Genomic DNA, 60,948 nt, shown 5'->3' with positions numbered 1-60,948 from the left:
TGTACATTGTCCTCAATGTACAAAGATAGATATACTGAAAAATATAAATATAATATCATAAGATAGGGAGAGAAATGAAACTTCCTGAGTTATGAATAGATTCCTTGAATTAGAGTTATGGAGAATAATCGGCCAAAGCAATGATGAGGGTGGAGGAGGATACTCCGGCGGTGGTAGAGGTTCATTAATCCATAAGTCCTTTGCGCTTGAAGTTTTTAGTTCCTTTTTGATGATGAGTTTTGGAGCTCTTTATGACTGTGATAAAAATCAGGAACTCTTTAGGAGGTATACTGAAGCATAATTACTTGTAATGATATAGCCAAAGAATAAAAATTGTAAAAACTCAGGATAAAATAGTATTAAAAGGAAATAAAAAAATAATTTCAATAAAATAAAATAAAATAAATAATAGGTGTTTATAGAGAAATTGGGCTACACGGCCACGGTCGTAGGGCACACGGCCGTGGGGCACACCCGTGTGCTCTCATCTCAGCCCGTACGTTTCGTGGTTTTTGAAATTGGGTGCATTGGAGTAGATGGCCATGTTACACGGCTGTGTCAATCTCCATTCGCTTCTCACACGCCCGTGTATGAAGGCGCACGCCCGTGTTATTTTGACAGGCTCGACCACTATCGGTGGGCACGGTCATGTCGATCGCCCGTGTTACTTTGGCAGGATTACTCACGGCCACGTCGCACGGCCGTGGCAACTTTGTTGGATCCCTTGTTGGGGAAACATTTTTGCTCTGTTTTCATCTCGCCAGTATTGCACTACCGTGTTGCATCCGTGGTATGTGCATCGCCTACTACAGACGCCTGCAGTATTCTTGGCCGTGTAGTTCTGGGAATCCTATGTTCAGTGACTCAATTAGTGTTTTAAATGTTAGAGGCTAAAATTTAAAGAAGTGAACACCGTTAGTGCTCGGGGTGCCTTCCGAGAAGCGCTTATTTATAGTATAAGCTTGACTTACCTCTCTTCTACATGGTCAAGGTGGTGCGAGGAGTTTACACTCCTTACCCTTCTATCAACTTTATCAATATAAGGTTTAAGATGGGTATTGTTTACCTTAAATGTGCCGAATTTGGGATGAATTACCTCGACTGTACCATTTGGGAAAATACTGAGTACCGTAAGAGGAATTTCTTCATTAGGTTCAGGAGTGGCAGTGCGAGGATCTGCCACATCTAGTAGTACTTTGTCTCCAACCTTAAGTTGATTTGGTGAGGTATTGAGCTTGTCCTGGCTCGGTTTCGGTTTATCGGGTGTTCTCTGTTTTCTGTGTCCGCCATTCATCTAGCTCCTTGATTTGTAACCTTCGTTCTTCATAGATAGGTCTTTTGTTGTTGTTTGAACACGGCTCATATGTATTCTTCGAAACTGTTTCCTGTATAAAGGGTGTCACCACATGATCAGTACTAATAGAATGATTTATACAACCACCTTCAATTTTTGATGTGTTACTCGATTTACGAGCTTGAAGGGTGATTGTTTCATCTCCCACACGAAGTGTGAGTTCACCTGTACCAACATCAATAATGGTTCTATCAGTCGCTAAAAAAGGTCGTCCTAAAATTAAAGGTGCGTTACTATCCTCTTCTATGTCTAGAACAACAAAGTCTACTGGGTATATAAATTTATCGATCTTAACAAGAACATCTTCAATGATACCCCTAGGAAATCTAATGATTTTATCAGCCAATTGAATGCTCATCCTAGTTTGTTTGGGTTTCCTAAGACCTAGCTGTTTAAACATTTTATAAGGCATAACATTAATGCTTGCCCCTAAGTCAGCCAATGCATGATGAACATCTAAACTACCAATTAAACAAGGAATCGTAAAACTCCCTGGATCCTTCAATTTGTTGGGTAGCTTATTCTGTAATATGGCCGAGCAAACTGCATTCAACTTCACATGCGACGCCTTATCCAACTTTCATTTATTTGTTAAAAGCTCCTTTAAAAACTTGACTGCATTTGGCATCTGCGAAAGGGCTTCAATAAACGGTAAGTTAATATGTAATTTTTTGAAAAGTTTAAGGAATTTACCAAATTGTTCGTCTGATCGATCTTTCCTTGTAGATTGGGGTATGGCACACTAGGTTTATATTCTGTACTCATCGGCTTTGGGTCATTTTGGCCTACCTCATTCTTATATTTGCTTGCCACCGTTTCTGGCCTTGGTTTTGCAACTAACCCTTCCTCATCTTGAATGGCAATAGTGTTGAGTTGCTCCCTTGGGTTAGATTCAGTGTTACTGGGCAGGCTTCTTGGTGGTCTTTCAGATATCAATTTAGCGAGCTGACCTATTTGAATTTCGAGCCCTTGGATCGACGCTTGTTGATTTTTAAGTGCTATCTCGGTATTCTGAAAATAAGTTTCTGACACTAAGATGAATTTTGTTAGCATCTCTTCAAGGTTTAGATTTTTCTCTCGTTGGTAGGGTGGTTATTGGAAGCCTGGAGGTGGTGATCTCTGATTCCCTTGGCCTCCCCATGAAAAATTTGGGTGGTTCCTCCAACCTACATTGTAAGTATTGCTATAAGGATTGTTTTGAGATTGAGGATTGTTATCCATGTAATTTAACTGCTCGTTCTCCATGTTGTGGCCATAAGGTGGATATTCTGAACTGCTTGATCCACCTCCACTTGCTTCGCACTGCATTACTGGGTGAACTTGTGAAGAACTAAGAAAACCATCCATTTTTTTATTCAAGAGTTCTACCTGATTAGAGAGCATGGTGACCGAATCGACGTTATAAACGCTGGTTGTTTTCGTTGGCTTTGTCCTCATGACTTGCCACTGATAGTTATTCAATGACATCTCCTTTATAAATTCATAGGCATCTTCAGGTGTCTTGTTATTGATGGTCCCGCCAGCAACTGCATCAACCATCTGCCGAGTTGAAGGATTCAGGCCATTATGAAAGGTTTGAACCTGTAACCAGAGTGGTAACCCATGGTGAGGGCATCTTCTCAAGAGGTCCTTGTATCTCTCCCATGCATTATAGAGTGTTTCTAAATCCATCTGTACAAAAAAATAGATATCATTACGTAATTTGGCTATTTTAGCCGGTAGAAAATATTTTAATAAAAACTTTTCGGTCATTTGTTCCCAAGTAGTGATTGATCCTCGTGGCAACGAGTTCAACCACTGTTTAGCCTTATTCCTCAATGAAAAGGGAAACAACCGAAGGCGAATGGCGTCATCAGAAACGCCATTGATTTTAAAAGTGTCACAAAACTCTAAGAAATTTGCCAAGTGAGTGTTGGGATCCTCGTCCCGCAAACTATCAAACTGAACAAATTGTTGTATCATTTGAATTGTGTTAGGTTTCGGTTTAAAAGTATTTGCAGCTACAGCAGGTCTAACTATGCTGGATTCAGTTCATGTTAAAGAAGGTTTAGCATAATCATACATAGTGCGTGGAGCAGAATTTTGATTAACAGCAATCGCAGGAGGTAGTGGATTTTCTTGGTTTTTAGCCATCTCCTCGGTTGTGGTTGAAGTATCGTCCTCTTGCTCTTCCTCTGTGTATCGTAAGCTTTGCCTAATTTCTCTTCGATTTCTGCAAACTGTGCGATCGAGCTCACTATCAAACAGAGTTTCTTCTGGTCATAAACTAGAAAAACCTGTCTGAAGAATTAGAAAAGAAAATAAAAATTTAAATTGCAATAAAAGTAAAATGGCTAAAGTAATAAAAATCGAGTGTTCCTAATATTCTAATTCCCCGACAACTGCGCCAAAAACTTGGTACGTGATATTCGTGACAGGTTTTAAAGATTTATGAAAGAATCGATCTTGAGACTAACTTATTATCACGATTAAGATTATCACGATTAAGGCAAGTGTACCTATCGAACAGTACTATAGTTTAGCAAGACCGGATTGTCGAACCCAAAGGAACTACGAGTACTAGTATTTACTTTCTTTTTATTATCTAGCCTAAAAATTAAGAGGTTTGGTTATCTAAACTAATTATTAACTAAGAATACACAGAAAGAAAATTTGGGAAAATAATTTTGGGAAAATTTGATTGATTAAGACAATACCCAAGGAAAAAATCCACCTAGACTTCACTTGTTATTTGACTTGAATCAGACGATTTATTCATTTGACTTGATCCGTAGAAATCCCTAAGTTATATTATTATCTCTCTCGAGACTAATAACGTCTAACCCTAGGTTGAATAATTGAAATCTCTTTCTAATTAACACCCTAAAATTGCATTAACTCGATCTATGGATTCCCTTATTAGGTTTCACCCTAATCCGGTAAAATCTTATCACCCTATCTCTGGGTGTGCAACCAACTTCGCTTAACTATGACAAATTTACTCTTAGACAGGGTCTATTCATCTGAATAAGAGCTTAACTTGAATCAATATCCTGGAATATCAAAACAAGAATTAAGAACACATAATTAAGAATAAGTCAAATATTTATCATACAATTCAGATAACAATAACAAGATCCGTCATAGGTTTCATTCCCCTTAGGTATTTAGGGGGTTTAGTTCATACTTATAAAAGAAAACATCTCAAAAGCATAAAGATAACAAAACATAAGAAAACCTAAAACTCCTGAAGGAACTTGAAGGGAGATATTCAGTCTTGATGATGAATCCGACTTCTGAGATGGATCAATCGGCTTTTCTTGAGTAATTCCTTGCTTCCTACTCTGTGTCCCCCTTCTAAGTGCCTCCTCAGATGTTTAAATAGGTTTTAGAATGCCTCAGAGCCTCCAAAATTGGCATTTTCTGAATAGGGTTATACTTGGGCTCAGTAGGGACACGTCCGTGTGACACGCCCGTGTGCGATTACTCCAGCCGGTGGTCAAGGCTATTGAACAGGCACGGGCTTGTAGTATACCCGTGTAAGTCGTGCTTCAAACTTGCCAAAGGGACACGGCCGTGTGACACGCCCGTGTGAGAAAGTCCAGGCCGTGTTGATTTCCCATGTGGGTCCATTTTCTCCGTTTTCGACCTGTTTCTCACTCTTTGTACTCTCCTATGTTCTCCTAAGTATAAAACATGAAATTAAAGGATTAGAAGCATTGAATTCACCAAATCTAAGGAGAAACCATTCATAAATAGGCTAAGCATAAGATAAAAATATGTATAAATTACGGTTTATCAAGTGGATCAATTGTAACACCCCCCGCCCATGCCCGACGCCGGGACAGGGTTCGAGGTGTTACCTGACTTAAACTCAATCAATCTCACAAAAAGCGTGCCGTAAAATTTTGATCAATTTAAAACTTTTCTTTTCACATGCAATCTGTCCCATATATGGGCTTACGAGGCCCAAAACATACATCCGGGCTGGTTCGAGACCCAACTAAGAACTCATGAAAAACTTAGAAAATCTCTTGCGTCAAGGCTCCATACGCCCGTATGGGTATAGAGCACACGCTTGTGTGCTAGGGACACGCCCGTGTCCCGAACCCGTGTCCAAAAACCTAGACATTCTGCCAAAACCACAAGACCAAGGCACACGCCCGTGTCCTATGACCGTGTCCTTCACACGGCTGAGACATATGACCGTGTCTCTTGCCCGTGTACTACTACCATGCATACTGACTTGAAAATCTTAGGTGCAGGGGACACACGGTTGGACAACACGCCCATGGGGGCCGACCGTATGTCACACACGGTCTAGACACACACCGGTGTGTCTGCCCGTGTGGACAATTACAAGGCTATTTTCCAAGCCATTTGTCACCCTCACAACATGTGCACACATACTTATCCAATAACATACAACATGACATAAATGAGCTCTTAAACATCTACAACGTGTTATGCTCAAGTCATTTTCTTATGCAATAAATATCATAAAATTTGCTCACATCATTACCACATACTGGTCATAACTATCATTACATCACAAACCTCATGTCCATCACTAAGCATACATAATCATTTCCACAAACCATTCATGAGGCATTATTAACTATTTACCAATCACCTAATCTTGCATCAGTTACTAACTCATCAATGAATCTCATTTCAATCTCTAGGTATACATGCTATAAGCCACATCACAAGAGATAGTATCATACATAAATATGAATAAACATTTAGGCCCACAACATCATTAGCCAACATAGGCCAATTCACATGGCTACAACACTTTTTCAATACAAGCCAACACCTTTGGCTAAATCATAATATCACTTACTCAACATTAAAATCCTATACATGCCATAGATTCAAAACACTAGGAATTACTTACACCAATAGCGTTAACTTGACAGTGTGATAATATCTCTGACGGCCTCCAACCCGAGCAAACCTGGCAACCCTAGAGAAAATGGGAAAGAAGGGGGGGTAAGCTTTACGCTTAGTAAGTTCATATGAAAACAATTAGCAGCTCATTTACATGTTTTATCAATGTTTACAACATATACTCAAGTTCATGACAAACTGTCTTCCTGAGCAATAGTGACTAAATTAATAATATTTGGAGCTACAAAACTCCAACTTAAGTTCTATTAATGTTTCTTGAAACTAGACTCATGTACCTTTCTACCATAAATTTTCCAAAATTTTTGGTTTAGCCAATTAGTACAGTTTATTCCTCAAAGTTACCCCTGATTCACTGTCTGACAGTTCAAACCTTTTTGCATTAAAGTTCAATTATCTCATATCACAGGACTCAAATAATGTTTTCATCTATTTCTATTGAAACTAGACTCATTAAGGATTCTAGGCATATAAATAATAACTCATAACCATTTTTGTATAGTTTATAATGATTTTCTAAAATTAGAACAGGGGATCTCGAAGTCATTCTGACTCTACCCCATGCAACTTCGAATATCTCATTATAGGAAATTCTTTTGCTTACACGGTTTCTTTTATAAGAAACTAGACTCAATAAGCTTTATTATCATATTTTATTCAGCTTCTAAATCATTTTCCACTATTTTTAGTGTATTTTCAAAGTTATACTACTGCAGTAACTCAATCTGTCAAGGCTAAGTTACTCATAAGCTTAGTGTACATACTTGTACAACTTGTAACATAACTCAAGTACATGCCTGTACGAACTCGTATTAAAGTACATAATCATACCTTCTTTAACATGCCCTCCTTAGGGCTTTCATCACATCATCCATTTCATTACCCGTTGAATACTCAGGATGCTAAAGGATGTTCGAAATTATCATACGCTGAATAGAATGCCCAAGGCCATGTCCCTCACATGGTCTTACATGGATCCACATATCGTTGCCATATCCCGGATATGGTCTTATACGAGGTTTCATGTTAGTGTCGATGCCATGTCCCGGACATGGTCTTATACTAGCACACATATCATCACATTTTCATTGAATCCTCACAAGTCAATTCCAATAGAGGCATACATCCACATTTTGTACAATATCAAGTATTAAGCACATCATAATGAAATTGAGCATTACTTTCATACAAACTTCTAATATTTTAGGCCATACACTTAATGCCATAACAATAAAGAATTTTAATTCAAGCATGATATTGCATTATTGTTACCATACGAACTTACCTCGATACCACAAAGGTGAAAAGGACGTAATCATCCCTTAATCGATTTCTTTCCGTTCTAAGTCCAAATCTCGATTTTCAACATCTAAAACATCACATTTAGCTTATTAAACAATGTACTAATCAAATTAGTCCATTGACACAACCCCTCTATTTTGCCAAATTTACCAAATTGCCCCTTGGCTCGAAAAATGATTTTTATTCAATTTATTTATTCCTTAAGCCTAGATAAACCATTTTATAGCTTTGGAAACTCACAAAAATCATTATTACACACACTAACACCTTATCCTACAACTTGGCAAACTAGCCCTTTTTAAGGTGTTTTCATGCAATTTCTTTCACAAAAGTTGTTTATTAGACAACTAAGACTCATAATCTTCCATAAAAACACAGAAAACAACACATTTACTCTCATGGAAAAACCCTAGACTCTTCAACATTTTGCAAACTAGACCCCTCGTATGAAAGCTCATGCTTTAGGGGTTCCAAAAATATAAAAATCATCAAGAAACAACCAAAGATCACTTACTTATTAGGGCTTTAAGTGGCTGAAAATTTAAAAATCAAAACCCCCATTCTTTGTTGCCATTTTCATGAGGAAGAAGAAGAAATGAAAGAGAAAATGACATTTTATTTCTTTTTCCTTATTTTAATACAAATTAGTCAATTAAAACACCTAAAAGTCACAAATTTTGGCTTTTTGACCAATTGGTCTCCCCTTGGCCTGCCACACACTTAAAAAGGGTCTAATTGCCCTTTAAATGCCTCCAATTTTAGTTCTCTAGTCTATTAACACATTTAGGCATTAACACACAACTTTTACCTTTTACGCAATTTAGTCCTTTTTTGAAATTGAACTAGAAATCGCTAAAATTAACTTACCAAAATTTACATACACTTTAAAAATTATATTATAACACATAAAATAATACTAAAATAATTTTATTTGGCCTCGGATTAGTGGTTCCAAAATACTATTCCGACTAGGCCCAAAATCGGGCTGTTATATCAATTCTATGATCAGTTTATAAGTCTCCTAACGCAATTATTGTTATTTGAGTTGTATACATTGAGTATTTTTGTTAGTAATCTAAAATTGAAAGTCAGTAAATATTTACAACTATTTAAGCCTTAATCATTAGTTAAAGCACTTCATATTACTAGACAGGTGGAAGAGATACTGGAACTCTTTCCGAAGAGAGGGTTGTTGACTAGTTTAAACTCTTTATCTCATTTTGGAAATGTATCACCTACTCCTTGTGGCTAGGACACCTCATCATTCCCAATCGAGCTCTGTTGTTCAATCTGGTTATTCACCACCTTCAGGATCATCTCAAACAAAAAGGACCTCAAGAGGTATAAGCCCTGTGTTGATGGTAAAACGAAAACAAAAAGGGGCTCTATTTTTTGTGTTTAGCCAAATACCAGTCTGGTTATAAGTGTGTGAAAAGTCAGTTATATCAGATGCTGTTGGAGTCTCATGGCCAAGAGGAGGTAGAGGAGATTTTTGGATGTCCTAACAAGTTGAAAGAGTCTAACCAGGAGGGTGAGCAGCAATAAAAACCAGTGTTATCTCTTCATGCGATTAAAGGGTCACAAAGGCTTCACACTATGAGATTTGAGGCAATCATATGCACGACAAAGATATTTTTTTGGTGGATTAAGGAAGTACTCATAATTTCTTGGATGTTAAGTTGCTCACTAAGTTGGCTTTACCAGTTGACTTACAACAATAAGTGAGGGTAACAGTGGCTGATAGGAGACAATTGTTTACTCGAGGAGTTTGCAATGGCCTGGAGTGGGAGGTGCAAGGGGCTAGTTTTGTTGCTGATTTTATGATACTTCCACTAAAGGGGTGTGATACTGTGTTGGGAATTTAGTGGCTTCTCCTTTTGGGATCAATTACATTGAATTTTGACTCAATGGTTATGCAGTTTTCTTCTAAGGGAAGTCAATGTATTATTCAAGGCATCCTGCCTGGAGATATTGAATTAATGAGCCAACGGCAAGCCACCAAATGTCTATCAATTATCCATAGGGAAATGGGCCCTTGTACTCTTTTCATAACTAGTGCTGATCAGTTGAATTTGTAAGTGGCTCCTATAAAAGACGCGTCCAAGGAATTACAGATGCTCCTGGATGAATTTGGAAGTATTTTTCAATAAATGGTTGGTTTACCTCCATCAAGACTTCAAGACCATCGCATACCTCTTGTGGATGAAAAATTAGTAGTGAAGGTTAGGCCCTATAGATACCCCATGGTGCAGAAATCAGAATTGGAACGATTTGTTAGAGAAATGCTTCAAGCTGGCATCATCATGGATAGTTGCAGCCCTTTTGCCTCTCCAGTGGTAATGGTCAAGAAAAAAGATGGAGGATGGATACTTTGTCTAGATTACGGACAACTTAATCAGTTGACTGTGAGAGACCGTTTCTCAATTCCTATTATTGAAGAGCTCCTAGATGAATTAGGACAAGCCAAGATCTTCTCCAAGCTGGATTTACGAACTGGTTATCATCAAGTCAGGATGTTTGAAGCTGACATTCCCAAAACAACTTTCAAAACTCATGAAGGTCACTATGAGTTTTTGGTGATGCGTTTTGGCCTCACCAATGTCCTGTTGACATTTTAGGCTTTGATTAGCTCTATTTTAAGCACTTGCTAAGAAAGACTGTCTTGGTTTTTTTTATGATATCATGGTTTAATCGACTACTCTGGGTGATCATTTGATTTATCTACGTGAAGTCTTCCAAATTTTGAGACACCATATGCTCTTTGTTAGAAGAAATAAGTGTTGTTTTGGGACGGAGGCAGTAGAATATTTGGAGAATGTTATTTTCTAATGGATTGTTACCATGGATAAATCCAAGGTGACTTGTGCCGAGAATTGGCCTTTGCCTACCACCATGAAGGAATTGAGGGGATTTCTTGGATTATCGAGTACTATAAACGTTTCATAAAAGATTATGGTCTCATGGCTAGACCCTTGACTAAATTACTCAAGAAGGATGCCTGGCATTGGAATGAACAAGCAACTCAAGCCTTCCAATAGTTGAAAACAACCTTGTGTACTGCTCATGTGTTTGTCCTCCCAAACTTTCAATTGGAATTTTGCATTGATATAGATGTGTCGGGTTTTGCTGTAGAAGCAGTTCTTCAACAGTTAGGCAAACCAGTGGCTTATTTTAGTAAGGCCTTAGGAATTAGACACCATACTTTATCAGTCTATAAGAAAGAGATAATGGTTGCCTTGTTGGCTATTAAAAAATGGCACTACTACCTGGTGGGAAGACATTTTAAAATTCGTACTGACCATCACAACTTAAAATTCTTGGCTGATCAAGTCGCAGTCACACATTTTCAGCGAAAATGGGTTACTAAGATGATTGGTTATGATTATGAAGTCGTATATTGGAGAGGTTCGAGTAATGTTGCTGCTGATGCTTTATCTAGGTAGCCATGTCTACAGGAGGGGCAATTGTTTCAGCTCACCAGTAGCACCATTAGCTGTCAACTACTTTCACGAGTCCAAGCATCTTACTTGGTTGATTCTAAACTTCAGAAATTATGCACTACAATATAGCAGCAGGGCAACAAACATCCTAAATATAGTTAGGATGGTTAATTCTTATGAAGAAGGAGAAAGATGATGGTTGGTAATGTGCTCAATTTGAAGCAAGAACTGTTTTAATTGTTATATGACAGTCCACTAAGTGTTTATTCGAGAGTTCATGCAACAACCAAGAGGATCAGTAGTCAACTCTACTAGAAGGGCCTTTCTAAGGATATTAAAAAAGAGGTCAGAGAATGTGACATCTTTCAGCAATGCAAGTGAGAAACGGTAGCGCCTCCGGATCTGTTACAAGCTTGGTCTTTGGTGTCCATGGACTTCATAGAAGGTTTTCCTTGTTCCAAAGGGAAGAATATCATTTTTGTTGTGGTAGATCATCTCACAAAGTATGCCTATTTCATGGCTTTATCGCATCCATATACTGCCATGACTGTTGCTCAACTATTCTTGGATAATGTTTACAAGTTACATGGAATGCTTGATTCTATTATATCTAAAAATCGACAGTCAAACAGAGGTGCTTAATCTGTGCTTGAAATACTATCTCCGATGCATGACGGAAGAGAGACCTCAAGACTAGATCAACTGGTTGTCCTTAGCTGAGTGGTGGTATAATTTCACTCTTTATTCGGCTATTCAGAGCACACCCTATGAGGCCTTATATGGCCAATCCCCCCTCACCATACACCCTACTTAGCTGGAGTCTCCTTAGTGGCTATTGTGGATAATAGTTTGCAACATAGAGAAGCTGCTCGACAACTATTAAAGTTTTATTTAAAACGGACCCAAGATAAAATGAGACAGTAAGCTGACAAGCACACAACAGATCAATAATTTGCAATGTAAGTATACCTCAAATTTTACAGACAACATTTGGTCAGGAATGTGCTAAACCAAAAATTAGCTCCTAAGTATTTTGGGCCATACAAGGTGGACAATAGGGTTGGGAAAGTTACATACATGCTATAATTACCACAAGGATCGAAGGTCCATCCTACCTTCCATGTTTTCCAACTTAAAAAACATGTTAGCAATGCTCTTACACAAGCTTTTCTGCCAGTGGTGGATAACCATGGTTCATAGGTCAAGGAACCTATTCGAATCATAGGCAGAAGAATTGTGAAGCGGGGAAATGTGGCTACAACCGAGGTTTTGGTTGAATGGGCAAACTCATTTCCTGAATATGCCACTTGGGAATTGTAGGTGAAATTGAAGGTTACTTACCCTCATTTCAATCTTTGAGGACAAGGATGTTCTCATGGGGAAGGTATTTGTTATGGACCATTTCTAATGACAAGTGGGCTGAAGGACATTAGTTAAATGGTGCGCACTAAGTTTAATAAAACGATGCGTTTTGTGCATGGAAAAACTTATCATATAATTTGTTGATTCTTTCTGTTATTTGTTTCTTATATAGCAGCATGTAAGGAGGTGAACTGTTACATTTCCTCTATTCTGCATCTCTTCTTCTCTTTATTTTTCTGCTATTTCTTTTCTTTTCTTTTGGATTTCTGGTTCTGGTGTTATCAATGTCCTTACGGTGTAACGAATTTGCCGGTGACTGTGTTTTGTGGGTGTCGTTGTTCAGTGTTCTTTGGTTTAATAATAGTTATGTTATAAATCTGCAATAATTTAGTATGTATGAAAAAGGCCATTATGCTGTGAAAATACATTCCGGGAAGCTGCGATGGATTGTACGGTGATGGTACCAGCGATTGAAATCGTATATGTTTATTTATCACACTTTTTTTATTTATATATATTATTAAAATATTTATGTATATTTATAAATTTCTTTGAATTTTTAAAGTAATATCAAATTGATATTATTTTAAAATTTTGAATATTAATTTTTAAATTATGATTAAATTGATATAATATGTAAAAATTGAGAGTTAAATTTATTATTATATTAATTTCTTCAATTGTCACGTTACCCTCTTATGTGAGTGTTAAGATAATTAACAAAAAAAAGACAAAAAATCTCGATTAGTTAGGTAATTAAATTAAAAATTAATAATTAAGTGACAAAAAAAGAAAGAGTCAAAATGACTAAATTAAAAAAATAATAATTTGATGACTAAAAAAGAAAAATGGCAATAGTTGGGTAACTTGTAGTCTAAGTTACCCTAAAACAATAACAATAATAATAAACAAAGAAGACCAAGAAGTGAAGTCACTTTTCTTTTCCTTTTGTTGGGCTGCAATTAAAGTTCAGAGGCCCATCAACCATATCTCATATATTTGTTTTCATTTTTCTTTTATATGTAGAGAATGAAACTTCTTTTGTGAAATTAGGATGGATAAATTTGTTAAAATTTAAAATTTATTATTTTATAATTTTAATGGATAAATTTGTTAAAAATTAAAATATTATTCTTTTATGATCTAAGCTTAATCCTATTTGGGTCGAGTGAGTTTTAAGTAAAGTCCTTTCAATAATATTAACTTTAGATTCAAATTCAATTTAAATGCTTAGAAAAAAATACAATTTCTCTTCTTCCAATCACTTGTTAATTTAATTAATATTTTGATAAATTAACTTTAAACTGAACGAGATAACCTTCTACTGAAACTTTTTATATCACATAAATAGCTAAACACAATTTTGTTTAGGGAAAAAATCATTCAAAAATTTGAATCGTAATTTGTATCAATAATTCATTATACTTTGAAGTACAATTACTAGAATACACACGTATATTACATGAAAAATATAAGCAAATTAAAATGGTTTTAACTAGTAAAAACATCTTTAATAAAAATGAAAAAAAAATCAATTAAGCTCTTAAAAAAATGCACCCTATTAAGTCTTTAATGACAAAAAAGAAAATAATCAACTAGGGTTTTGTGTTAACGGAAACCGTTAGTTGACTGGTTTGGTTGTTAAAGGTGTTGACGTGGTTGACGAGAACTACTAGGACATGACATGATGATGCATATTACGTCAGCAATTTTTAAAAAATATAAAATTTAAAACAATTAAAAATTAAAAATATAATTTTTTATTAATAATTATTTAAAATTATAAAAATTGAAAATAAAATAAAATTTTTATTTATAATTTTATATATATTCGAATTATAAAAGTTCAAATTGAAAAATTGAAATAATAATTTTATATTCAAATTTTGTATACATAAATTATTAATAAAAATCATTCAAAATTTTAAATATTTTTAACATATATTATGATTTTTTATTATAAATTTTAATGGGAAAACGTATTTTGGTTTAATGTTTTTATTATACCATGTATGCATTATATAAGGTTTTCCGTGGAGAGGATGAGAATGGAACTATTCTCTTCTTTCCCACTTTTGTTTCTGTTGTTTATTATTATTTCTTAATTTTTAACCAAATTTCATAAAAAAAATAAGGCCAAAATTTATGTCTTAACCGGCCATGCCATAACACTAGGGTCTATTTTCCAGATAAACCTCGCCTTTTAGTTACAAAAATTCAATAGTAATTAATTTTTACGATTTAATCCTTACAACCTAATTAACTATCCGATCAATAAAATTTTTAGGCGGAAAATCAATATAACACTATAACAAACTTGTAAATATAAATTAATAACATTTACTGACTCGATCATCAGAAACGAGGTTCCAAAATCACCATTTCTGACATCATTGAAAACAGGTTTTTACACAAGAACTATACAAGAATACAACAGGAATTTGCTAAATGCTCTATTTGTGTTAAAAATTGGCTTGAACACTATCTTTTGGGAATTGTCTTAACGAATTACACAATGATCTTAAGGTCAATGTCAAAATCCACAAACCACGATTCATCTATAAAGCCATTAGCTTGGCATTTGAGTTCGAACAGAAGCTGAGCACTTCTCATGGATCTCGAAGCTCTACTTTTGGATGGGAAGTGCGTTTACCTTCGGTAAGATTAAAAACAATGATAGTGGTAAGATTAGTTACTATAGTTGTGAGGTAAAAGATTCCATCTCACCACAAGTACCGCCTATCCAAAGGGGTACTTAGACTATTACTACCAAACCCAGTCTAACAATTGTTGCCCCTAATAACACTGCAACCTCATAAACTACAAGCCGTCCAACATCACAAAATCAGGTTCGATCTTCTATCCCACGACCATGGTATGCTAGACACTAAAACCACATTACCAAAGGATTATGTTCTCGTGGCAATGAAAAGTTTAGCCCAGGTCATCCATGTCGTAATGCAATACTCATACTCTTGGAAATTGACAAATCTAAACAAGTAGAAGAAGATTCTTGTGCAACCAAAGTTGACCCAGAAATTTCCTTTACTGAGATATCTTTCATACAATTTTATGGAAGAACTCATATGCCACCATGAAATTGCAGTGAGCATTAAATAGGAAATAGGTTTTCATTTTGTGGATAGTGGTTCGACGCATAACTTTTCATATGAACAATTGGTAGATTCAACGCAAGTTTCGGCAAAATTCATTCCGACATTTAGCGTACAGACTGGAAACAAACAAATCGTACACTGCAATCATCTTTGGGTTAATTTGGAAGTTTAGCTTTCAAGCCTTGCCATTACCCAAAATATTATCCTTTTTATATGAGTGGAGTCGGTATTGTTTTAAGTATTCAGTGGTTAGCATCCTCAACACGATAAAAGCAGATTGGGCCCAACTTTTATAAAATTTTAACTTAAATAGATGGCAATACAAGATTCAAGGGATTCCGCCCAATGCTAAAACCTCAATTTCAATATCTTTCAATAGATGTAGACGCTTAAGGTACCTCAATTGCACCAAAACTCTAAAATCTACTCACAAATTTTGCTGCTATTTTTGACGAACCTAGAAGATTTCCCCTTTTTCGTCAACATGCACACAACATTCCCCTAATACCCAACTCTAAACCACCAAACATACGATCCTATACTATAGGAATATTACTCCCAAAAATTTGAAAGTTGAGAAATTCACCACATTGCTCAGTTCAGGTTTTATACGTCCCAATAAAAGTCCATTCACTAGTCTTGTTCTCATCTAAAAGTAATATTTTTTGTGGTACATGTGTATCGATAAATATCCCATAATCAATGCTGATGAACTAAATGGAGCAATCATTTTTTAAAAAGTTGACCTTCACTCTAATCATGACTAAATTCATGTCCACCCTCATAATATTCACAAAATAGCCTTCTGTACCTATTCAAGACACTATGAATTTATCGTAATGCCATTCAGCCTCATCAATGCCCCTCAACTATCTAAGCAACCATGAATGACCTCTTTTGTCCGTACTTACATCAATTTTCTTTTAGTATTCTTTGAAGACATCTTGGTATATAACCTCTTCAGTCAATCACAAGTATCATTTATGGGTCATATTGTTTCAATTGGTGGAGTCAGAGAGACCAAGAAAAATAAAAATTATTATGGATTGGCCACTTCCTACTACTATGAAGGAGTTATGCAGGTTCCTAGGTTTGACATGTTATTCACCGATTTGTTCAAGGGTATGGACAGTTGGATATTATAATTTGTAACATTTTAGAATATACTTGTTCGTTACTTACATGTACTTTTACTTAATGAATGTATTTAGAGTAGATGTATCTAGTTTAATGAATGTATTTAGAATAGATGTATCTAGTAGTCATGCATGTACTTAACTAGGATACATGAATGTGTTAAACCAATAGTCACTTACAACTACTATATAAATAGTTGTATGTGATGAAGCACAGTAAAAGAGAGTGAAAGAAGAAAAAAGTTTAATACAAAGTGAGTTCATTTCTTTCCCAAAAGCTATTTCTCTTCCACCTCCATCCAAAAAAGTGGTATTCAAAGCTTTGTTCGGTAGTGAGAGAAGATGACCAACAATGGAATGTTTCCGGTTCAATTTCCTCATCTTACAAAAGAAAACTATGAAAGTTGGTGTTTTTGTATGAAGACTCTACTTGGCTCACGAGATGTTTAGGAGATCACACAAAATGGTTATGATTTTCCTCAAGACGAGGCATATTTGTTGCAACAAGATAGGGATGTGTTAGCGAGGACAAGGAATAAGGATCAACAAGCCCTTATCCTCATCCATCAATTTTGGATGAATCGATGTTTATAATAGTGGATAATGCTAAAACCACAAAGGAAGCATGGGAGATTTTCCAAATTCCTCTCCAAGGAGTTGACAAAGTGAAGAAGGTTCAACTCTAAGTATTACGAGGTGAGTTTGAAACTTTACGGATGAAGGAATCTGTGTCAATTTTGAACTATTATTCAAGGGTGTTGGCTATTGTTAATCAAATGAAGAGATATGGATATACCTTAGAAGATGTTCATGTTATTGAAAAGATCCTTCATTCTTTGGTTCCAAAGTTTGGTTACGTGGTTTGTGTCATTGATTCAAAAGATACTCCATGACTATTGGACAAGTAATATGTGAGTTGTAAGAATAAGAAGACAAATTCAAGAGGGGACAATATGAGTCCTTAGAACAAGCTCTCAAAGCCAAGGTATATTTGAAAGATTGTCGAGAAGAAAAGAACCAAAAAGGTTGAGGCTGTGGACACAGATGAAGATGAGGTTATGGCTAAGGAGGTCGTGGAAGAGGTATTCGTGAAAATAGAAGCAACGATAATAAGAGCCCATTAACTAGAAATCATGGAAGAGCAAAGAGAAGAGGAAGAGGTAATTATTGAAGAGCGAATGAAAGGAGGTATGAAGAGTCTAGTGTTGAATGTTACAATGGTAATAATTTTGGCCATTTTTCTTGGGAATGCCAAAATTATTCCAACGAAAATGAAAAAAAGGTCAATATCATTAAAGATCAACAAGATGTGAAAGAGCCAACTTTATTGTTTGCACTTAAGAATGAAGAAAGCAATGATGCAAGCATATGGTATCTTGACAATGGAGCAAACAACCATATGGATGGATGTAAAGAGGCATTTTTGAAGCTTGATGAGAATATTAGAGGCAATGTTTCATTTGAAGTGTGAAAAATAAAATAGAATAAAATAAATAAAAATAAAGAACACATAAATTTTACGTGGAAACCCTTTCGGGAAAAAAACCACGGGCAGAGGAGAAGAAAATTCACTATGTCGAAAAATTTTTACTCAAATACAAGAGGAATAGACTATGTCTATTTATAAGCTTGCAAAGCCATATTCTAGTAGGATTGAAACACCTTATCCTAATCAATATAAAATAGATGGAGTTTAATAAGGTTTAAAACCTTATTCTAAAATAAAATAAAAGAAGTCTAGTTCTATATGGATTTTACTTTTATTTTATTTTCCATCGTATTTTATTTAAATAAGAATTTGGGTCACTTAATTCTAACAATCTCCACCTTGACACAAATTCTCAATGAACAAGTTCTTCATCGCGAACTTTCAATAAACAAGTTCTTCACCTCTTCCAAAAACCCCTTAAGGGTTTAACTTCAACAATGAACACCAACCAAGTCTAAGCAATGCTCAAACTTGGTTATAGGAAGTGACTTAGTCATCATATCTGCAGGATTTTCATGAGTGCTAATTTTGCTCACAACAATATCACCACGAGCAATAATATCACGAACAAAATGATACCGAATATCAATGTGTTTTGTTCTCTCATGAAACATTTGATCTTTTGTAAGAAAGATGGCACTCTGACCGTCACAAAATCTCGTCTGATTTGAAGGTCTTCATTGAGTTCACTAAATAGTCCTTCAACCAAATAGCTTCTTTACAAGCCTCAAGAATCGCCATGTACTCAACTTCGATGGTAGACAAAGCGATGTAGTTTGCAAAGTGGCTTTCCAACTAATTGCACAACCTCCGATTGTAAAGACGTAACTCGTGAGAGATCTTCTTCTATCAAGGTCTCCAAGAAAATCAGCATCAACATACCCTATAACTCCATCTTTAGTTCTTCCAAACTGTAAGCAAACATTAGTAGTGCCTCGTAAGTATCTTAAAATCCATCGAATCGCTTTCCGGTGTTCTTTACCGTGATTCGCCATGTATCTCGCTAACCGCCGATGCGCATATGATAAATCGGGCGTGAACAAACCATAGCATACATGAGAGATCCTCATCGCACTAGAGTATGGAACATGTGACATGTACTCAATCTCATTATCGATTGAGGAGATAAGGCCGATGAAAGTCCGAAATGGGTCGCTAAAGGAGTACTAACAGCTTAGCACTCTGCATATTGAACTCAAAAGAACTTTCTCAATGTACCCTTCCGACTTAGGTACAATTTACTTGCTTTTCTATCTCGAGAATCTCCATACCAAGTATCTTCTTTGTTGGTCCTAAATCTTTCATCTCAAATTCTTCACTTAGTTGGGCTTTAACCTTTCTTATCTCTCTTTATCTTTTCTCGCTATCAACATGTCATCAACATAAAGAAGTAGATACACAAAAGAACCATCACTGTTTTTCTTAAAGTAGACACAACTGTCAAAACTACTTCTTTTGAAATCATGAGAAGTCATAAAGGAATCAAACCTCTTGTACCACTGTCTTGGTGACTGTTTTCAAACCGTAAAGGGACTTTTTCACAAAGCAAACATAGTCCTTTTTTTCGAGACTATAAAACCCTCTGGTTGTTGCATGTAAATATCTTCCTCAAGTTCTCCATGCAAAATGCGCTTTTACATCTAACCGCTCAAGCTCCAAATCATGCATGGCCACAATACCAAGCAAAGCTCGAATCGAACTATGCTTAACAACCGGAGAGAACACATCTGTGAAGTCCACTCGAATTTGATCAGTAACCCTTTGCAACAAGCCTTGCTTTATATCCGGGTTCTTCAACTCCTGAGTCCCTTCTTTCTTTTTAAACACCCATTTACAACGAATGACCTTTTTACCTTTAGAAAGTTTTACAAGATCCCATGTTCATTTTTGTGGAGTGATTCCATCTCCTCTTGCATAGCAAACATCCACTTTTCGAGTCTTCACAACTAATCGCCTCGAATAATTAAATGGCTCTTGATTCGCATCTATATCTTCACCACATTTAAAGCATAAGCAACTAGATCAACCTCGGCATACTTCTTTGGAGGTTTAATTTCTCTTCTTGTCCTGTTTTTGGCGATAGAGTATTGCGGTGAAGAAGCAACTCTATTCTCAATTTTTGTATCGGCTTGAGGAGTTGATTCGTATTAATCGATGCTCCACCGCTTTTGGTTTTCTTTATTGGAAGAGTCTTTAAGAGATAAGTTAGGTAGCATAGCGGTTTCATCAAAACAACATCTCTGCTAATCACAACTTTTCTATTTTCAGACACCATAACTTATAGCCTTTTACACCACTTTATGACCAAGAAAACGCATTTAATGGATCTTGGTTCCAATTTTCCATTATCAACATGAGCATACGCAGACACCCAAAAATCTTTAAATCGTAATAATTAGCAGGATTACGGACCATACCTCTTGTGGCGTCTTTTTCTCAATGGCAACGGATGGAGATCGGTTGATCAAAAACATGCAAGAGAGGTCGCTTCGCCCAAAATGACTTGTAAGTTGGCATTTGACAACATATATCGAACCTTCTCCATGATCGCTTCGTTCATTCGCTCGCAACGCCGCTTTTGTTGTGGAGTATGACGAATCGTCAAGTGTCTCATGATCCTTCGACTTGCACAATCTATTAAACTCATCGAGCGTAACTCTAAGCCATTGTGCATGGGAGGTATTTTATCTGCTTTTCCGTCTGCTTTTCAATCATAATTTTCCAAGACTTAAATGTGGAAAACACATCGCTTTTCTTCGGGAAGAACGCCCAAACTTTTCTAGAAAAATCATCAATAAAGGTTAGCATATAATTAGCTCCACCTCTCGAAGGCACTCGGGCGGCCCCCACGATCGTAATGGATATACTCCAACGTTTCCTTCGTGTTATGGATTCCTCTAGTGAATCGAACTCTCTTTGCTTCCCAAAACACAAGTGCTCACAGAATTCGGTTTGCAAGTTCCTTGCCCATTAAGAAGTCCTCTTTGCTTAATTCGCCATGCCATTCTCACTCATATGCCCTAGGCGCATATGCCAAAGTTTAGTAATATCATCATCGACAAGGAAGAGGAAGCGACAATTGCATCACCAAGAATAAAAAACCTCAGAAACATATAACTTGGCAATCTTTCTTTGCCCTTTCATCACAACAAGGACCCTTTGAAATCTTTAAAACCCCACTTTCAAATTGTGTATCTGCACTTTTGAATCAAGAGTACTCAACGAAATTAAATTTCTTTTCAATTCGGAACATGCCGCACGTCACTAAGTGTTCGACAACTCCATCAAACATCTTAACTTTAATTGTTCCAACACCGCGATTTTACATGAAGCATTATTTCCCATCAAAACAACACCTTCAGATCTCGTTTCATAAGTTGTAAACCAATCCCGATTGGGACTCATGTGGAAGGTGCACTGAATCAAGTATCCACTCGCCTTACTTTAGAATCATTGATGAAGCAACTAGAAGTTCACCATCGCTGTAGTCTTCTACAACATCGCCTTCACCGGAATTTTCGGTTGTTTTCCTTTTGATTCGCACCTCCCTTTTAATCTTATTTTGTAGCTTATAGCACTCAGATTTAATGTGCCCTTTCTTCTTGCAGAAGTTGCAAGTTTTACCTCTGTTTGAAGATTTCGATCTACCCTTAGATTTACCACGAGGATTCCGTTCTTGTGTTCTACCACGATCATCATCAACATTCCGGTCTTGTCTCCCACGAACAATGAGACCCTCTCCCTGAGAGTTGGGTTTAACCACAAGATGCTTCATCTTATCATACGAGGTTAAAGAATCATAAACCTCATCAACTGTGAGAGACTCGCGGCTATATAAAATCGTGTCTCTAAAGGTTGAATAAGACGGGGGCAACGAACAAAGTAGAATCAACCCTAGATCTTCCTTATCATCTTGAACCTCCATGGCCTCCAAGTTTGAGAGAATTTCTTTAAACACTCATTAAGTGTTCGTGTACGACGCACCTTCCTCCAAACGATGAGCATAAAGACGCCGCTTCATATGCAACTTGCTTGTTAGAGTTTTCGACATACATATTTCTAGCCTCTTCCATAATGCAATGCGGTTTTCTCTTTCATCACATCCTGCAAAATTTCGTTGGACAAATGCGATGTAATTGTGTTAATGCCTTTCGATCCTTACGCTTCTTCTCTTCATCTGTTAATGTCGAAGGCATCTTATCTATCCTAGCAGGGCATCCTCTAGATCCATTTGTGCAAGAACGCTTGCATCTTAATTTGCCACAACGCAAATCGGTGTTGCGATCCAACAAATGAATTTCATACTTCAAAGACGCCATTACCGTGATCGAGATGAATAACCCTAAGCTCGATACCAATTTGTGAAAAATAAAATAGAATAAAATAAATAAAAATAAAGAACACATAAATTTTACGTGGAAACCCTTTCGGAAAAAAACCACGAGGAGGAGAAGAAAATTCACTATGTCGAAAAATTTTTACTCAAATACAAGAGGAATAGACTATGTCTATTTATAAGCTTGCAAAGCCATATTCTAGTAGGATTGAAACACCTTATCCTAATCAATATAAAATAGATGGAGTTTAATAAGGTTTAAAAACCTTATTCTAAAATAAAATAAAAGAAGTCTAGTTCTATATGGATTTTACTTTTATTTTATTTTCCATCGTATTTTATTTAAATAAGAATTTGGGTCACTTAATTCTAACATGAAGACTCTTCGAAAGTCAAAATCCAAGGGAAATGTACCATTTTAATTTCTCTAAAAGATGGTGGTCATAGCCTTATTATCGATGTTTACTATGTTCCCAAGTTAAAAATCAATATTTTGAGTTTGGGACAACTTCTTAAATGCGGCTATGAAATTCACTTGAAAGATTGTTTCCTTTAGCTAAGAGATTAGTATTCCAACTTGGTTGCTAAAGTATCCATGTCGAAGAATAGAATGTTTATGTTAAATCTCAAGAAAATTGAAGTAATGTGCTTAAAAGCTAGTTTAAAGGGTGAAGCATGGTGTTGGCACATGAGGTTTGGTCACTTGAATTTTGGAGCACTCAAAGTTCTCGGAGAAAAGAAGATGGTTAAAGGAATTCAACCATTAGCCATCCTAATCAACTATGTGAGGTGTGTCTTCTATGTAAGTATGCAAGATCAAGCTTTTCCAAAGAAGCAACATTAAGAGCAATCGAGCCTCTTCAACTTGTTCATACCGATATGTGTGGACCAATCAATCCACCATCATTTAGTAAAAGTAAATACTTCTTTTTTTTTTAATGATTATAGTAGAAAGACTTAGGTTACTTCTTGAAGCAAAAATCTGAAGCCTTTGTTGTATTAAAAACTTTCAAAGCTCTTTTTGAAAAGGAGAGTGGCTATAAGATAAAATTTTTAAGGTTTGATGAGGAAGCGAATTCACTTCCAATGAATTCAATGATTTTTGTGAACTACATGGAATTTGTCTTCCTTTAATAGTGCCTAGATCACCTCAAAAAAATGGTTTAGTGGAAAGAAAAAATGCAACTATTATTAACATGGCTAGATGTATGTTGAAGGCAAAGAATATGCCCAAGGAATTTTGGGCCGAAGTTGTTTCTTGTGCAGTTTACTTGTCCAACCACTTGCCAACAAAGAACATGAATGGTATAACACCTTAAGAAGCATGGAGTGGAAGAAAGCCAAGTGTTAGACATCTATATGAGTGTTTGGTACCATCTCTTATGCACATGTATCTGACTAAGATAGATCGAAGCTTGATGATCGAAGTTCAAAATATGTTTTCATTGGCTATGACTTAAACTCCAAAGGCTACAAGTTGTACAACCCAAGTAATGGAAGGATTATTATAAGCTAAGATGTTGAGTTCAATGAATAAGCAAGTTGGAATTGGGAGGCACAAGAAGAACAATCTTATGATTTCATTCTTTATTTTTGAGAAAGAACAAGACACTATGGCACTAGTGCAAGCCATGACTCCTCTATCTTCACCTGCTCCATCCATGAATTCAACTTCCGAAGAAAGCTCGAGTGAAAGACCTCAACAAATGAGAAGTATCTATGACTTGTATGATGCTACTGAAGTTATTAATGATTTGTTTTGTCTATTTGTAGATAGTGAGCCACTTAACTTTGATGATACCGTAAATGACGAAAGATGGAGACTACCAATATATGAAAAAATAAAACCTATTGAGAAAAACAACATTTGGGAGTTATCTGAACTATCAAAAGGTCATAAAGCTATCAACGTCAAGTGGATTTTCAAGGAAAAGGAGAATGCAAGTGGAGAAATGGTGAGGTACAAAGCAAGGCTGGTTGTTAAAGGCTATAAGAAAAAGCATGGGATCGATTATGATGAAGTCTTTGCACCCGTTGCTCGAATGGAAACAATTCGTTGCTTATGTCCTTGACGGCTCAAATGAAGTGGAAAATATATCAACTTGATGCAAAATCGACATTTCTTAAGGGTTTCTTAGAAGAGGAAGTTTACATTGAGCAACCAATAGGATACAATGTCCAAGGACAAGAAAATAAACGCCTAAGGTTGAAAAAGACACTATATGGGTTAAAACATGTAACACCCCGGAAGTTAGTGGTACTGGAAAGTATGATTTTGGGACCCCATTTTCATAAACCGAATAAAAGTATTTAAGAAGCTATGTTAGGAGTGAATTAAATTTTAGATAGGTAATTTTGTCAAAATAGTGTTTAATTAGAGTATAGAGACTAAATCGTGTAAGTAACCAAAGTAAAAATTATTAAGGAATTACAATTGGAATTTAATATATAGGAATTATAAAGTAAATAAACCATTATATATGAATATATATGAGTGGTGGGTTAAAACTTATTATCTATATTTTATATTATAAAATTTAGTTAACTTATTGTTAAAAGAATAAAATAAAACAAAAAGAAATAAAAGATGATATTAGTGGATGGAAAGAGAAATATTATTCTCATTTCATCCCGTAGTTTTCGAAGCAAAAAGGAAAGGGGGAATGATGCACGCCAATAGGGTTTAAACCTTTCAAGCTTCAATTGGTTAGTCAATTTAGATTATTTTCTTATAATTTTATGTCTTTGGAATCCTGGTACTACGAGCTAGCTGACCCATGTTGTATTTTTTGTTATTGTTAAAATTTGAATATGTTAATTTAGTTGAATATTTAAATTTTTAGGGACCAATTTGATAGATTTTTAGGTTAGAAGTGAAAAATGACTAAATTGTAAAGTCAATTGATGATTTTGTGTAATAGGGACTGAAATGCACAAATTGTTAAAATTATTTAGTCCTGATTTTAGAGAATAAATTGAATACAATGCAAAAGTTGCATAAATTAAAAATTGAATGAAAAAAATTTAATTTTATATTGATGAAATGTCTTTTTGTTTTAATGCATAGCTAATGTTGAACTGGATCCCTCAAAAAACAAATGAAAAGATAAAATTGTCGACAGATAGCTCGGAATTCACGATTTATATTTTTATAATCCAAACTATTTAAATTGTTGCATATAAACATTGTATCATATGGTAAGTTGATAGATGAGTTAGTTCTTTGGAAATTTGTGTGAAACGTTAATTGAATTGAATGGATGTGATTGAATGTTTAGTTGTAAAATTAGACTTAAATTTGATAGTTATGTAAATAATGTACACTGAATTATATATTGAATCGAATTGATTTAAGAAATGAATAGTGTTGATAGATGCATGATAATGGATTGATGAAAACTTGGTTTCGATATTGAGGATTTGGTATGTTGAATCAAATCGAGAAACATGTTACTTATTAACTATTCAAGCAGGGTCGGATATAAATGGCATGCTGTAACACCCCAAACCTAAACCTGACCTAGACGTTATGACCAAATCTAGAGATGTCACAAAGAATGGGTTTTGAAAACTGAGTTATTTCGATAAACCATTCAACTTTTATAACTTGTAATCATTCATAATTATTACTGAAAATGTCATTTAATTAGTTCATTTACTAAAACATAATTTACAGTGGAAGTCTTAAAACCGTTATATTTTAAAAAGGCAATTCGTGTTTTTAGAAAATATTTGTTTTCGTAAAACCGTGATTTTAGACAAGCATTGTAATGAAAACGTCAAAAATGCATCCAAAACCAAAATAAAAACCAACAGTTCGGGAGTCCCAAAAAAATTACCAACTCCCAAATAAAACCAGAATCATGAATAAAAACCATAGATTACTAAATTAAAATAGTTCTAGATCAAGTGGTCACCGTTTAGCCTCCGTTGCACCGACACGTCTAAGTCTGTGGATTACCTGAACAGAACAGACAAACGAATGTGAGTTTTCGTAAAATCATTCTGTAACCTAACAGAAATAGACATGCTATACATACAGAAATCACATACACAATTAGATTCAGGTTCAGATTCGGACCTAAGTCCTTTACAGATTCAGACAACAGAAACAGATATGTAGAGCAGATATACAGAATCCTAGCCCCATCCTCTACACACCAACTTCAACCATCCCAACACACCATGTGGGGTTAAAAACACCCACCCATCCCCACACACCATATCGTGCTGTTATGACACATATCAGATAATGTGTAGCCAAGCTGCTAAAATATAGGCGATGATCGCCATACAGAACACTTCCTCCATATATATAAATTCCATCCCAGTCAAAAATACAAAATCAGAATTATCATGCTTACATGCTCATTACCGATATCAAATATATATATACATCAGACTAAATAGACATGCAAAACAGGCAAAACAGTGTCATACTCAGAGCAGAATATCAGACTATCAAATCACATAATTTTAGGGTTTGGTTAGCCCTTACCGACCCTACGGTAGGCTCATAGTTGATCAGAACAACTCGTGTGACCCTAGGGAAAATTTCAGAAAAATGGGTCCATATGCTCGTGTAGGCCCACACGGCCTGGCCCAAAACCCACATGCTCGTGTGACATGCTTGTGTAGGCCTACATGCCTAATTTGGCCTAGCCCGTATGGTCTACACGACCATACTCATACCACCACACGGTTATGTCTTGCGTATGACCATGCTCTTGTTAATCACACAGCCGTGTCTCGCACACAGCCAGCCACACGCCCGTGAGGCGTCGACAATAAGGTTTTTTGGCTTTCTCCGAAACTAATTTTTCTACGTTTTGGGAACACACCTGGTACGATTTTGATGCGAAAAATACTCTCGAGCCACACAGCACCTAAAATCAACACAATAAACTCCTAAAATCAGTTTTAAACCTCGATTATACCAAAAAAAAATGGTTCAAATCAAGTTCTCAACACTTACCCAACCACCCTGAGCGATTTCGACTACTATTCTGCCAAAGGAGAGTCCTATTCTACTCGATATACTGCTGCCAAAATAGAAAATAAGGTTCTAATCGGTAATTTGGAAAAATGAACCCTTCAAAACAAATACTCGAATCCCACTTACCAAACAATCAAAGGAAAATGAATAAGCAAAAATACCAAGATTGACAACAAATCAGAACAGGACAAAAAGAAGAATCAAAAGAGAAGAAAAACGACAGAGTAGAGGAAGGCAGAACAAAATTGATGTCAGTTTTTTTTTGGAAAGAGATAATTTTTGAAAAAAATGAATAAACCAAAAATATCCCAAATCCCTTATTTTTCTCCCACTAACTTACTAACTTACAACCTCCTCAGACTTTTAGCTCAACCAAAACTCTATCAGTCAGCTGAGCAAAAATTAACACCCATGCTAATGCAGGGATTCTAATACAGGACCTCCAACATACTAACTCCCTTACCACTCGAACCAGCAAGCTCATTTTGATATAAATTTATAGACAATTTTATATAAGCCCACCCAATAAGGGTAAGGCTTGGATCTTGAAATAATAAAATTTGGCAAAGGTGAGACTTGAACCCAAGACCTTATACACACACCCAGGACACTTAACCACTAAAGGAGATACACATTTTTGTAAGATATTTATAGAAGCAGACATAAATTATTTAGGGCGTTACAACTCTACCCCCTAAAATAAATTTCAACCTCAAAATTTACCTGATCAGAATAGATGAGGCTACTGCTGACGTATCAAGTCCTCAGGTTCCCACGTGACTTCCTCAGTGTCATGATTTCCTTTACTAACGAAATGAGCTTTTTCCTCAGAATCTTAACATCTCGATTCAGAATCTGAACCGACTCCTCCTCAAAATTTAAGTCCAGTCTAACCTCGATCTCCTCAACAGAGACAACATGAGATGGATCAGACTGATACCACCTCAACATTGGATGGAAAATACATCATGGATATGATCTAACTCTGAAGGTAGTTCCAATTGATAAGCGATTGGTCCCACACGCTTCAAAATATGATACGGCCCAATGAACCTAGGGCTTAACTTGCCCTTATGACCAAATCTCAGAACTTTCTTCCATAGAGAAACCTTAAGGAAGACGAAGTTACCTACAGAGTACTCAATATCTCTCATCTTTAGATTTGCATGAGACTTTTGTCCATCAGAAGCTGCTTTCTGACGATCCCAAATAAGTCTAACCTTATCTTCGGTCTTAGAAACCAATTCAGGACCCAAAACCCGACGTTCACCCAATTCAGTCCAACATAGCAGAGTACGACACTTATGACTATACAAAGCCTCGTAAGATGCCATCTAAATGCTCAACTGGAAACTGTTATTGTAGTCGAACTCAGCTAGCGGCAGATAATCCTCCCAACTACCTCAAAAATCTATTACACAGCTTTGAAGCATATTCTCCAGTATCTGAATCACCCTCTTAGATTGACCATCGGTTTGAGGATGGAACGCAGTACTGAAGTCCAATCTCAAACCCAGATCCTTGTGCAATTTCTTCTAGAACCGAGAAGTGAAGCAAGGATCTCTATCAGATATTATCAAAATAAGAACTACATGTAGTCTTACAATCTTAGAGATATAAAGCTTCGCTAACTTTTGCAGAGAGTAGTCCGTTCGAACTAGAATAAAATGAGTAGACTTAGTCAATTGATCCACAATAACCTAAACAGAATCCTTCTTAGTGGGTGTCAAGGGCAACCCACTAACGAAGTCTATCATTACCTGTTCCCACTTCCATTAAGGAATCTTAATGGGTTGTAACAAACCTGAAGGTAACTATTGCTTAGCCTTAACTTGCTGGCATGTCAAACATCGAGCAACAAGATTCATAGCTTTATACTTCAAACCTGACCTCCAGTACAACTCATGAAGATCGTGATACATCTTATTATCATTAGGATGCATAACATAAGGGCTACCATGTGCCTCCTTCAAAATTAATTGCTTCAGATCAGAATCATTCAACATACAAATTTGACCTCGAAAACACAGAACTCTATCCTTATTCAGCCCAAAATCAGAAGTACTACCACTCTCAATCTAACGAAATCGTAAACTCAGAAACTCATATTTTAACGGCTTATCCAGAATGTGATCATTCCAAGTCAACTTAACTTGCAACTCGGCTAACAGACCTACATCATCAATAGACTAAGACGAGCGAACATCACTCTCAAATCAGTCATCGCTTTACGAATTAGAGCATCGGCTACGACATTGGCCTTACCAGGATGATACTCTATCGTGCAGTCATAATCTTTGAGCAGCTATATCCGTCAACGCTGCTAATATTCAACTCCTTCTAGTTAAGGAGATACTTGAGGCTCTTGTGATCATTGTAGATAATACACCTCTCACCATACAGATAGTGCCTCCAGATTTTCAATGCAGAAACCATAGCAGCCAACTCAAGATCATGCTTCGGATAGTTCCCTTCATGTGTTTTAAGCTGACGTGATGCATAGGTTACAACTTTACCATCTTGTATCAATACACATCCCAAAATAACGTACGATGTATCACTGTAGACCATAAATTCTTTACCAGATTTAGAAGGGAGCCTGAGTTAGAACAGACTTGAGCTTCTTGAAGCTCAATTGTTTTGCAGTAGTCTAAACAAAAGGAACACCCTTGCGCAGAAGCTTGGTCAAAGGAGCTGTAATCAGAGAGAACCCCTCGACAAATCGCCAATAATAACCCGTAAGACCCAAAAAACTGTGGATTTCAGATACGTTCTTAGGCTATTTCCAATCAAGCACCACATCAATCTTTTTCGGATCAACTCGGATTCTTTCACCAAAAACCATATGCCTCAGAAAAGTTATCTCTCGCAACCAGAATTCACACTTGCTCAACTTAGCATAGAGCTATTTTTCTCAAAGTATCTGAAGCACCGCTCTAAGATGCCCATCATTCTCATCCTCAGTCTTAGAGTAAACCAAAATATCATCGATGAAGACCATAACGAACTGATCTAGATATGGCTGAAAGACTTATTTCATCAGATCTATGAATACAACCGGAGCATTTGTTAGACTAAAAAGCATAACTAGGAATTGTAATGTCCATAATGAGACCTAAATATAGTCTTATGAACATCAGCTTCCTTAATTCTAAGCTTTTGGTACCTAGAACAAAGGTCTATTTTTAAGAATACTGAAGCCTCTCGGAACTGATCAAACAGATCGTCGATCCTCGGAAGTGAATACTTATTCTTCATAGTCAATTTATATCAGTTGCTGATAATCAATACACATCCCCATGGTCCTATCCTTTTTCTTGACAAAAAAAATCGGTGCCCTCACGGAGACACATTAGGACAGATGAAACCACGATCTAGAAGCTTTTGAAGTTAAGCCTTAAGCTCTGTAAGCTCCTTCGGTGCCATACGGTATGGAGCAGTAGACACTGGAGCTGTACCTTGTGAAGCTCAATGTCGAACTCAACTTCTCGATTTGGAGGTAAACTCGGCAACTCCTCAGGAAAGGCATCTAGAAAATCCCTCACTATTCTGATATCCTCGATAGAAAAGTCTCTAGAAACAAAAACAATGACGAAAGCCATATACGCCTCACACCCTTTTTGAACTAATTTCTTAGCCACAAGACTGGAGATCACGTTAGATAGATAATTTCGTCGCTCACCGATCACAACCACTTTCTTATCATCCTTGGTCCTTAAAATGAACCTCTTAGTCACGCAATCGAAACTGACTCAGTGCTCAACCAACCAATCCATACCCAGAATCAAGTCGAATTCCCCAAACGGTAACTCCATCAGATTTGCCAGAAATACCACCTATTGCACCTCTAACTGAACATCTCTATAAAGTTTACTAACCCGAATAGGCTGCCGCAATGGACTCAGTATAGTTATCTCACTAGAAGTGCTCTCAACGGAAATCCCCAAATATTCAGAAATAGTACTAGCTACATAGGAGTGTGTAGAACCTATGTTTATCAAAGCAGTATAAGGTACATCAAAGATAAAGAACGTGTAATAGGCCCAATTTGCCTGGCCCACAATAAAACCAGAAAAATAAATTAAAAATAAATAAATAATAATTCCTTAAAGTCCAAGTCTTTACAAACCATCAGGCCCAAATAATAAACTAAGTTAAAAGCTAAGTTTATACCAGCCCAGATACATTTTTTAAACCCAATTTCCCAACTTCAGATGGCCCAAATTTGGAACCCAAAAAGAACCCAAAGTTCAGCAGACTGAGAGCTCTAGAAGCTTCTGGCATACACTGGAATAGCACTAGAGGGTCGACTTCCCACGTGAGATCCCCACGCTCGGCCTTTACGTCACCAGAGTCATCTTTTTCGTACAACCACTCCTGCAAAAGAACACACGAGAAGCAGCAAAATAGAAAAAATATATAGCAAAAGAAAAAGAAAAAGATCTATTATTTTTAAATCTGTATTTTTGCCAGGCTACAAAAATCCATTACCTGTACCATGTATTTTTACGCACACTGAAATACACATACGAAATATTAGAAAAGAGCAGTCATAAAGTTATCCAAGGTGATCCAAAAATCTCTTTATTTCTTTTTGTTTCTTTCAATTTGCTCGCAATATTAGCATGAAAAAAATGAAAATACTTGAATCGACACCGATGAATGCCAAAATATCTCAGAAATATAGAGATTCGGGGCGAAGGTCGAATGTTTTTTTCATTTGAATTTCTGCTTTGTTTTTAGAGAGAATAATACATGATTTGTGTTTTTTTTTCAAAGAAAGAAAATGAGAAGGTTTAACTTACCAGATTTCCATGGGTGACCTTTGTTGGTAAGACCGGGTCTCTGCTCGCTCACCGTCGACCATCAAATTGAATGGTGGGTTTGGCGGCTGCTAAATGAAGCCCTAGCAGATTGATTTTAGGCTATAGATGTTTGTTAAAAGGTTGGCTGCAATTGGAAAAGAAAATAGGAAAAAAGGAGCAAAAATGAGGGTTTAAGGGCTAAATTAAAAACGGCGCTGTTCCAAAAGGGTAAAGATCCGCGCGCTGACCCGCTTAGCAGGTCAGATCCGCGTGCCTTTGCTTAAATTGGGGAATTTGCGCGCGTGACCCTTCTCCTTCGTGCTGATTTTGAATTAGGCCCTATTCATACTTTATTTGTTTTTTAAATTGCACCAGGAATTAGGATATCGCATCAATTCAGCCCGTGCTTAAGCCCTGCGTTTTAGGACCAGGATTATTTCCAGCTTTAGTCCCTTGGCATTTGCGCGCATTGTGTGTTAGTCCTCAGTTCAATTTCAAAAATTTATACATTATCTCCATTCATTTTAAATTTATTTTAATTAGGTTTTCTATTTGTATAACTCATTATTTTTGAGGAAATTCATTTAATTTTTTTATGTATTGAAAATACTTTAATAATTTTTTCTTTTAAAAGAATCATTGTTTTGAAGCTTGTATTATATTATTTTAACATTATGTATAAAATTTTATTTAAACATTTATATATGTATATACCTATGCATACCTAGTGTTTTAAATTAAGCTTTCTATTTGAAACACTTATTATTTTAAAATTCATTTAATATTTTTATATATGTGTTAATCTATTTTATTAATTTTGTTTTTTTATAATTATTTTAAGATTGGTTTTATCATATTATTTTAACATTTTATATAATGTCTCATTTAAATATTTTTGTGAATATTTGTACATATATTATTTTAATGGAGTTTTCTATTTAAAATACCTATTGTTTTAAAATTCATTTAATATTTTTATGTATATGTAAAGTTATTTTATGGACTTCATTTTTGTGTTTATAAAATTATTATTTTGAAATTCTTCTTTATATCATATTATTTTAATATATTATATAGTATCACATTTAAATATTTTTACATATATTTGTACATATATAGCAAAATTAATTTAATCTTGTATGTATTATTAATTCCATGTTATTTTTACAAATAATTATTTCTAAATCAACAAAAGTGCTTGGCTTATCGAAAATATGTGAAACTCTCCCCTCGATTTTTCGGTCCATATCAAATCTTGCGCCGTATTGGTCCTGTTGCATATGAACTGGAGTCGCCATCTGACTCCAAAATATACCCTATTTTTCATGTCTGGTTTCTTCGCCCTTCTCATGGTGAAGAAGCTCCTTTATTTCCTATTCCATTGCCCACTAATGATGAGTGGGAGTTAACTTTACAACCTGAACAGGTTCTTATCGTTGGGTTTCTCTTTCTGGTACTCCTGTGGAATTGTTGATTCAATGGAAGAATAGATCTCTCGAAGAAGTAAGCTGGGAAAGTTATGACTTTATCACTGAACAATTCCCTCCATTTCAATTAGAGGACAAGTCAAGTTTCTAGGGAGGGTGTAATGATACAACAATACCTTTGAAAACATATGTTCGGAAGAAAAACAAGGCAATAAGACGTAATCTCATGGACTTTGAATAGGTCCCGCAAAGAAACGAATTTTTTACTGAATTACTTGGGAGTTGCACAATTAATGGACTCTTTTAGCTACATATTTAGCCTACCTGCCACTCTTAGCACCTTCAGCATTTCTCCTATTATGTTGCTAGATTCTAGGGATTTGTATACTTTCATTAGTTTAAATATTTTTTGTATTGTTAATTTTTTTTTATGATGGAAAACTATTCTAATTTCTTTATTAGAGTTTTGTTCCAGATGGACAACGAGTTTGGGTGTTTAAGATCATTGCACTCAAATCTACAAATTAAGGTAGTCAATATCATACCAATGAATGTAATGTTTTTCTATTAGTAGCGTACGTATTGATACAGTCTATTTCATTGTATTATTTTTTATAGTTATTTTAAAAATAATTGATATATGTATATAAAAAATATTTACAAATATTTTAAAAATTAATGTTTTGGTTGAAGTGGCAAAGAAAAATTTTAAAAATGTCATTGCATGAGTTCAAATTTTAACCTATGTAAATTTTAAGATAAAAAAATAAAATAAAATACTCATCAATTATATAAAATATTTTTAATAAATTTCACAAATAAAAAAATGATTAAATAAGCTCAAAATTAATTAGCAACAAAATTATTCTATAAATTAAACAATAAAATCATCCATACTCTGCATATAACAATTCATAATTCTATTGATATTAAAAACAATTCATAATTAAAAACCAAAATAAATAATAAAAATTTAAAAATTTAAATTTAAATTTAAAATATATTTTTTTATATGGCCGAAACCAATCGATATATACCGACTGAAATTTACACTGAAATAAAACCTAAATTTTGTTATTCTAGGTTATTACCGGAACGAAGGGTTTCAACCGGTACGGAAACCCTGAATTACCCTCTTTCATTATTTTTATCTTAGTCCTGCCCCTATTTTATTCTTTTAACTTTATTTGTAGATTCAAAATTTTCACTACTAATGTATTAAGTAAAAAAAATAAAAGCAAACTGTAGATGGGTCACAAACTAGTTTCAAATCATATATTGTGGTTTTACATTTGATCCAAATTTGAATTTATTAAAAGATTACGACTTTTACCTACACATCATCAGCTTGGTTTTAGGTTAAATGAATAAGACTGACTTTGTAAACAAAGTGGAAAGATCATTAACCAATTAATAACTGGCCGCAGTCATAAACAATCCTTCGATTGAAGTAAATAAGATGTCTTTAAGATTTTGCACTCAGTAGAATTCATGAACAAATGCAGCAAAGATTCTAAAAGATTTTGGGACACCCCACTTTCAATGGATGATGTCAGGCCAGGTCTAATTGTTTGTGATTTCCACCTCACAAACCACTTTTCCAAGTTTATTTTTTTCCCACCAAGTAAATTACCGGGATTTTCTGAATCCTGAAAAGGGTGTTTGATGCGTTATTTTCACTTTTTGATGCATGAACAACCTTTGAGTTCAACTCCATTATGTTTTTTTGTTTTTTTCTTTTTGCACCATTATATAAATTTTGGCATCTCTGCTTGCTAGAAAAAAAGAAGGCTTTGGTGACATGGGTTTATGTTATATTCCATCTCTTGCACACTGGACTAGCCAGCTTTTTGTTGGCTTCAGCTTCAGGTTGGTGTGCAGGGGGTGGAATACATCATTGATATCATGGGATATAAATTTGAGTTGGTTTTCTTCCAGGTTTCTGAAAAAGATGAAACAAGGGGATGGGATGATAATGCTCGCAACAAGCAATTTACGCTTGAAACAAGCACTTCCAAGTGTGGCCGGAGGGATCTAACTTGACAATTTTAGTTATTTTTTTGTGTTGCATGTTTTTTGGCCAAAGATACCGAGTCTACTTGAACAACATCCATACTCCAATGATTTAACTGATATGATTAGTTATATTCAAGTTTCATTTCTTTTCCTTCCATTTCCCTCCTCTCTCTTTTTTTTTAAATATATATAGATTTGTTTAGTTAAAACTAGTAGCATGTTGGCATTATTTGCAGCCTTTTGAAAGTGTCAATGTTTGAGATGGAAGAATAAGCTAGGTTCCATGTACAGTATATACTTTATTTTTCTGTGCTAAGTATTCTATTAAGATAGAAGAATAAGCAATAATGAGCATTTCAGTGAAGTTTCAGCAATCGAAATGCAAATCTGTTATGCTGGAGATTTTTTTGCTATCCCAATGCATTGTAACTTAAGAAAATAGAACACTGAACCAATAATTGATGAGCAAAGGAAATTTTTAGTAGATAAAAATGAGGAAAGCTGGACTTTAATGTAATGTAAATGTGAATTCTTAAGTGCAGGAAAGTGAAGGTCCATCGGGCAATCTGCTGCAACTCACAGAAGCAGCTGCGATTGGATTGGAGGAAGCTGCTTTAAGCAGAGACAAGGAACATTAGTGTGGAAGTTCCCTCAGTGGCTAAAGTATGGATACAGTAAAATTCAGAAAGGACAGGCTGTCGTGGTTCCTTTGTCCTCTTCCTTAGGCATGCAAATGCCATAATATCTTTTGGATGGCCATCCTCTACAGATCTGCATATTGGGGAGTGGGGACGTGACGTTAATGGTCAGTGTGTGCTTTGTCGCTGAGGGCAGGAGACAAGAAATCATTTCATTTTTGAATGTGTGTTCTGCAACTATGCCCTCCAAACACAAGGAACGATTTGGGAAGAGGAGCTATGTTTGAGCAGTAGGGAAGTTAAGGATGGTAGATGTAGCCTGGAGTGCTTATCATTAGATTGTAATCATGATGTGCTCGTATTTATCTCACTGACTCAATTATGGTGAATAACTGCACCAAAAAGAAACAAAATTATAAAACAGTAACAGTAGCATCACATTACTGCCACTCGAATTGTGTCGTATAAAGAAGGCTGAGCATAACTTGGTGTCTTATAGACCAGTTTCTCTATGATTCTCTAGCGGTTGTGTTTTTTATTTCTTTAGCCAAATTTGCTATCACTACAGCAAAACTGGCGTTTGAACGAAAACGTTACTATAGTTGAGCATTAGCGGTGCTTTTGAAAAAACGCCAGTGGCATTAGCGGCGCTTTTTGAAAAATGCCGCAAAATATAGAGTATTAGCAGCGCTTTTTAAAAAACGCCGCTAATGGTCGATCTTTAGCGGCTCCACAAAAAAGTTTTGCAAAATGTCGTCTTTTTATATTGAGCTTTTAGTGGCTTTAACGACACTTTTTTAAAAACGCTGCTAAAGATCAAGTATTAGCGGCGCTTTTTGAAAAACGCTGCAAAAAATATTTCATCTGTCTATTTATAATTTAACTGGTTTATTTATATTAAAATAAAATTTATTTTTAATTGAATATTTAAATTCTTCATAAAAAATAATGACACGTAGAAAAATTTTGAAAGTAAAAACATAGAAATATATTTGTTAAAAATGAAAAAATTAAAATACTATTATTTAAAATAAATTTAAAGATTTTTAGTATATGACTGATTGTTTTTAATTTATATGTTAAATATATTCTTATATAATTGTAAAAGGGATAATATTAATTTTAAAATATTGAATTAATTATCATTATAGTTTAGGGTTTACAATTTAGGGCATATGGTTAAGGGTTTAAGGTTTATGAGTTACTATTTTAAGGATTATGGATTATGAGTTTAGGAATTATGTTTTAAGGGTTGGGATTTAAGGTTTAGGGGTAAGGGTTCGGGGTTCGGGGTTCAGGGTTTATATTTTAAGATTTAAGGTTTATGATTTAGGGATTAGGGATTAGGGATTAGGAGTTTAGGATTTAGATTACTTAATTAATTAATTATAATTATGGTCACATAAAATTACAATAATTATTATAAATTATGGTTATACAATAGAAGCACATTGTTTACACAATAATGTTTATTATTTGAGTTTATGGTTTTGTGTTTTAAAGTTTATGGTTTATGGTTTATGATTTGGGATTTAGTGTTTTATAGTTAGGGTTTTAGTGTTTAGGGTTTATGGTCTTGTAAATTATTAACACAATTATTGATATAACATTATTTTATATTTATATATTGCATACATAAATATTTATATTTATTCAATATAAAAATATATTGATGTATTTATTTTTAAAATGGGTATGATTAGATCAAAATTAAAGTTTCAACTATACATTTAAACCACAATTAGAATTTCACGTCTACAATTACATATTAAACTAAAATTCATATATAATTCGAGATGTATCTCTATCAAAATTTAGGTGTATACATATAATTAAATGTCATTTATATAAAAATCTAAACAACTAATGCGACCATACTTAAAAGAATAATGCTTGTATTGTTGTGTTATTTTGTATTTTTTAATTCATCGATTCCATTTTATTTCATTAAAGTTTCCTTTTGTATTTTATATGTTAATTTAAAATTATAAAATCTTCAAAAATTTAAAATTTAAAATTTAAAATTAAAATTAAAAATTAAAATTAAAAATTAAAAATTAAAATTAAAAATTAAAAAGTTAAAAACTAAAAACTTAATATTTAATATTTTAGTCCATATTTCAGTTAAAAGTTTAATATTCAAAATTAAAAAATTTAAAAATGATAATCTCAGCACAAAAATTTTGAAAGGAAAAATAGACAAAATGTGTTAAAAATAAAAAAAATTAAAATTGAGCAATAGTGACGTTTTTGAGTAAAACGTCACAATAAATTAAGCTATAGTGTCGTTTTTTGTAAAAATGCCGCAAAAAATTGAAAATTACCGTCGTTTTTAAAAAAAAGCTCAAAAAGGCCATTATTTTTTTTATAAAAAAAGGCAAAATCTGCTCACTCCCAAAAATTATTTTTTGTTTACCCGCTCGTTAACCAAATTCCCCAAATTCCCCCCTAGACCTACCCAATACTTCCAAATCTGAATCATTAACAATCATCCTCCTAAAATGCACCGATTTCAAGCAAGTCAAATTCTCGGCTATTTCCTTTACCCACGGCGTTACGTACCCTCCCCAATCTTCCGGTTTGTGAAGCCGTTGATTTTTTCAACTTGTTATAATTTTCCCCCATCCAAAAACTCAAATCGGATATTCAAAAGAGAAAACAAACGTTTGATTTGGAGACCAGAATAAGAAGCAAGAGGCGTTTCCTCAGCAATTGTTTTCTCCAGAAGTGAAGGAAAAAGGAATGCATTCGCCAGCAGATAATACAAATCGGGTCAGGCATGGGTCGGGTTGAGGAGACATGGAAGAAGAAGAGATAAAAGCAAGAAATGGAAAAGGGAGATTGGATGGAGAGAGAAAATAGAATGGTGGAAAGCAAATTTATGGACTGTATGATAGTTTGGGTAATAATTGTGAATCAAACCTATAAATATCTGGGGAAATTTGAAAACCCAGCTCTTCAGAGTCATGTGTAGGCCATTCAATTTATTTTCTTTGTGTTATGATTGTTTTTTGAACTTTGATTTGCTTTTCAGGGTCGTGGTACTCAGCTTAAAGATATTCCCACTGGTATGCGTCTGTTCTCTTGCTTATTTGTTTTTCTCCCCTAAGTTCTACTGTATGTTTTCTTTGAATTTCATGGGATTGGATTGGTTGTGATTCTATCTGTATTCAATTCTGGATCCTTTGAAGTAATGTAGTCTACGTGATAAATTGAGTACTTTCTATTTGTCCTTTGAAGTAATGTAGTCATTTTCTATTTGTTGGTGTTTTAAATGATATGGGTGCTGGTTATTAGTTATGCATTTAGATTCACTTTTTAGAAAGCAGAACAATTAGTCTCCATAAAACCTGTCAATAAAGACGTGAGTAAAGACATCTGAACCAATGCAAATTTGAGGTTAAACTGTTTGGTATGTTGAGTCTGCCTTTCAATAAAGATGTTGAGTTTATACAAGATCTTAAGAGTGATAAAGATGTTGAGTTATTTTTATAATCTTAAGATCTTTCACAAATTTTAATAAATTTTGTATATTTTTCAGAAAATTTAACTTCATTTTATAATTTTAAAAACTACATTGAAAATCAACTTCAACGGATATCTAAATTGAAATAAAGTTGAATATTTATTTATTACTTGAAATTTTAAAGAATTTATATATTTTTGAATGCTTTATTATTGTTGACTTAAATTGTTACATCAACATCATAATAGTTATTACACCAAATATGTTCTACTTGTTGACTTGGGATGATTTCAATATGTTTTTTTACAGGGAAACTGGACCTGGGAACATGCAAAACTTAAAGCTAGAATGCAGACTTTACAAAGAAACCTGAGGTACCCCCCAATGGCTTCAAATTTCAGATACATTCAAGGCATGCATCTTTCTCTTTTAATAAATAATTAATTATATTTCTAGGCATTACGAAGGAGAAGATATCTAAAATTTGAGTCTTAGAGAGCTTCAAAATTTGGAGCAACAACTTGATTCTGTCTTTAAACGCATAAGATCCAAAAAGGTTTAAATCACTCCAACAATATATATACTAAAACATTATTTTCCTTAGTGTAAAAGATTTTCATGATTTAAAATATAAATCACTCCTTGATCACCATGTTTGCCAAAGGTAAAGTCATTGATTATATACATAAATTCCTCAAAAGATAAAAGAATACCAAAAATCTCAATATTCAGCTTGCTTTTTTCTTTTTCATGTCATGAACAGACAAGAAATGTGATGAAGATGATTATATTCTCACCTACCAGGACAAAGAAGGAGAATGGCTGATTGCAGGCGATATTCCATGACAGTAAGAATATTTTTCCTTCCTTTTCTTAGTTAATGAATCCTAAAATTATATATTAGTAGTAAATGTTGCAAATTGAAGTGTTTAAGTACTGCAAATTGAAGTGTTTAGTTGCTAGAAATTGAGATGTTTTATCGCTGTAATTGAGGTGTATAAATGTTGTTAATTGAAATGTTAAAGTGCTGCAAATTGAAGTGTTTTAATGCTGTAAATTAAAGTGTTAAAGTGCTGCAAATTGAAGTGTTTGAATGTTGTAAATTGAACTGTTTAAATGCTGTAAATTGAAGTGCTTAAATGTTGCAAATTGAAGTGTTTAAGTACTGCAAATTGAAGTGTTTAGTTGCTGGACATTGAGATGTTTTATCGCTGTAATTGAGGTGTATAAATGTTGTTAATTGAGATGTTAAAGTGCTACAAATTGAAGTGTTTAAATGCTGTAAATTGAAGTGTTAAAGTGCTGCAAATTGAAGTGTTTGAATGCTGTAAATTGAAGTGCTAAAATGTTGCAAATTGAAGTGTTTAGTTGCTGGACATTGAGATGTTTTAGCGCTATAATTGAGGTGTATAAATGTTGTTAATTGAGATGTTAAAGTGCTGCAAATTGAAGTGTTTAAATGCTGTAAATTGAAGTGTTAAAGTGCTGTAAATTGAAGTATTTGAATGCCTTAAATTGAAGTGTTTAAATGCTGTAAATTGAAGTGTTTAAATGTTGCAAATTAAAGTGTTTAAGTACTGCAAATTGAAGTGTTTAGTTGCTGGACATTGAGATGTTTTATCGCTGTAATTGAGGTGTATAAATGTTGTTAATTGAGATGTTAAAGTGCTGCAAATTGAAGTGTTTAAATGCTATAAATTGAAGTGTTAAAGTGCTACAAATTGAAGTGTTTGAATGCTGTAAATTGAAGTGTTTAAATGCTGTAAATTGAAGTGCTTAAATATTGCAAATTGAAGTGTTTAAGTACTAAAAATTGAAGTGTTTAGTTGCTGGACATTGAGATGTTTTATCGCTGTAATTGAGGTGTATAAATGTTGTTAATTGAGATGTTAAAGTGCTGCAAATTGAAATGTTTAAATGCTGTAAATTGAAGTTCTTAAATGTTGCAAATTGAAGTGTTTAAGTACTGCAAATTGAAGTGTTTAGTTGCTGGACATTGAGATGTTTTATCGCTGTAATTGAGGTGTTGTTAATTGAGATGTTAAAGTGCTGCAAATTGAAGTGTTTGAATGCTGCAAATTGAAGTGTTTAAATGCTGTAAATTGAAGTGCTTAAATGTTGCAAATTGAAGTGTTTAAGTACTTATTTTGGGTTTTTTAACTTGTGTGATTATTTGTGTTTCCAGCTGTTGATTTCAATTAGATGAGGCTAACATCTCCATCACCGGTGTATAGAGGTATCTTCGCCACGTTCCTCGTAGGTTCAAGACAGGTTTCAGGGAAGGTAGGAAAATGCTAATGTCCTTAGGCTCTCATTGCTTTCTGATTTTAGTTCCATTGCGTATTTCTATTCTTGTAAGAAATTTTGGGTATTTTTTTCTTTCAAAATGTTCTAATTTTTTATTGGGGGTGATGTATAGGTACTGTAGCAGCAGCAAGAAAGAAGGTTGCAGCAGCAAGAAAGAAGGTTGCAGCAGCTTCTGCTTAAAAGGCAAATTGTAATGGTATGAGGTTTTGTTTTGGATGAAGCCATGTTTATGAGGAAACATTTAGTGATGAAGAGTGAAATTCCATTGGATGCTTTAGTTGTTATTTAGTTTCTATTTGAATATAGCTGACTTATATTTTGAACAATTATTGGAGCTAATGTTTGACTCTTAATTTCTTCATTGTCTTTTTTTTTTTAACTTGATCAATATTCTTGTTTCGTTAATTTAAATTCATTAATTTTTATATTTAGTTTTGAAATTTAAATTTTAATAGAAAATTTAATTTAATTAATATTTTTATTTATCCTTAAAAGGATATAGTTTAAAGTTCAAATTTGAAAAATTAAACATAATATAGTATTTATCATAGAAATAAAATTATTTAATTAAAATAAAATATATTTTTAAAGGATATATTCTATAGCGGCGTTTGTGAGAAAAGCGCGCTAAAGGTCATGGCTTTTAGCGGCGCTTTTCTCGAAACGCCTAAAAATTATAGCGGCGTTTTTAACGCTTGTAAAATCGCTACAAATAGTTTTAGTGGTGCTTAAAACGCCGCTAAAGGCTAAAAAAAGCGCCGCTAAAAGTTTATTTTCTTGTAGTGCTAGTATTGTCTTGTAACACCCGAACTCGTGACCGTCGCGATTAGCCGGACACGAGGGTTAATGGGCCAAATCTTCTCAAGGTACCAACCAATTTGGCATTTCAGACAGTGGAAAAACTGCGTCCTGTCGCCATAAAAATCATATCTCGAGTTTCAAACTCGAAACTGATTCCGTAAATTTTCCTGAATTTATACTCATATATTTATCCATGGATTTATTTCTAGAATTTTGGTTGGGCCAATTGGTACAGTTTATTAGTTAAAGTCACCAATGTTACAGAAGTCGACTACACTGACCTTCGCGTTAAAACTTGAATATCTCTCTGTACAGGGCTTTAATACTGGTGCCGTTTGTTTCTAATGAAACTAGACTCAAAATGGAATCTGCACATATAAGGCATGACTTCTAATTCTTTCTGGATAATTTATAGTAAATTTTCAAAGTCACGACAGGGGACCCAGAAACCGTTCTGGCCCTGTCTCACGATAACTTTAATATCTCTCAATATACTGCTCATATGGTCGTTTCGTTCCATCCATATTAAACTAGATTCATCAAGGTTCAATTGCATAATTTATTCATTATTTAATTCTACTTCTACTATTTTTAGTGATTTTTCAATCTCACCTCACTGCTGCTGTCCGCAACAGTTACTGCGATGAACTATGCCAATTTCATGAATCTTTCCTTGGCCTTAATCATCCATCAAACATGACACAAATTATGGCCACCTTATTAAAATTAAAGTTTCTAAGACTCGTGGCTATAGGTTCTAGCATCCCACTCGACGACCACATAGGCCATTTTCACATGGCTTAAAGTTTACAACCCACAGTTCAACAAAATATAATAGCCTATACATGCCAAATGTTCTTCAACAACGAAGACAATACCAAAATATTTCAGCCGGTGTGATGACTTCAACGACGGTTCCGAGCACGCAACAATACGAGTCCAAGAGACCTAAAATGGGTGACAAGAAAACACCGAGTGAGTTTATAACTCGAGAAGTCATAAGCACTTTACAATTATCCATTAGCTAAATTCATCACAAAGTGAAACAATGAAACAAGGCTAGGTACTTCATCCATATCGAACTATACCATAATTCCTCGGACCTTCGGTTCAATCTCATACCAAGCCATACATCCACATTTCATATTTATACGATAAGATATTTGAGGCATTTTCACACACTAACTCATTTTCACCACAATCACACAATTGCAATCATCACATAGATTTAAATCTTACCAAGCTCAACCCGAGCATGAACATATTGCCTATTCGTCATGAGCTCAAGGTACTTACCCGATTCGCTGTCCGGGATTAACTCGATAATGTCGCACACTCGAGTGCCAATTGTAATACAAGAGCATATAGTGAATCCGCACACTTAGTGCTATATATTTTCAGCTCGCACACTTAGTGCTATAGAATCAAACTCGCACACTTAGTGCTGTACAATTTTAAACCCGCACACTTAGTGCCAATCTTGTCACCGTGTCCATTTATACCCGCACACTTAGTGCCGTGACCAATACCTTATGCATTTTGCTGCCTTTATACATTCAACAATGGCATCATTCCATACACATACATTTTCATTTACACATCAATTCATTAAATACAATTGCATATATATTATGATCATTTAAATCAATACCAAATATATGCTTAATGACTTACCTCGGATGTTGTCGCACGTTTTCAATGGCTATTCAATTACTTTGTCTTTCCCTTGTCCAACTTTGATCCTTTGAGTTCTTGAGCTAGTTCACACAAATTTAACTTATTAAAACCTCATTATGCTAGCTTATGGCGAATATGACAAGGAGTTTAAATGGTCATATGGCCACCCTTTTGCTTGGATACACATTGGTCATGCACATTTTATATTACATCAAGCAATTCAATACAATTCATTCAAGCATCAAGGAAAAGCTAAGGCCCTCAATAGGCTACCTAAGGCCGAATATACACATCAACATATGTATTCGTTCATGTGGCCGAACATACACATTCATGTTAAGGCCAATTTCCACACTTGATACATTCAACAAGTAAGGTCGCTTGTATCGACTTAACACCAATTTGATTCAAGTTCACAACTAGGCTAGTATGCATATATACACTAGTAAATCAAACACTAACATTTGTACTTCACCTTACTAGCACTTCTCATTCAAATGACATGAACAACGAACATAGTTTCCTTTTATTTCCTACCATGGCCAAATGCCATACAACACCATACCATGCATCATTACAAGCTTTACCTTTAGCATGCAAATAACATCCACAAATCCACCTTAGTTGAACCTTAACTCATCTTCATGCCTCACCACCACAACATCAAACATCAAACATCAATGATACCAAGAAGACAACACCCATGGCGAATATCATCCCCATTTCATGGTAAAGGTTTAGACCATGGGTTAGGTGGAACTCAAACTATCAACTAAAAACATGCATAAATCTCATGGATAACATCAACATACCTTAGTCTAGCAAACTCCCATGGCTGATTTTCTCAAGCTTCCCCTTTCTTCTTAGTACATTCGCCAAGCAAGGAGAAAATGAGAGAATGAACATTTTTTTTCTTTCTTTCTTTGTTTTGTTTTTCTCTCATGTACTGCAAGGGGGGAAAGCATCCACACTCTTTTTTTTGTTATCATCATTTTCTTTTTTCCATTTCTTTAATGCTAACTTTCTTAATTTATTGTTTCCTACATGCATCACTAGTCTAACATGTTGGAGACATGTTTCCACCCATAGTATGGCCGCCATCATGCTTCATTTTGGCTAATTTGACATGCAAGGACAACACTTTCCCACATGTATTAATAGGCCACCTTACATTTGCCTAGCACATTTCTAAATTTTCTCACATAAGTCCTATTTGATAAAAATTCACTTACAATTAACAAAATCCAAACATGAAATTTTCACACATGCATATATACATATAATGAGCATCAATTATGATGGTTAATTATTATTATGACTCGGTTTAGTGGTCCCGAAACCACTTTCCGACTAGGGTCAATTTAGGGATGTCACATGTCTGATGCAGAGGATTCGCTGAAAATAAAATATTGGTTTTTTCTTTGTGTTTGTGTTTTCATTTTGATGTTAAAACAAGAGGGATAAAATCCTTACATATGACCCTAAATCACAAAATACATAATATAGCTGACGAACTGTTGTATCAACAGAGAAATGCAAGTAATGATTCTATTCTTCCTGTAATGTAACTATCTGAGGTGAAATTTGTATTATTTGACAGACCAAAAAAAACTTGAGGAATTTAGGTAACAAAAATGTATTAAGGTTGGCAGTCTTTAAGCTTGCTCATAGGTTGAAGGTAAAAAAAAAAAAAAAAAGGGCTATCTTTCAATCTATGAGGGCACGATTTTTTTAGGTAAACTATACCAAAGAACATTAAACTATTAGTAAGTTTAAATTTTTGTCACTCAACTTTAAAAAGTTACAAAATAATCATTGAATTATTTGAAAGTTTTTATTTAAGTCATTGAGCTATTAAAATCGCTATTGGTTGGCTTTCTCTGTTTGTACCTCCTGCACCAATCGAACGCTCTCTTTCCCTTCTCTTTTACAGTTTTCTTTTTTGTTCATGAAACAACTTTGAACGTCATGAATATGCAAATCAAAATCCAAACAACTTTCTTCTCCGATCTCTAACATTGATCGTTAGATCGACTTGGATCTAAAGTATGTTTTTCTACTTATTGATGGGTATCGATCCACCATGCTGATAATTGAATTGTCATTTAGAGCTCGCTAGCCGGACTTTAAAAAAAAAACTTAACAACTCAATGACTTAAATAATAACTTTCAAATAATTTAATGAGTTATATGAAAATTTTCAAATAATTCTACGATCATTTTGTAACTTTTTGAAGTTGAGTGACCAAAATGTAAACGTACTAATAGTTTAGTAACCTTGGGTGTAGTTTACCTTTTTTTTAAATTTTTCATGTCCATTTTACGATCTATGTTGCCCCTTCCAATAATGTCATGTCCAAAGTTTGAATCTACGTTCTTCCCTTTAGAGTGTAATATGTCTTACCACTGCACCCAACATTTGTATCATGTTAAAGGAGTTTTGACATTGTTGACAAAGATTCACATGTTAGTGCCACAAACTAGACCTTTTGTCTCGCAATACGTGCGGCCTTAGGTGATTCCTTTGCTTCAAATACGCCTAAGTCAGCCTAACTCTCGCAAAATAAGGATTCTCGCAGAATTCCTCTAAGGTACCAAAATATAGAGGAAGTAATCTCAAAGACAAAAAAAGCTCGAAAGAGTAGAATAACCACAAAAAAGTAATGCACACAAGGTATTTGAGTCAATGCTCTCAATATATTCTTTAACTCAAAGAATAATGGATATAATGGATGATTACAAATGAGAATGAGGCTCTCTATTTATAGTTGAGCTCACCCAAAATCGATGGTATAGATTGAATTACATCGATAGACGAGATCGAAGCTTATCTACAATTAAGGGATTTACACAATCTCCAAGATTACAAAACCAAATATTATCAGATTGCTTTCCCTATTTACCAAGGTAGCCCTAATTTCCCATAACTTCTTTGTTGGGCCACCAAGGTTTTAAGTGGATGGGCTTCGTCACTTATTCTTCGAATCAAACCCATTCAAGTGGGTCAAATGAGCCCTATTCAATATGTAAATCTCTATGGAACACTTTGTTGTAATTGTCACTGCCTTTGATTCGCGCCCCATGACATTTTGCCCCACTCATTCTTGCAACACCCTTGCTGTATCCTCGTAATGGCACTAGTTTGACTCGCCCCAAAACTTTTTCGATGCCTTGGATTTTTCCCGACTAGTCTCATTATCGGGAAGTCCCACCCCTTAGAACCTTTTGTAACACCCCTAACCCGATACCGTCGCCGGAGTCGAACACGAGGTGTTAACAAACTTCAAACCACTTATTGATAATTTCCCAGACAAGCTGCCATCTGTGTACTAGTCGCTTCAAAAATCACAACTTGAGTTCTACAACTCGAAAATCAGTTTCGTAATTTTTCCCTGAAACTAGACTCATATTTCCATCTACATATTTTTTTCTAGAATTTTTGGTCAAGCCAATTAGTACAGTTTATTAGTTAAATTCTCCCATGTTACAGGGGTCGACTACACTGACCTTCGTGCATTGCAACTCGAATAACTCCCTGTGCAGGGCTTCAATACTGATGCTGTTTATTTCTATAGAAACTAGACTCAAAAAGGAATCTATACATATATGGCATGATTTCTAAATGTCTCGGGTTAATTTATAATTAATTTTCAAAGTCGGAACAGGGAATCCAGAAACCGTTCTGGCCCTGTTTCACGAAAACCCAAATATCTCTTAACATACAACTCATATGACCGTTTCGTTTCTTCCATATGAATATAAATTCATCAAGGTTCATTTACATAATTTATTCACTATTTAATTCCATTCCTACTATTTTTAGTGATTTTTCACATCCACATCACTGTTGCTGCCAGCATCTATTTCTAGGGTAGACTTTCTCTAACACATAGTTTCTATGATTCAACCACCCTTTTTCATATATAGTCCAAAATATAATCATGATGACCCATTCTAATGGCTGGTCATTGCCAAACATTTCCGTGCCCTTAATGAGCATATACATACCAAATGATTATAACATTATGCTCAAAACATTTATAAGCCATTTTCGCATGGCTATTCAAAATTTTACATACCAAGTTCAAACAAAACATAATAGCCTATACATGCCGAAATGTTCTCTTAGACCATCTAAGAAGAAGATACCAAAAAGTCGCTAGTCGGTGTGATGACTTTGATGACGGTCCCGAATACGCAAAAAGTCGAGTCCAAGAAACCTAAAATAGGTGACAAGCAAACACCGAATGAGTATATAACTCAGTAAGTCATAAGCAATGCACTACCAACCATTAATAACATTATCGCAAAAGGAAACAAAATGGAACGAGGCTAATTACTCCATTCAAACCGAACTATACCATAGTTCCTTAGACCATTCGATTCAACCACATACCAAGTTACACATTCACATTCCATATACTAATCAATAGGATATTTGAAGCATTTCTATACACCATTTTGTTTTCGTCACAATCATACATCTACATGACCTTTCACTCATTCCACGATAATTCTTATGTACGTGACTTTAATTTACATTGTCACATAGGTTCAAACTTACCAAGCTCAACCCCAAATATAAACATAGCGCCTATTAGCCATGAACTCAAGGTACTTACCCGATCTGCTGTCCGTGATCAACTCAATAGTGTCGCACACTCAGTGTCAATAGTGATTCAAAAGCATATAGTGTGTCCGCACACTTAGTGCTATATAATCAACTCGCACACTTAGTGCTATATGATCAAACTCGCACACTTAGTGCTGTACAAGTTTTAAACCCGCACACTTAGTGCCATTCTCATGATCACAAATGTTTATACCCGCACACTTAGTGCCGAAATCAACAACTCAATACATCTCACCTCTTTTCCTTTCATTCAATACTTCCATCACCACATACATACATGTATATAAATTCATCATTCCTTTCGGCATAATTATATAGACATTATGTCTATTCAAATCAATACAAAATATATGCTTAGTGACTTACCTTGTGTTGGGTAAAATAGTCCAAGTCGGCTACTCGATGACCTTCGTCTTTCCCTTGCTTGATTCTCCTTCTTTAACTCCTTGAGCTTAATCAATAAATCAACTAGTTTAACCATCTTGCTAAACATTCATAATTCAATTACACATGCATATGTATGTTTGTATATTCGGCAACCATCCTCACTTATTACCCATTTAGTCAATAATCTAAGCCAAGATAAGGCTTTAATATGGTTGCCTCTAACCGAATACATGCACACCAATCTACTTCATTTGGCGAATATGCATGTCTATGTTGAGGCCAATTTTACACTTAATACTACACAAAAAAAAAAACAGCATACATTTTACTAACTAACGCATTACATATTGTAGCTCAATACACATCTCTCGTTTACTTCATAACCGAAACAACATCACAAGCAAATATACACCTTAAAATAGTATATATGTCATACCAATACATCATGTGCAAACATATATTCATGTAGGTGCAAGGGCCGAATCTCAAGTTGTTTATATCCAAATATAAACACATATCCAAAGCTCAAATCTTACCTACCATGCAACATGCATGAATCATACTTATGGATATACCATGACCGAATACATCACAACACCATAATTTTGGTCATGATTAAGCAAAGAACTTAATGTCTTACTCAAAAATACTAAAAAGAAAGTCCAAGAGCCATCAATCCACCATCACATATACCATTAGCAAGCTTCATATTTAACATGCAATGGCATTAACACAAAATCCACCTTGGCCAAATACCATCCCCATGATAGAACAAAGATTTGAACCATGGGCTAATAAGAACATCAAGCTAGTAACTAAAAACATGCATGAATCTCATGGCACAACCTCAAACATACCTTAATCTTGATGCAAGTATAGCCAAATCTCTTCCTAATCCCCTTCCAAACCAAACATGAAGCAAAAATTCCTTCCTTCCTCTTTGGTATTTTCGGTCAAGAGAGAATGAAATGGATGAGCAAAATTTTTTTTCTTTTCTTTTCTTCAATGCACGGCAAAGGGGGGGGTTCACTCACACACATTTTTTTTCTTTCTTTATTACCCATACTTATTTGTTTATTGTTTCTCCTTAATGCACCAACAAAACATGTTTCATGACATGTTTAGCCCATACTCCTTGTCATGGCCGCCACCTCCTATAAAAGAGGGATATTTGACATGCAAGGCCATTGTTTTGCATGCATGCTTTAATTAGTCATCACACATTTCCCCATCATACTTTCAAAGTTTTCTACTAGGTCCTTTCTAGTGAAATTCACATTTATAACTCTAAATCAAACATCAAAATGTCACACACAATTAACACATATCATAAGCATCAAAATGAGCATTAAATTATTTTTATGCCTCGGTTTTATGGTCCCAAACCACATTCCGACTAGGGTCAATTTTGGGCATCACAACTCTCCCCACTTAAGAAATTTTCGTCCCGAAAATCTTACCGTAAATAGATTTGGGTATCGCTCTTTCATAGAGTTCTCGGGTTCCCAAGTAGCTTCTTCTATCCGTGTTTGAGCCATAACACTTTCACCAACGGAACCCTTTTGTTTCGCAACTCCTTCACTTCACGAGCTAGGATACGAATCGGTTCTTCTTCATAGCTCATATCGGCTTGAATTTCAACCTCTGATGGACTAATTACGTGCGATGGATCAGATCTATAGCGTCGAAACATGAAAGACGTCGTGAATCTTTTCAAGTTCAGGGGGCAAAATCAAACGATACGTAACCGGACCGACTCGTTCGGATATCTCATATGGCCCGATGAACCTCAGCTCAATTTGCCTTTACTGGCCAAATCGAGTATCTTTTTCCAAGGCGAAACTTTAAGAAACACTTTATCTCCCACGATACTCAATGTCTTTTCGCTTCAAATCCGCGTCACGATTTACGACGATCTGTGGCCGCCTCAGGACTTTCACGGATTACCTTTACTTTCATTCAGCATCTTTAATCAAATCCACTCGAAAATTTTACTTTCACGAGCTCGGTCCAAAACAATGGTGTACGACATTTACGCCGTACAAGGCCTCGTAAGGCGCCATCTTAATACCGATTGAAAACTATTGTTGTAAGTGAATTCAATCAAAGGTAAATACCGTTCCCATGAACCATCGAACTCGAGGACGCAACATCTCAACATATCCTCAAGTATCCGAATTATCCGCTCGGATTGACCATCGGTTTGTGGATGAAAAGCGGTGCTAAAATGCAGCTTGGTACCCAAAGCTTCTTGCAATTTCTTCCAAAATCGCGAGGTGAATCTCGGATCTCTATCCGACACAACAGAAATCGGTACCCCGTGTAATCTCACAATCTGAGAAACGTACAATTCAGCTAGTTTATCCAATGAAAAATCATGCGCGCGGGGATAAAGTGAGCCGACTTAGTCAGTCTATCAACAACAACCCAAATCGCATCCTTCTTGCTCGCTGACAATGGCAGTCCGGACACAAAGTCCATTGTGACTCGATCCCATTTCCACTCGGGTATCATGATCGGTTGAAGTAACCCTGAAGGCACTTGATGTTCCGCTTTCACTTGTTGACATATTAAACATCTCAAACAAAGTCGGAGATATCTCGTTTCAACCATGCCACCAAAACCGACATTTCAAATCGTTGTACATCTTCGTACTCCGGGTGAATTGACATTCGGCTACAATGAGCTTCGTTCGAAATCATCGAAATGAGTTCGAATTTCTTGGAACACACAAACGATTTCGAACCTCAAACAATCGTCATCATCAATTTGAAACTCCGATTCCTTGTTGAACACACTCAAATTTATTTTGCAACCAACTCATCGTCAACTTTCTGAGTTTCGCGAATTTGATGAGTCAATAATGGTTTGGCCTTTAATTCGGCTATTAACACATTGTCGGGTAGGATAGACAAGTGTACATTCATAGCTCGTAAAGCAAATAGTGATTTTCGGCTTAAGGCGTCCGCAACCACATTAGCCTTTCCCGGGTGATAATCAATGACAAGCTCATAATCTTTTAACAGCTCGAGCCAACGTCTTTGTCGCAGATTTAAGTCTCTTTGAGTCATCAAATATTTGAGACTTTTGTGATCCGAATACACATGGCACTTCTCACCAAATAAGTAATGTCGCCATATCTTTAAGGCGAATACGATGGCAGCCAATTCGAGATCATGGGTCGGATAATTTTTCTCATGTGGCTTTAATTGTCTCGACGCATAGGCCACAACTCGACCTTCTTGCATCAATACGCAACCTAACCCAAGTAGGGAGGCATCACTATAGATGACAAACTCTTTGCCGATTCGGTTTGTACTAATCTTGGAGCTTCCGTCAATTGAGTTTTCAATTGATCGAAACTTTTCTGACACTTTTTCGTCCATTCAAACTTGACATCTTTCTGAAGCAGTTTCGTCATGGGTGTGGCTATCATCGAGAATCCTTTTACAAACCGTCGGTAGTAACCGGCAAGTCCCAAAAAGCTCCGAACCTCAGTAATGTTTCTCGGAGGCTTCCAGTTAAGTATGGCTGAAATTTTGCTCGGGTCGACTCGAATACCCGATGCAGATACCACATGACCCAAGAAGCTAACCTCTCTTAACCAGAACTCACACTTGCTGAACTTAGCATATAACTGCTTATCCCGTAATATTTGCAACACTAATCTCAGGTGCTCCGCATGTTCGGTCTCATCTCTTGAATAGACCAGGATGTCGTCAATGAACACAACTACGAACCGATCCAAATATGGTCTGAAGATCCGATTCATCAAATCCATAAATACCGCAGGGGCATTAGTGAGCCCAAACGGCATCACTAAGAACTCGTAGTGACCATATCTCGCTCAAGGCGGTTTTGGGTATGTCCGAATCTCGGATTCATGGCTCGTAATAGCCCGATCTCAAATCTATTTTGAGAACACCGAGGCTCCTTCAGTTGATCGAACAAATCATCGATCTGTGATAACGGATATTTGTTCTTTATTGTCACTTTATTAAGCTGACGATAGTCGATGCACAACCTCATGGTTCCGTCCTTCTTTTTCACAAACAACACTGGTACACCCCAAGGTGAAAAACTTGGTTGAGCGAAACCTCTATCCGTCAACTCTTACAACTGAGCTTTCAACTCCTTCAACTCGGTTGGTGCCATATGATACGGAGCTATCGAAATTGGCGTAGTCCCAGGTACAAGCTCAATACCAAACTCTACTTCCCGAATAGGTGGTAAACCCGATAATTCTTCGGGAAAAACATCCGGGTATTCACAAACCACCGGCACAGATTCGGGTTTTATTTCTAACTCCTTATCATCAAGTACATACGCAAGGTATGCTTCGCACCCTTTTCTTACATATTTCTGGGCCAACATTGATGATATTACAGTTGGCAACCCCTTCAAGTCCGTAGACTCAATTCGAATCATCTCGTTATTTGCGCACCTCAAATCAATAGTCTTGCTTTTGCAATTCACAACCGCATCATGCACGGTCAACCAATCTAAACCGAGTATAACATCAAATTCATCAAGCGGCAAAAGCATCGGTCCGCGGAAAGCGGGACCCTCGGATTACTAGGGACATTTCTTGCACACTTTGTCGACAAGCACGTATTGACCCAAAGGGTTTGACACTCGAATTACGAACTCGAGAGACTCAACGGTAGAGTCTTCTTGGATGCTAAGGTTTCACATACATATGAATGAGTAGAGCCGTGGTCAATCAACGCAATCACACTAGTATCAAAGAGAGTGAAAGTACCGGTGATAACATCGGGGAGGATGCTTCCTCTCGTGCACGGATGGCATATGCCCTAGCAGAGTCTGGTCTCGGATCGAACAGCCGTGTCGGTGGCCCCTCTCGACTACCACCCTACCTCCTGAAATTCTTGGTGGTCTACCTCTAGTTGTCATTCCACTAGGTCTTGCACCTTGCATCCTATTCTTCTCATCAAGTTCCGTGCAATCTCTAATGAAGTGGTCCTTGAACCGCATCCGTAACAAGCCCTATTGGTAGACTTACCCCAACATTCACCTATGTGTCTTCTCCCACATTGGGGGCATTCAGAGTTTCTCTTGACGGTTATTGCCCACACTAGCTACCAAGTAGCTCGAGTCCGTCAATGGTCGTGCTCTTATGGAAATTCCCGATCGTCCTCGATTTATTGGTGTCCTCCACGAACTTCTTTACAGCCGAGAACGGAGCTTTACCTGTCGATCTTTTGCGATAGTCTCTAGCTTCAAATTCAGCCTTCTTCTTCTCTTTTCCAAGTTCCTCCGCCTTGCGAGCTCGTTCAACTAGTGTTACGAATTCTTTTATCTCCAAAATACCCACTAGTAGCTTTAAATCTTCATTCAATCCTTCTTCAAACCTCTTGCACATAGCAACCTCATCAGCCACACACTCCGGGCATCTTGATGAGTCTTACGAACTCATGTTCAGTATTCGAGATCTTGTCATACGGCCTTGCTTGAGCTCTAAGAATTCCTTACGCTTTTGATCGATGAACCATCGACTAATATATTTCTTTCAAATTCTATTTGAAAGAAATCCCAAGTAACTCGTTCGTTTGGGACTATGGAAATCAAAGTCCTCCACCAATAGTAAGTGAGTCTCATAACAAGGATATAGCACACTTTAGACATTCATCGGTGTGCATGATAGTTCATCAAACACCGAATGGTGTTATCAAGCGAACTTCGGCCCTTTCGGCATCATCGGTAACTATGGCCCTGAACTCTTCAGCCCGCGCTTCCTAATCAAGTCTACGGTGGCTTACTCACCCTCACGAAATCGATGGCGATGGCATTACTGTGCTCTTGGGGTGGATTATTCAAATTTGGGAATTGTTGGACAGCCGGATTGGTTCGGGCATATTATGCGACCCACTCATTCATCATGGTAAAGAAGGCTTGTTTAGCCCCCTCACCTTGATTATTCGCAGATGACTGAGGTTCAACAGGCGGCGTCCCTTGTGCAGGAGCAGCCGCTACACTTTCAACGTCATCCGCCAAGGTTCTCTCTACATCGGGATCCATTTACTAATCAAAACAAAAATTTTAACCGTCAGAAGTCATCACACATTTAAACATTAACATTAAGGCATGTATAGCTAGACTCATACGTGCTATGGTAGTCCTAGAACCGACTAAACCATAGCTCGATACCAATAAAATTGTAACACCCTAACCCGAGACCGTCAGCGAGTCGAACACGAGGTGTTAACAAACTTCAAACCACTTATTGATAATTTCCCAGACAAGCTGACAATCTGTGTACTAGTCGCTTAAAAAATCATAACTTGAGTTCTACAACTCGAAAATCAGTTTCGTAATTTTTCCCTGAAACTAGACTCATATGTCCATCTACAGATTTTTTTCTAGAATTTTTGGTCGAGCCAATTAGTACAGTTTATTAGTTAAATTCTCCCATGTTACAGGGGTCGACTACACTGACCTTCGTGCGTTGCAACTCGAATAACTCCCTGTGCAGGGCTTCAATACTGATGCTGTTTATTTCTATAGAAACTAGACTCAAAAAGGAATCTATAAATATATGGCATGATTTCTAAATGTCTCGGGTTAATTTATAATTAATTTTCAAAGTCGGAACAGGGAATCCAGAAACCGTTCTGGCCCTGTTTCACGAAAACCCAAATATCTCTTAACATACAACTCATATGACCGTTTCGTTTCTTCCATATGAATATAGATTCATCAAGGTTCATTTAAAAAATTTATTCACTATTTAATTCCGTTCCTACTATTTTTAGTGATTTTTCACATCCACATCACTGTTGCTGCCAGCATCTATTTCTAGGGTAGACTTTCTCTAACACATAGTTTCTATGATTCAACCACCCCTTTTTCATATATAGTCCAAAATATAATCATGATGACCCATTCTAATGGCTGGTCATTTCCAAACATTTCCGTGCCCCTTAATGAGCATATACATACCAAATGATTATAACATTATGCTCAAAACATTTATAAGCCATTTTCGCATGGCTATTCAAAATTTTACATACCAAGTTCAAACAAAACATAATAGCCTATACATGCGAAATGTTCTCTTAGACCATCTAAGAAGAAGATACCAAAAAGTCGCTAGTCGGTGTGATGACTTGATGACGGTCCCGAATACGCAAAAAGTCGAGTCCAAGAAACCTAAAATAGGTGACAAGCAAACACCGAATGAGTATATAACTCGATGAAGTCATAAGCAATGCACTACCAACCATTAATAACATTATCGCAAAAGGAAACAAAATGGAATGAGGCTAATTACTCCATTCAAACCGAACTATACCATAGTTCCTTAGACCATTCGATTCAACCACATACCAAGTTACACATTCACATTCCATATACTAATCAATAGGATATTTGAAGCATTTCTATACACCATTTTGTTTTTGTCACAATCATACATCTACATGACCTTTCACTCATTCCACGATAATTCTTATGTACGTGACTTCAATTTACATTGTCACATAGGTTCAAACTTACCAAGCTCAACCCCAAATATAAACATAGCGCCTATTAGCCATGAACTCAAGGTACTTACCCGATCCGCTGTCCGTGATCAACTCAATAGTGTCGCACACTCAGTGTCAATAGTGATTCAAAAGCATATAGTGTGTCCGCACACTTAGTGCTATATAATCAACTCGCACACTTAGTGCTATATGATCAAACTCGCACACTTAGTGCTGTACAAGTTTTAAACCCGCACACTTAGTGCCATTCTCATGATCACAAATGTTTATACCCGCACACTTAGTGCCGAAATCAACAACTCAATACATCTCACCTCTTTTCCTTTCATTCAATACTTCCATCACCACATACATACATGTATATAAATTCGTCATTCCTTTCGGCATAATTATATAGACATTATGTCTATTCAAATCAATACAAAATATATGCTTAGTGACTTACCTTGTGTTGGGTAAAATAGTCCAAGTCGGCTACTCGATGACCTTCGTCTTTCCTTTGCTTGATTCTCCTTCTTTAACTCCATGAGCTTAATCAATAAATCAACTAGTTTAACTATCTTGCTAAACCTTCATAATTCAATTACACATGCATATGTATGTTTGTATATTCGGCAACCATCCTCACTTATTACCCATTTAGTCAATAATCTAAGCCAAGATAAGGCTTCAATATGGTTGCCTCTAACCGAATACATGCACACCAATCTACTTCATTTGGCGAATATGCATGTCTATGTTGAGGCCAATTTACACTTAATACTACACAAAAAACAGCATACATTTTACTAACTAACGATTACATATTGTAGCTCAATACACATCTCTCGTGTACTTCATAACTGAAACAACATCACAAGCAAATATACACCTTAAAATAGTATATATGTCATACCAATACATCATGTGCAAACATATATTCATGTAGGTGCAAGGGCGAATCTCAAGTTGTTTATATCCAAATATAAACACATATCCAAAGCTCAAATCTTACCTACCATGCAACATGCATGAATCATACTTATGGATATACCATGACCGAATACATCACAACACCATAATTTTGGTCATGATTAAGCAAAGAACTTAATGTCTTACTCAAAAATACTAAAAGAAAGTCCAAGAGCCATCAATCCACCATCACATATACCATTAGCAAGCTTCATATTTAACATGCAATGGCATTAACACAAAATCCACCTTGGCCAAATACCATCCCCATGATAGAACAAAGATTTGAACCATGGGCTAATAAGAACATCAAGCTAGCAACTAAAACATGCATGAATCTCATGGCACAACCTCAAACATACCTTAATCTTGATGCAAGTATAGCCAAATCTCTTCCTAATCCCTTCCAAACCAAACATGAAGCAAAAATTCCTTCCTTCCTCTTTGGTATTTTCGGTCAAGAGAGAATGAAATGGATGAGCAAAATTTTTTTCTTTTCTTTTCTTCAATGCACGCAAAGGGGGTTCACTCACACATTTTTTTTCTTTCTTTATTACCCATACTTATTTGTTTATTGTTTCTCCCTAATGCACCAACAAAACATGTTTCATGACATGTTTAGCCCATACTCCTTGTCATGGCGGACACCTCCTATAAAAGAGGGATATTTGACATGCAAGGCCATTGTTTTGCATGCATGCTTTAATTAGTCATCACACATTTCCCCATCATACTTTCAAAGTTTTCTACTAGGTCCTTTCTAGTGAAATTCACATTTATAACTCTAAATCAAACATCAAAAATGTCACACACGAATTAACACATATCATAAGCATCAAAATGAGCATTAAATTATTTTTATGCCTCGGTTTTGCGGTCCCGAAACCACATTCCGACTAGGGTCAATTTTGGGCTGTCACACCTTTGCCTTGGATTATGTCGTCTCCTAACTCAAATCGTTTCACTCATTTTTGGTACATATCATTTGCGAGATCCCGCCTCTCTTACTTGCCCACATTGTGACTTGCCTTGATTAAGATCCCCTTGATCCACATATGTAACAACTCGGTTTAGACTCTAGTCAGATCAGTGGTTTCGAGACCACAAATTTGAGTCAAAAAAATATTTTAATATTATTTTTCATGCTTATAATATTTGAATTAATATGTGTGAAAGTTTCGTATAAAAATTTGATCGTTTGTGTGCTTAATTTAAAAAAAGTCCTAATTTCAGAAAATGCAAAAGTTGCATTCTATTGATAAAAGTGTCTAATTGGTATGGCTTAGTTAATGTGAGGTCCTTATATTGATATTTGACCATTGGAATAATGGATGGACACAAATGCCTAATGGTAGTGGAGTTTTAATGTTATGAAACAAGGTTAATTTAGTAAATGTGTAAATTAGTTAATACTTTAAGGAAAAAAAAAGACAAAATTTGATTCATTCATCTTAATGGACACCGAAATTGAAGAATAAAATTAGGGTTTGAAGCATAAAAAACATTCGGCACTTTGAAGATCTATTAGGTATGTGATTTTTGATCCGTTTTTGATAATTTCTACGTTTTTGTGATTGTTGATTTGTGTTCTATTAAGCCCATGCCTCAATTTCAGAATTTGATGATGATTTTGAGTTATGCCATTGTTGATTTGTGAGCTTTATAATGTTAATTGATGAAATATGGAAGCTTGATGTTAGATAAATATGTTTTGTATTGAGATTTTTAATGAATTTGATTATTATGGGCAAAATTATGAAAATGATATTTTGAGGGACTAAAATGTGAAATAAATAAATTATATGGGCTTATATGGGTTAGAGGAAAATTTTTCCTAGCATGTGTAATATGAAATTAGGTGTATTTTGTGATTTTATAAAATAGGGACTAAAGTGTTAAAATGTGAAAATGTGAGGGCTAATTTGTAAAATGCCCTAAATATGTATATATGGATTGAATTGAATGATTTTTTGATTAAAAGAGTTAAATTTGAATTTATATAGATCAAGAACCAAAGAAAACAGAATTAGATCGGGAAAAATCGAAAGTCGTTGATTAGCTGATTTCATCCGTTCGAATAAGTACGAGGTAAGTCGATATACAAATAAATGTGTTTAAATTGAATTATTAGGACTTATATGTTAATGAATAGTGATGAATGGCTATTTGAGTTGAATATGAGAAATCCAAGAAAGTTCCGATAATGTGACTACGTTCGGAAAGTCCCGTACGAATCATAGGAATAGTTAGGATACATATGTCATGATATAGGATTCCGATATGTGATTTGGTGTAAGACCACGTCTGGGACGTTGGCATCGATTTAAGATTTACGTGTAAGACCATGTCTGGGACATCGGCATCATATTTGATTTTGTGTAAGACCCTATCTGGGACAGTGGTATCGATATTTGATTACATGTAAGACCACGTCTGGGACGTTGGCATTGTACGAGCTTTCCGAGCTATCTGCGTATCTTATTTAATTCAGTACGGTTCAACGGGCACTCCAAGAAATGAATAAATATATGAAATGTGTATCTGATTCAGGTATGTTTAAAATGTGTGTAAAGTTGAGAATGAGAAGTAAGTATATGTTTAATTGTGATTAAAAGATGATATGTGATATCCATGAAAGTGAAATATACTATATGTGTAAGTAAAGTGAATTGGGATTATATGATTTGTATATGAACAAATGAGTATGATGTACTTCATAAAATGTATATGTGAAATAGTTATGAATCCTAAATGAATGTATTAAATTATAGTTGATTTATGAGTTGTATTTATTTGTATATGGCTTACTAAGCTTTGGAAAGCTTACTTTGTGTGTTTTTTCAATTTTTTATAGATAATTGAAGCTACCGCGAGCTTGAGGATAGTTAAGGATCATCGTCACACTATCGAATGA

General features: G+C 35.5%; 2 protein-coding genes, 1 long non-coding RNA gene and 1 other non-coding gene across 4 annotated transcripts; 3 read left to right on the top strand and 1 right to left on the bottom strand.

Annotated features, from left to right (window-relative positions):
• The first annotated feature begins 2,951 nt into the window (after positions 1–2,951).
• LOC128286085 (small nucleolar RNA R71) lies at positions 2,952–3,058 on the top strand. The gene has a single exon (XR_008276630.1). It is a non-coding gene; the product is annotated as a small nucleolar RNA R71 (small nucleolar RNA).
• A 14,258-nt stretch (positions 3,059–17,316) lies between these two features.
• Positions 17,317–18,071, top strand: LOC108477548 (uncharacterized). Its single transcript, XM_017780087.1, has 3 exons — positions 17,317–17,460; positions 17,599–17,682; positions 17,883–18,071. Exons 1-3 carry the CDS (start codon positions 17,317–17,319, stop codon positions 18,069–18,071), a joined length of 417 nt encoding a protein of 138 aa, XP_017635576.1.
• A 10,106-nt stretch (positions 18,072–28,177) lies between these two features.
• Positions 28,178–28,755, bottom strand: LOC108477547 (uncharacterized). Its single transcript, XM_017780086.1, has 2 exons — positions 28,475–28,755; positions 28,178–28,364 (listed from the first exon to the last, which is right to left on the bottom strand). The coding sequence occupies exons 1-2, from the start codon at positions 28,753–28,755 to the stop codon at positions 28,178–28,180; spliced, it is 468 nt and encodes a 155-aa protein (XP_017635575.1).
• Positions 28,756–38,711: 9,956 nt separating this feature from the next.
• On the top strand, positions 38,712–42,433 carry LOC108478544 (uncharacterized). The gene is made up of 6 exons (XR_001870313.2): positions 38,712–39,209; positions 39,342–39,375; positions 40,083–40,147; positions 40,537–40,621; positions 41,959–42,056; positions 42,193–42,433. It is a non-coding gene; the product is annotated as an uncharacterized LOC108478544 (long non-coding RNA).
• Positions 42,434–60,948: the final 18,515 nt, after the last annotated feature.

The sequence above is a fragment of the Gossypium arboreum genome, chromosome 12, assembly GCF_025698485.1.
Source record: "Gossypium arboreum isolate Shixiya-1 chromosome 12, ASM2569848v2, whole genome shotgun sequence".
NCBI classification, from domain to species: domain Eukaryota; kingdom Viridiplantae; phylum Streptophyta; class Magnoliopsida; order Malvales; family Malvaceae; genus Gossypium; species Gossypium arboreum.
The sequence above is the reverse complement of the archived record's forward strand: the minus strand, read 5'-3'. Positions and strand labels throughout refer to the sequence as shown.

Excerpts from the sequence above, each read along its gene's own strand:
- LOC108477548 (XM_017780087.1), top strand. The coding sequence starts at position 17,317 with ATGAAGGAATCTGTGTCAATTTTGAACTATTATTCAAGGGTGTTGGCT. Across the intron at positions 17,461-17,598 it reads TTCCAAAGTTTGGTTACGTG|ATTGTCGAGAAGAAAAGAAC; the intron begins GTTTGTGTCATT and ends TATATTTGAAAG. Across the intron at positions 17,683-17,882 it reads CTAAGGAGGTCGTGGAAGAG|GTCAATATCATTAAAGATCA; the intron begins GTATTCGTGAAA and ends AATGAAAAAAAG.
- LOC108477547 (XM_017780086.1), bottom strand. The coding sequence starts at position 28,755 with ATGGCATCTTACGAGGCTTTGTATAGTCATAAGTGTCGTACTCTGCTA. Across the intron at positions 28,365-28,474 it reads AAGGGCAAGTTAAGCCCTAG|GTGGTATCAGTCTGATCCAT; the intron begins GTTCATTGGGCC and ends TCCAATGTTGAG.